Raw genomic sequence first — 71658 nt, 5'->3', positions numbered from 1 at the left:
GCGCCCCCGCGTCCCATGCAGGTGATAAGCGCCCTGCAGTCCAAGCACCACTACGGGGAGGAAGAGGCCTGCTCCATCTGCGATAAGGTTCAGGCCAAGCTCCTCAAGGAGTGCCACGATCCCGTCAAGATGTGCATCACCGACCTGCGGATTTCGCACTGGGAGGAGGCGATCCAGGAGACCATCGGGGGGGAGGCGAACCGCGACCTGGCGGCCGAGTGCTATTACCTGTGGAAGACGACGCGGCTGCAGCACCTGACGCTGGCCGAGGACACGCGGGCCATGCTCACCGAGCTGCGGAAAGGCCTCCGCCTGCTGCTCCTCACCAACGGCGACAGGCAGACACAGAGGGAGAAGATCGAGGCGTGCGCCTGCCAGCCCTACTTCGATGCCGTCGTTGTGGGGGGAGAGCAGAAAGAGGAGAAACCGGCGCCATCCATATTTCATTACTGTTGCGATCTCCTGGGGGTGCAGCCCGCAGAGTGTGTGATGGTCGGTGACTCTCTAGATACAGATATTCAAGGAGGCCTGAATGCTGGCTTGAAAGCAACGGTCTGGTTAAACAAAGCAATGACCGTCCCAGTAGATACCGCCCCCGTACCTCATTATATTATTTCTTCTGTACTGGATCTTCCAGCAGTTTTACAGAAGATGGAGCACAGCATTAATGCTAAGCTAGGAACTGACCAAATGGCAAGTAGCAATGAAGCACACTGATGATGGTTCCAGCATACAGAGACCTGCTGAGCTGTTAGGTGGCACACGCTCTTTTAAAAAATCTGGCCCTAGGAGTTTGAACTCATCTATGATCTCTTTTAAACAGCAGAGGGATAAGTAAGAGCACAGCTGTCAGTGAAAACAGGATAGAAACAGAGAATTGTATTAATTTAAATGATGCAAGTGCAGTTAATTTAAAACAACTGCCTCTCTGGAAATTACTTTGATGGACTGTAGCAAAAGTCTATCTGTCTCTGATCTAAGTTGCCAGTCTCTTGTTTTTATAGTGGAAAAGAAAATTTGAATGTTCTGAGCTTTCACATGCTTTGCTGACTTGTAAGCTTAGCAGAAGCTTCCGTTCTGACCTTGTGTGCAGTGTGTAAGAGAAGGTGGGAGTGTGGTACAATCTGATAAATCTTCACAATTGATCTGCAGATTATCTTAGGAACTGGAGTGAATTTCATTATTTCTCAGACTATTAGAAATGCTCCACCTTTGATCTTTTATTACAAGTTTTAGAATTTTTTTCAGACTTTGCAGTGACTTTTCTTTTATGTATCTCTTGCCAGAAGTACTTATATGTACATCAAAAATTTCCTTTTTTTATCGGGGACCATTTATCAGAGGGACTTGATGGATAAGCTTTTACTTTATATTATCTTGGTGCTTATGCAGATATGCAGTATACATGTAATTCAGATTATGATTTTTGTTGAAATGGATAAAAGAGGGATATTTTCAATGGTGTTATGGTACTGTCAAGCTCTTCAGAAGCTAATATCATTGTTCAGTCTGATTTTATTAGTGAATTTTGATGAGACTTTGGAGAAACTGTTCTTGGTCTTACTCAGGTGTATGACTACTCAGATTCAACTGTAGGATCAGTGCCTTTTTTGACTTTTAATGGCACTTCTATATAATCCCTCCTTACTCCAATTTCCACGTGTAATTCATGTGATTTATTTTGGAGAAAATACAAGGTAGTTGTCCGTAAATGGCTTTCATGCCTCTCTTCCAGGAAACTGGAAAATTATGTCATATGTATTACAGTACGGTATACAACTTTATAAGGTATATGTGATATTTCCACTACATGTAGGAGATGACTCTCTAAAACAGTAAGTTTTCTCATTCCCAGTCATTATATTAATTTATTTTTCCTGTGCCTCATATTCTTACTATATAATGGGGAAGTGTTCTCATATTAAATGGAGATGTAAACAGTTGTTGGAAAGTCTGTGGTTTTCAACCCTATTTGCTATATATACACTGGGATGAGGATCAGACCATATATGAAAAATCAAATTTTATATTTTAGAACAATTCCATGACAGATCTTTTGAGAACAGGGATATTAGACTACTGGCAGAAGAGTGTCTGGCATGTGAGCAGCAATAAAAAGTACAGAAACCTACCATGAAATGTAGGGTGTGTAGACGAAATTCTACATCAGAGAAACATTTATGTCGAATTAAACAAAGCAACCTAAGTTAATGCAGTTAAGTCTTGCATAGGATGACAGAGTTGGTTTAGAGAAGGCTATTACTGGTCTGGGTTAAATTATTTGACAAGGAATTTAGGTTGGATCAAAATATGTTGCTCCTACATTGAGGGGGGGGAAAAAAAGAAAAAAAATACTCATTAAATTTGGGACCCCTTTCACCCAATTGTCCATTAGAAAAGGTAAAGCAGTCCACGTTCCTTGTCTTACCTAGCCAAGGTACAGGTCAAGGAAGAGTACAGAGACAGATCCCACCTATTCCTTTGAGGAAATGGGTATGTACTGAAAACAGTCCAATTACAGTAGTATAGTAACATGAGCCAGTGGGGCTGACTTGTCACACCCTCTGAAGGAAGAGGCCTAAGGTAAGATTTTGATTTGCATTTGAAGAGCATGAAAACAGTCACTGGTTTAGCTGATGAGCAAGGCATTGCTAATAACAGTTCTTATAACTGATGATTGAGAGGAGAATAATCAAGATCATTGAGCCTGTCAGGGATACTGTGTAAAAATAGAAATGTATCCAGAGGTTAGAGGGATCCCTGAAGTAATCCAACCATACCATCTGATACAAAAGCAACAACTTTGCTTACAACAGCGTCCCAAAGGAGCTGCAGGGTAACTGTCTCTGCCTTGTTTACACAGCAGCAGGGTGGCAGAAATTAGGTTAGAATGAGGTTTCTGATACAGCTGATATTTAAAATAACAAATAGTAATAATTTGCAAGTTTCTCTGTGGGCTTGAAGGAGATACATATACATACATACATATATATACATATATATATATATATATATATATTAGACCAGGTTACCATTTTTAATCTAAGTTGAGGCTCATATTCTCTTGCTGCTGCAGCATTCTGAAGTGGCATGCTGAGCCTGCTTATTGTAGAAAGGGTCTCTTGTTTTAGAAGAGACTGCTCTTTGTTTTGCACGTCCCCAGCCATTTCTTTTCATCTCTGACTCCATGAAAAACCACAGTAACTGCACACTCAGGTGACAGTGTGGTCTGTAGAGGCCACACCCAAGTATATTTTTCCTTTTCTGAGTACTCTACCAGGCTGGATGTGGCTACTGGTGTCCAGATAGGGAAACACTGATATGATGCTTCTATAAAACAAGAAGAAACGATAAGAAGACTTTTCTTTATCTCGGGCCCTTCTTAGAAGCAGTTACCCAATAAGATGGATGAGGTATCTTGAGTATCTCTAAATACTCAAGATGTTTTTCTTGGATGGAGTTCTTGCAGAAAGAGTAATGAAAAATAATTACATCTTGTAAATTGTAAAAATGTAGTGATGGGATAATTTTCACTTCAGAAGCAGGAACAAATCAATAAAACAGTCTATTAACAGTTCCCGTTAAGTTCTGGTTTTGCTTAGTGTTATGTTCTGTTAGCTAAGTTATCTAGTTTAAGCTATATTGCCAAAACATGCTAAATAAAAAGAGGAAAAAGAAATTCCATCTATATTTTTAAAAACCTTTTTTTTTCTGGATAAATATTACCTCCTGAGGTTAATCTACAGTAACTTCGACTTTAGTGAAATGAACTGAAACAGTAGTTTCATACCAACTGTATTTTAATTCTTGATTTATAATAACCCATGTACTAGTCTAATAAAAGTATTTTGTTTATAAAACACGTTTGAATACTCTGTTGCTGTGGATAAATGTGTTTGAGACCTGGTTTATAACAAAGGGCAAGAGTTCTGTTTGTTTTTTAAAACAGCACAGAATTAGGACTTGAAATCCATGGCCTCATGTTTAGATGTGGTGACTTGGTGTCGTTTCTGTAATTTCAAACAGAGGCTGGAACATAATTATGTATTTATGAAGATTCAAGGCCAGACTCTGCATGTTGAATTACCAGCTGCAGTTCAGTGGTAGTTGAACCTGACTTGCCAAGATGAATGCCAGCTCAGATAAGCCTACGTGTCCTGACATCATGTCATTGGCTGCTGCAACAGCATAAGAACAGACTGCAAAGCAGAGAAGATTAGTAAAAACAGAAATCTGAAGTCCAGGGGACCCATTCTGGCAGGTTATGAGTGCACCAAGCCATATCTGAGCCATTGTTACATCGACCTGTATGTGACTTAGGAGAGGGGAGAGTGGGAGGTTGCTCACCTTGTGTCTTTCTTGGCTGCAGAAAAGCTGCTCCCTTACAGTTTTCTGTTGGGTAATAGGACAAATAGTCCATCTTTTGGACTGTGGAGATAGATGGAAAGAGGTAGAAAGGTACTTAAAGTCACTGCAGATGAGAGTAGGCATTAAACTGAGTAAAGGAGGGCTCAGCCTGTATTGTGGGCACTTGGCCATGCCAGCAAGCTGTCTGAAGCTTCACACACCTGCACAGCACAGCCTTTTTCTTCTTGTGGTGAAAGCTTTGCGTATGTAAGGCATTAAGCTGGACAGTGACAGCGTCAGAAATGAGGGCGTTTTCTTACACACGTGAAAATCTTCAGTAAAGAGTTAGAGATCTTAGAAAGTGACTTGAGTGTTTTATACAGGAAATAAGCACCTTTCATTAGAGTACTAAATTAATGCAAAGAGGTAAGATGTTTGGATTAAGGTTAAGGTTTTCCTGCTCCCTGAAGCTTAAGGTTTTCATATTTCCTGAAATAGAAACAGCAGACAACTTGCTGAGTCCCAGCTAACCGCAACCAGTTCAGTTTGTCTTTTCCTCTGAAGCTTCTCTTACATGACAACACCAGTGTTATGCCTTTGAACTAAACTGAAGTAGTCTGGCCCATCGCAGCAATTTCTCCTCTTCACAAATGTAGTGATTTGTTTTTCGACTTCTGCTCTAAAACATGCCACATTATTTATTGTGAGGCTTTTAGAAAACAATTCAAAATCCTACCTTAATTCTACACTAACAAAACTCAGCATCTGGAAATCGTTTGAACACGTTGAGAAGTATGACAAAGAGAAAGGCAATGTATCGCTGCTGTACGTAGCATATACTGTTCTTTTGTGCGCAGCTTTGCCATCAGCCTTGCAGCGGGATTGTCTCCATTATACCCTGCTTTCTAGATCACACTGTGCACATACAAGAGACACAACAATACAGAGGTGATGTCAGCTGTGCCTAAAGCTAAAACTGCAACTTTTTGCCTATGTTGCAAGGGACCTAGACCAGAGAATCATGTTGCCTGCTCCATATAGCATATTTTGACCTTTTATTTCATCTACTGGAAAAAAGGTTGCATGAGAGCCTTCTGCTGAACAGCCCTCAAATGCCAGGAAAAAAATGTACTTAAAAAATACAAAATTAAACTATGGTGCTAATATATGAAATTGCAGTTCTTCAAAAGAGCAAGCCATGTTCCTCAAGTCAATACTTCACCGAAGACCAGATGATAATATCTCATAGGGTTTGGTATAACATAGGAAAAATGTTGCCATTTACATCAGTGGACCTTCACAAGTTTAAGTAAGATTTGCATGCTCATTTCTGTAAGATCATCTGCAAGTGACTTCTGCCTTCCCACTTCTCCTCCCTTAGCTAATTGATCTTCATCATCTGTTTTGTCAGCTGCATTTCCATGTCTTTCTGAATCACACTATCTAGCATTTGGGATGAAGTTGGCAGAGGACCACAATAAAAATCACAGGAAGAAAGCCATCTTTTGTTGCAAGGTCATTTTAACTACCTCACAGCAGCTGTATGCTGCAAGCATGTGCATGTTTTAAATGGTCTTTTCTCCAAAGAAACTTACATTCATATCACACAGACTAGGCAAAATTTCATTAAAAAAAGAAAAAAAAAAATGTTGTGGTGAAAAAACAAAATAGAAGAAAAGCCTCCAAACAAAATATATTGGTCACTTACAGATATTAAGGTTTATAAGACAAGTTTCAAATACCAGATCTAAGATACTTTTTTTCAAGTTTTAAAATCAGTGTTGATGATTATGTGACTTAAGAAATGTGTGTTGGGAAGAAGACAAAACACTACTCATCATTTCAGCAGTTTCCCAGTGTCTGTTTAGTCTGTCACTGGCCATCGTAATTTTTCTGTCAAATATATTCACGAACAACTTCATCACACTGAGAAAATCCTACTTATTTATATTTTGGGAATAAGATTACTAGGCAACATGGAAGAAACCAGAAATGTTAACTTCATTTTAACACACATTTTATTCAAAGTGTTTAATCCATGAATGCACATTTTTGTTAAATGCTGTTTTATATTTTGCCCTGGAAATGTTTCTGTTGCTACACCATCAGTATTGCAGAAATCACAGAACTGCAGACTCAGGTTGGAAAAGATCTCTGAGATCATCAGGTTCAACCTGTGACCGAACACCACCATGTCAACCAGACCATGGCACCAAGTGCCACATCCAGCCTTTCCTTTAAACACCTCCAGGGACAGTGACTCCAGTTCATGCAATAAAGTACAGGATCAGTGAGGTACAAAGTTGTATCTGAGTTGATACGACTGTGGTGATCTAAGATCTATGCTTTAGATCAAGGAGTTAAGAAGTTTTTTTCTACTTTTCAGTGATTTTAGGGAGTCACTTAGAATAGTTATGGTGCTCTTTTTCCCCCAGAAATGAAGAAGGAAGGCATGAAGATGAAGTGGAAAGCATTCAATTTGTTATGTTTCCAGTCAAAATCCATCCTAGTGAGCATCAGATGAGCAAATTTTTATTTGCTTGTATTGTTGCTGAGTCTGCTCAATGGTGCTGCATTCAGGCAGATGTGGAAAGACCCGTTTCCTGAGGCAGTGACCAGTGTAACAGAAAGGTCCAACTGGAACTGAAACCATTACATGTCAATACACATCAACTACTCAAATATCTGTTTTATTAGTTCTTCTGCTATGTATTAACAATGTCAGTAAGTTTTTCTCTTTTATTATTCTCATGAATTAGGCCAATGAATATCCTCAAAGTTACTGTGCTGTTTTCATCTGTACACTGATGTGTTGTAGGTTTGTGTGTTTGATAAAGTCAGGTTTAACAGTTTCAGTTTGTGCTGCTGTTGGAGTGGCCTTTGCTGTTAATGATGTGGCCTGTTAAATTGCACTGGGGCTAGGATTTATCAGGAAGTCTGCAGTGGATGGACTGTCAGCCTTTGTTTTCCGAACTGTTGATGCCTTCCATTGTTTTTTGTTTCAGACATTTAAATGAGAAGGGTCCTGAATGTTCTGAGTTCTTTTTTCCTTTCAGGAAGAAAATGCATAAATGACACAAACAGCTTGTTTATTTTCCTTTCAGTAAATGTAACTGGGTAAAAATACTTTCCTGCTTCCATCCCTCTCATCTGAAAGTACTTTAAAAGTGTGTAACAACTTGATGTCTAAGTTACTTTGATATATTTGTTATTTTTGTCCTGATATTTTGTGACACATTATACATCTGTTTAAAAAAAGCTACTGCTGCAGCCAGAGGTGCATCTTACTATTGTATAATTATAGTGTTACACTGTATTTCTAGGCTGTATCTCAAAATGAAAACAAGCCCCTACTTTAAAGAGACTTTACTCTGAGATAAATCTATCTAGTTAACTATTTCTACTTGTATTGTTTTGAATACTGTGTCCCTGTTTAGCAGTACTCTGTCCATACAAATGACTTTCCAGTTGGTTTTCTCTTTTCTGTAGAGCAGTAGTGTTTGTACAGATTTGTAGGGTGAGTAGCATGCAAGAGATGTAGGCAAAACACAGAGAAACAACCCCTTGGCTTTAGGATTTGCATTTCCCATGTTTTACAAGCCTTGGCAGTTTTTAGGTTGACTTAACAGCCTTCTCTGCAGCTTAAGTTCTGTTACCAGTGAATGATGAGCAAACAAGATGCTTTTGAATATGGTGTAATGATTTTCTAAGACTTTGCCAAGAAGAATTTTAATTTGCCTGGATTCTCCATTTGACACTCTCTCTCACAATACGCTCATAGGCAAACTCAGCAAGTGTGGACTAGATGAGTAGATGATGAAATGGATTGAGAACTGGCTCAGTGGCAGATCCCAAACAGTTGTGATTGGTGGCACAGGGTCTAGTGGAGGCCTGTCACCAGTGGTGTCCCCCAAGGTTCAATACTGGGTTCAGTATTGTTTAACTTGTTCATCAATGACCTGGATGAAGGAGCAGATGCCTCCTCAGCAAGTTCACTGATGACACAAAGCTGGGAGGAGTGGCCAATGCCCCAGAGGCTGTGCAGCCCTTCAGAAGGACCTCGACAGGCTGGAGAGAGGGACAGGGAGGAACCTTCTGAAATTCCACAAAAGGAAATGCAGGGTTCTGCACCTGGGTAGGAATAACCCCGGGCACCATCCTACAGAGACTGATATTATTTGGTTGATTTACAGAAACAATATACCAGCATAAGAATGTTACCAGGTCAAGGGAGGTGATCCTGCCCCTCTGCTCAGCCCTGGTGAGGCACATCTGGAGTGCTGTGTCCAGCTCTGGGCTCCTCAGGACAAGAGAGACGTGGAGCTCCTGGAGCAGCTCCAGTGGAGGGTAACAAAGATGATTAAGGGACTGGAGCATCTCTCTTATGAGGAAAGGCTGAGGGAGCTGGGCCTGTCCAGCCTCAGGAAGAGACACTGAGAGGGGACCTCATCAATGTCTGTGAGTATCTGAAGGGAGGTGCCAAGAGGATGGAGCCAGGCTGTGCTCAGTGGTGCCCAGCAATAGGACAGGAGGCAATGGGCAGAAACTGATGCACAGAAGTTCCACCTGGACACGAGGAACAGCTTGTTCCTCATCTTGTTCCTGCTATCAGCAGGTTCATGCTGGCATAAAACATTTTAAGGATATTCAAAAATAGGCCCCACTGTTTCCTATTCCTATTTTCTCTTAAGAAGGACCAGTGCTGCATTTGAGGTTGTATGTACTTGTTCTATAATGGGGCTGGCTTAAAAAAATGGCTTTTTTTTCTGTATTGCTGAGTGCTAAAGTGATGTCCTTAAGGAGTCAGTAATGCTAATAAGCTATTCTTTGCACTTAAAAAAATTCAAATGTACTTTAGGATAATTTTTTGATTGATAATTTAGGAGTAAAGAAAGAGAAAAGGACCATTTCTTGATTACAAGCAGCCAGTGTCTGGAGTACAATTGAAAAGAAAGTCCTATCATTTGGGTATTTAAAAGTACACCCTCCTGATTATGCTCAGAGTTGCTCATCTAGCTTTCTTAAAATCTTTTCAGCTTTTTTATCATGTAATATAAATTTTAGAAGAAATTAGTAACGAAGATAATGCTATTAGTAGTCTGCTGGAGACTTCGTTCTCATTTTCAGTGTTTCTCCAGCAGATGGCATTAGAGGTTTGTTAGATATAGCTAAAAGCAGAGTTGTTTCGTTGTGGGAGGTGGTTGTTTGTTTGTTTGTTCGTTCCCATTTTCCTTGGGTTTTTTTCTCAGGCACTATTTTAAAAACAAAACATACCTGGTATGCAGAAATTAGGTCAGAGCAGTCTTCTTTTCAATTCACACTACTCTCCAGACATCATAAATTATGATGAGATCCCGTTTTGCTGGGCATTGTAAACATACATGGCAAAATAGCCTTGCTTAGAAGAGGTTTTGATAAAGGTGGCTAATTATCTTTATTTTAAGTGTGAGGATCTGTGGTGTATTTTGCAAACAACGCAACTGTCAGTTGAAAATGAGCATCACGGTCAGGATGAGCAACAAGTTTATTATAACATCATGATGCCAAAAAAAATCCAGCTTTCTGAAGTAAGTGGTGCACTTGTGCTTGATCTGAATTTGATTTAAATCATGAAGGTATTTGATTTATTTAAGGGAAAAGGAAGTTTTTCTCCTGCAGCTAATGCTGCAGTAGCATCTTTATGATTTCAAAAGTCTCCTGATGAGCTCCTCTTCTTATAAATAGACAACAGAGTAGCACTTTATTTCTATGACTTCACGTACAGGATTACTATAAGCTGTTATCTTCTACTGTGGTGTATTTTTCTCACTCTGTGGACTTCTTGACTGCACCCCCAGCCCAGCAATTCAGGCCATGGTTCTACAGTCAGCACCCTTGTTCCCGTTCGGGGACCTGAAGAAGGGCTGATTTTCCATCACATGCCCAGTGACACAGTGTTTAGTATCTGCCTGCAGCTACTGTCTTGGATTTTGGCACACAGTGATGGCGTCAGGTCCCCTCCTGAGGAAGCCTGGCATAAGGACGGGATTTCTGCTGCGTCTTTCCTCTAGGCTCAGCAGGTGGCAGCTGGGGACCAGTTTCTCAACAGATCCAGCCCACGGTCTGCAACAGCCCAGCTCAAGTGCCCCATCACAGGCTGCCTCCTTCCCAGCCATCACGCTGGCCCTAAGAGCACAGAAAAACTGGCCAACACCTGCAGTGGGCTTCTGCATTTCAGAAATTTGTGCCACGTGGTGTAGTAGGTCTTGTACAGCACAGAATTGGCTCCCAATAGATGCACGGTGTGTAGACAGGAAGGGTGTCCAACCTGCTGGTGAGCCATCTGCAGCTCCAGGGCTGCCAGACTTCCAGCAGCATGCCTGGACCTGCTGCTACTGCTCCAGTCAACCAGAGCAGGGAAATGTATAAGAATCCCTAGGTTTTGTCCTGACAGAATTTCTAAGACGACAAAGAGAACATGCTGAGAGAATAAAGGGTGTTCCCACTGCGAGGTACAGAAATACTGCTGTCTCCATCTGAGCAGAGACAGAAACAAGATTCAGCAAAACAGTGACTGGCTAATAGTCACACAGCAAGCTTGGGGCTGGGACACGGCTCACAGCTAGATATGTCTGGCCCTGGTTAGTGGCCTTGGCCACTGAATATGAGGTAAAACCTCCCCTGAAGCTCTCCAAGGCCAAGGACAGCAGCATGGCAGGGTCTATCCATAAAATGAGAATAAACAGTGCAGCATTGGAGTAGCTCAAAATGTTCACTTGCACTCAGCAGCTCTTCTCGCACCTGAGAGCATGGCTCTACAGAAGTATTCCCACAGGAAAGCACCTCTGACAAGTACTTGTGAATTAGAGTATACACTCGAAAGCCCACTTTTCTGCACTGGCTGTGTGTCTTCTCCTAAAAGCACCTGGAATATTTTGGGGCTTTCTCAATAGACCTAGTATTAGAGGAGGTATTTTTCAATGTTAAGTAATATTATCAGATGTTTGCACAGATAAAATGCTCTTACACAATCCCCAGGATCTTTCCCTGGTGCTCAGAAGGCAGGATGCTACCTTGTCTAAGTGACTGCCTGTTGGACACACACACTAGCTGTGGGGAATACAATGATCTTAATGGATCTTTATGCCTTACTTAGGCCAGAATGACATGAAATATCAAAACTTTGATGCTTAAAGTCTGGAAGAGGGAGTATAAATGGTCACTGCAGCTGTGTCATATGACTAACTAGGAATTTCAGGCCTCATGCTGTATTTGTTATCCTCCTTTTGCTTTTCCTGCCCATGCAGCTCCTCTCATCTCACCCACTTTTCAGGATATGTTTGTTAAGCTCCCTTGGTTGACCAGTCTTACTACACATTTCTCTAGTGCCTAAAATAAGCACAGAAGGTTGGCCAGTGTACCATGCCTAAAGTAAGCACAGCTAATAATTCTTTTGTTTTAACAAATATTATTTCTTCATTGTGCAATGAAAAGCAGACCCCCTAAAAGCTTCAGTGCTTTTCCTCACACTAAAGACAGCAAATTTAGAAGGTAGAAAGGCCAAAATCCAACATTCTTGCAGATTTCCACAGGTCATACCAGAGAAATAGCTGGTATCTGTCCTATCCTAACTTGCAGTATTTTGGCTCACACTCCAGTTGTGCTCTGACTGGAGTCCATAGCGAAGAACTTTGTTAAGAGTAAAGCGTGTATGACCAAGGTAAGCAGTGGAAAAGTCAGACCTGCTGCTTGTGAAGTTACTGCTCTCACATGTCCTTGACAAACATTTTAGCTGTATTACCACACTGTAGTGAAACAAACCAGGGGTGATGTCCTCCCCTACAGATCAAAGTCAGTGGGAATTCCCTTTGAGCAAAAGTAGCAGCTGTTACTTGCAAGAGGCTGAGGGATCATGTTTACCTGGAATTTCCCAGGACAAAACCCATAGCTGCTGGCAGGTATTTGTCAGCGTGTGGAAGTCTGGCATGCAGAGGAGCACGGTGCACGGTGAGTGCTTTAGTCTGAACACTGCTTGGAAGAAAGTGGAGAAATCCTGAGCACTGAGACCCAGGATCTCTGCAGGTGAGCTCAAGGCAGGTGGGAATTACATCAGTATCAGGAAGAGGGACATTTTACCTGTTAAATGAAGAATTAATTCCCACAGCAGGTTGTGATTTCCAAAATATGAATGGTTTCTGAAAGGATAAACCCATTTGTGAAGGGAACATCCAAAGAATATGCCAAACAGAATGGTCTGGATACAGCTTATGTCACTTTTCAACCTTGTCCATATTCCTCTGGCTGGCATCCCATTCTTCAGGAGTGTCAATCACACCACTCAGCCTGGTGTCATCTGCAAACTTGCTGAGGGTGCACTTGATCCCATTGTTTATGTCATTGATGAAGATATTAAACAATGCTGGACCCCTGAAGAACACCACTTTGTCACCAATCTCCTTCAGGACACTGAGCCATCGATCATTGCCCTGGAATGCAACAATCCAATAAATTCCTCATCCACCGAACCAGTCCACCAATCAAACCCATCTCTCTCCCATTTAGAGAGAAGGATGTCGTGGATGACCACGTCAAAACCTTACAGTAGTCTAGACAGTCGACCTATGTAGCAAACAAGGTACTGCTGATGATTGGAGCCAGAAATAAGAACTTTTTAAAATATTGCTTTAAAATAATATATTTCTATAAGTACACACTAACAATTCACCTCTGTAAATGTGGTATTATGGGACTTAACAACTTTTGATGTGAACTTTTCACTGGGAAGAATTTCTCAGTAAAGCTATGCACTGCACAAGTGTCAGTTGAAAACCAGCTCTCACAAAGCAAGGGAAGCCCCTGTGAGACTACTAAGATTTCAACAGGTTTCCACTCTCAGTCTGCTCTCGGATTTAAACTTAGGTTTTTACCCATTTCAAGCAGAGCCTCAGTGATTCACCTATGTGATAAACACAAGCACACACAGCTTTAAGAATGGGTCGGGTTAGAAGGGACCACAGTGGCTCATCTCGTCCAGCCTCCCTGCTCTAACAGGGCCACCCCAGAGCACATGGCACAAGATTTCATCTGGACAGTTCTGGAATATCTCCAGCCAGGGAGACTCCACAACCTGTCTGGTCAATTGTTCCAGTGCTCAGTCAACTGCACAGTAAAGAAGTTCTTTCTTACATCCAGGTGGAACTTCCTGTGCACCAGTTTCTCCCCATTGCCTCCTGTCCTATTGCTGGGCACCACTGAGCAGAGCCTGGCTCCATCCTCTTGGCACCTCCCTTCAGATACTCACAGACATTGATGAGGTCCCCTCTCAGTGTCTCTTCCTGAGGCTGGACAGGCCCAGCTCCCTCAGCCTTTCCTCATAAGAGAGATGCTCCAGTCCCTTAATCATCTTTGTTACCCTCCACTGGAGCTGCTCCAGGAGCTCCACGTCTCTCTTGTCCTGAGGAGCCCAGAGCTGGACACAGCACTCCAGATGTGCCTCACCAGGGCTGAGCAGAGGGGCAGGATCACCTCCCTTGACCTGCTGCCAATGCATTTCCTAATGCACCCCAGAAATACCGCTGGCCTTCTTGGCCACCAAATGCAGATGACCCCCTGACTGTGTTCATTGATACAGCTCTTGTAATTTAAATTTATTTTTTAAATATTCACACAGACCTTTTTACCCCTCCCATTCTCCTCCAGTGTCTGCAAGTACTTTTCTATTGAAGTTTTTCCAACAACTTTTTCCTAGATTGTCTAGCAAGCTTTCCTAGGTTGTATATTTTTTAGGGCTAAACCGTATCTGAAATTTTCTGTATCTTTTTCTAGGAAAAAATGCAGACTAACAAAAAATGGCATGTGAATTATATCTGCCATTATAATATCAGATTATCAGCTGATATAGCAAGCCATCATCTTAATAAGCGTTACTACATATATTGCTACATAATATATTGAGCATAAACAACATTATTTTGATGAATAAACAGAGTAGATATTATTTCTAGCATTAAGTATTGGCAGGTGTGTTTATCAGTCTATTTGGTGTGAGACTGCATGCCAGAAGTTCTCTCAAAATATTGACACTTTCACTTATATTCTGTTTTTCATTACTTGTTTGCCATAGCCATCTCAAAATTAGTTTCTGCAGACCCCTGTAGAAGTGTACTAGTCCAATTTCATGTTACTTGAGAGACAATGATTCAGCAGTAATGGCTTAAAGAGCTTTTCTGCATATGTAAAAATCAGTTTCTTGCTGCTGCCAAGCTAAACAAACTGTGGCCTCTTTCCAGAAAAAAAGAAAGGAACTCCTTATTTGAACCCAAGATGTTGTTGTAAGTTTATCTTAATGAGGTGGTTATAGTCTTCAGCACTCGTTTTTTAATTATTTGGAGGATTCCTCTTGGACCCAGTGAAATGGCATAGTAGGATATTAATCTGGGCTAGAAAAATCCAATTATCAGAAACAAGGGGGCAGCTTTTCTAAACAACATCCATTACATTCTGCAGGATCCCAGTTTTAATTAAAAGAAACAAAGCTCTGGTGTTCTGGTTACAAACAAGAACTCCAAACTTTCCAATCTGGTTCAGGCTCAGCTGACAGTTCTGTCTTCCCTTGGCTTTATCTATATTCAAAGTCACACCAATTTAACTCCCAAGCAGTTTTTAATCACAGTTAATGAAATAGATGCTAACTGCTGCAGAAATGCACTTCATTTGATTTAAATAAGGTTTATAGCAGCCTAGTTAATTGAATTTATCACCACCTTCAACTGCTGTATATAACTTTTAAAAATGAATAGAAAGGGTCTTCAGATTATATGACTAAATTTAAATTATACAGCATAATTTTGAAGGCAAATGTTCCCTATGTTAGGGACCCCCTGTTTTTGGAGAGGATTTGGGCAGTCAGAATCCCCATGGAAAGACCAAAAGAAGAACTCCACAGATCACCTGCTTGGGGCTGGGGATCATCAGGGCCTAGGTTTGCACTGAGAGCCACTCTTTGCACTTTGAAACCATAGCTGGACAGGAATTTAATGTGCTGTTAATATAAGCACGATGAGCCTCAGTGAGTAACAAATAAAGGAGCTGCAATGTGTACGAAAAGGACTGGATAAAATATTAAATGAAACCAGTGTGCCATGACAGCATAGCTGCAAAGACTGTTGTTTTCAAAGGCTGACAGGCATTTCTGTTTTATACACCAGAAAAAAAAAAAGGAAGACACGTTCACATTAAATTATACCAGGCCCTAAGGAGATATAGTTCCTACCCAAAGGAGCAGGAGTTCTAAATAAACTTTCTTAATTGCAGAAGGAAAATTCCAATGATTTGTAAAAGAATAGTTCAAAGTGAGGAACTGCCCTAATGGTGATAGGATACCTTATTCTGATGGGTACATTCTTCTACTAAAATAGAAAAATTACTTCTTTATCTCAGATGCAAGCAAATATCATATTTTGAGATTTTTAACTAAATTACCTATTCTCTCACAGCATGTTGATAATGTATCCTCAAATTCAGATGAACACATCCACCCATAACCAAAGAGAGATCTTTTTAATAAGGAACTTTAATAAAAATTAATGCTGTGGGTCATGAAAACCTAATCAGTTTTTAAAGAAAATTGTAATCTGATATGATGAACAATATTTTTGCCCTTGCCTGTTCAACCACAAATGAATCTCAAATTATGGTGCACACTCCTTTAAATAACCCACTGGCACTGAAGCCAAGACACTATTCATTATTTTAAGAATCCAGCAGATAGGACAAAAATCCTACAGTAATGTTGAATACAGGTAATTGTAGTGAAAGTAGCTGAGGAGTTTCATTTAGCAAAGTTAGTGTGTCCAGAGACTTCACCAGCACCACTGCCAGGGGCTAGCAGGATCACCCCTCCATAGCCTAGGTCACAGGTGAAGCAGCTCCTATTTTATTTTGGGGCTCTGGTCACCTAAGTGCCCACATTGCATATGTTTTCATTTGCTACTGGGCTTCAGACTAGGAAAACCAGCTCATTCCGTTGGTGACAAAGCCCAAACTTTTTTCTCTGAAAACCAGCAACAGTGCATATTAGTTAGCTAACTATATTAATTAGTAGCTCCTAAAAGGCATCCTTCAGTCTCAGCTCTCACCAGGCTGAAAGGAGCACACCTCCTCCTGTGTCTCACCCCACATCATGACAAGGGTGGCGCAAGTGTTATGTCCCAAGGTGAGATGTAGCTTTACAGGACTCCCAGTTCCTCCAAAGGAACTGAAAGCCACGTTTACCATTCCTCCTTCCCTGCAGCATTAAACGTTGACTCGATTAGGAAGTGTAAACATCATAGGTAAGATCCGAGTTGGTGTCAGCTGGAGTAGGCCCACATAAGACAGGGAAGAAGCTCTGCTGGTGTACATCAACTGAGCACCTGACCAAGCTTCCGTAGCAGGGATGTACCTTCAGGTTCTTTTTCTCTCTTTCTCCTTTTCTCTCTCCTTCATTCTTTATTTCTTTTTCTTCCTTCCTTCCTTCTTTTCTTTCTTTCCTTCTTTCTTTCTTCCTCCTTTTCGCTCTTTTTGTCTCTTTCTTCCCCTTTCTCTATTTCTCTCTTTCTCTTCTTCTATTTTAATCTCTCTTTTCCTTGTTTCCTCTCTTTCCTCTTTTCTCTCTTTCTTTCCTCCTTGCTCTCTTTCTTTCTCTCTACACAACAGATACTTGGGTGTTTTCTGACTTCAGCGATGGCACTGCAGGAATTGCCACTGCAAATCAGAAGAACAGTGTACCAAGTCCACTCCCCTTTCCCGACAGCTGTCAACACCAGGTGTTGGTGAGAGCAAGGAAGGAGGCACGCTCAGCAGTTCCCACCAGGCTGAGGAGCGCTCAGTTGTGAACACAGCGAAGAGAGAGGATGCAGACCCCTCGCACACAGATAGATTATTTCAGCTCTCTGGAAACCTTACTTTTATTAGGTAAGTACCTGATTTGATTTTGGATTTTACTAATTCTGTCTGTTAATTCTATTCTTAGAGTTCTCTACCAAACTGAAATCCATATTAGTGTTTCCTGTACATATGCACTGTGAAAGTAATGATCAAATTAATATTTTAAAATACCTTCATGTCTTTATTTTCTAAGAAGAGATGCTGAACTGATCTCTAAACCATACTTGACTATATAAAGATGATAAACTGACCTCTAAACCATACTCGACTGCATGTATCTGTAGTACTTCACCTTGCATACACCTTCTCTTCAAACCTTAAGCAATATTGTCATCTCTACTTTTCTTTCTTATGAAAGGCTCTTTATTCCCTTACTACAATTCTTCTTTTTTTCCCATTTATCTTATACTCTAATTGAGATTCTCCTTATTGAACTACCTAATCCCAGTTCTTTCTCTTGATTTTTTTTAGTTCTATTTTTTAAAAATCCCCCAAAAATTACATGAAAGTGAGGGTAATGCAGAGGCTGTTACACTCTGGAGCAATTTATGTGGCTTGAACAAGTTAGTATTTTCTGAGAATACACTTTAAAGCGGCTAAATTTCATGGGAAAATTGAAAGAACTTAATTGCATCGGAGTACATATTTAATAGCACAAAACTGTTTAATAGTTTTGGTCTTAGAAATTATTGAAGTGTTACATCACTTTTAGATACCAGCAATTTTTTTAACTTCTTGTTCATAAAAAAATGCAATGTCAAGTCTAACAGTTTGGAAAAGATTGGGGAATGCTGATTATATCTGGGAAACGGTTTGGAAAATTTGTTTTCCAAAGAAAACTCTGACGCTGAGTTTGACTAAACTATTTTTAAAGAGACATCAAACCAACACTTTGCATTCATTGTGAAGGCAACTGTGCTTTCATTTTTCCTGTCCAGTGAAAGAATTTAGAAAGCATTAATTCACACATTTCTAGTCTTTTTACTCCAGTCTAATAAGCACTTAATTTGAGAAAAACTACATTAAGACAACAAAAAGCAAATTAGTAATTCCTACACTATGGATTGCAGATGATTCAGAAGGATATGGAAAGTGGTGTCCAGACAGTGCTTTTAGATAAAAGCATGCTGACAAAATAGTTCCTCTCTTTCACTCCCACAGCATTTTTGTAGGGCCCTTTAGTAAGAAGAAAAATCCTTGAGAAGAATCCTTGAGTTCCCCCCAAAACACCTGTGTTGACAAAGAGAGAAGTTTTCATGTCAGCATTATCACCAGAGTGCTTTTTGCACTCCTCAGGCTCTCATGACTTTCCCAGTAATAGGAAAGCTCACCACCACCTCAAGGGATAATGAAAGACCACCATGGCCACTTGAAGAGTTAGACTGGGTAATCTCCTGAGAAAAGGACAGCTTGTGTTTGAACCTTTTCATCCTAGGAAAGCAGCATGATTTTTCAGTGTTTTCATCATTATCATCATGATGATGATTACTATTATTATTATTGTCTCATTCACATTATACCCATGCTTAGATGTGCTGCAGGGGAAAGAGCCCACAGCAGGGGAGCCAATGAAGGAGAAGAGCCAAAGTCTCTCCTTCATCTCCTTGCCTGTCGTGGTCACCTGCACCCCAGGGCAGGCATGTCAGACTGACCCAGGTGGTGTCTGCTGCTGAGCTGCACCCAAATTTCAGAGAAGCCCAAAACCTTCCCTCCACAAGGCCTTTGTTTAGGAGACAGTGGTGAGGGTTTCTTAGCTGCAGGAACACCCAAACAATAAGGCTGTCTAATGCACAGACAGTATATTTAATTTCCCATGGGAGTGTTGCTGCTTAAGGGAGCATTGTACAGGCAGATACGGCAGAGGTATTGCCAAGGCTTATTTCATTTAATTACAGTGCCTCATTACTGACAAACATCCATTTCAGTCCATGAAAGGTGTAGGCTATTTTATAGAGGGCCTCGTGGCTCCTATTTATTTTCTCCTGAGTTTGATCTCGCTAGCTATTTGAACTAGATGCCGTCAGGCAGCAAGAAATGCTTATTAGAGTATAATGAAGGAGGAAGGTCAAGGAGGAGGTGGAAAATTTCTGAAACAGAACCTTAGCTGAACAGGAAAACTGAAACAGTAAATTGTGCAAGGCGTAGATGTATCTGTCTCTATATACACGTGTTGTAGACAGACATGACCTATATATACGGTCAGATTCCATAGTTAAACATAACTTATTTTTACGATTTCCTACATCAGAGCTGGGTTTTCTTAAAGCACTTTGTCTTTGCAAGACCACTGGGTGTTCACAGTGGTCTTTTTCTTCTTTTCACAAAGGGACCATGTCACTGGGTGAAACTTAAAATTAGGGGTAGGAGAACTCTTCCAAGGAGTCATGAGCCTTAGTCACTGCACTACATTCCCTGATTTACTGCCATGCTTGTTTCTGATCACTGATGAATGATCATGCAGTTCACAGTGTCATTGTTCAAAACCATTTCGGGATAAAACGTGTACCTGTAATTTTACTCACTCTATCGTTCCCTATGGGTCTTGTGGGGCAATGAAAATTCCGGGTTTGTGAATATCAGCTTGCCCCCAGCCATGCTCAAACACTGTGCTCGCGCTCCCAAGACCACAACAGAGGTCCAGCTGAACTGACCAAAGCTCCTGAGGATGACAAACCCTGGTCTGCCACATGTTAAGATTTTCTGCCTCTTCTGCTCAACAAGATGGAAGCAAAAAAATTAAGCACTGCAGGACAGTGAAAAAATAAAACCACACCTATGGCCAAGCTGCACCCTAGAGGTGATACAAGGAGGCCTTCTGTCAGATGTGCTATTAGTAAAGAGGAGAATAAATGTTGGAAGGAGTGTTTTGGATTTAGCAAAGTGTAATTAAAAGCAGGAGGTTGCAGTACTAGCAGCAATGCCATGAGTCTCTCCAGCAAATTGCTTGTGTGTACACAGGGAGCTAATGAAGTAGTCCATGTTTTGTCACTGTCAGCAGAGGCGGGCAATGGAGGAATAATCTGGGGAACAGAATTAAGCTGAGTGGGGTGAACAGGTTTTGTACAACAAATAAGGATTTCAGGAGAGTATTTGGTATGTCACATGAGTTTTACTGAAAGCTGTAGGTGAGCAGGTTTGAGCATACATATGGCAAGGTAGGTTAAAACTAGCTGAAAGTGATTAAACAGGATGTTTTGCAGACCTAGCAGGATAGGCCCAGAGAAGCTGGAAGAGAGAGGAGGAAGCATCCAGTAGCCAGGAGCAGGCACTGCTCACAGCAGCATGCACGAGTGCCACTGACCTGTGTCCTGTTTGAGTGCACACAGCCACAGACACTGGAAAGGGAACACCACGGTGTCTGAGGGAGCCAAGGATGCCTAGGAAAGCAAGTGACTGATCCAGATCAGCTATCAGGGCAGAGGGAATGACTAGGACCTCTCTGGCATCAGTGAGCACAGCTGAGACTGGGGAGAGGAGGAAACAAGGAAGCCCCCCTGAACTACAAAATTCCCTGCAGCCTTTCCATTACAGCTGATTTTCTCTTGGCTGTGTGGGAAATCCCTGTGTCCTGTGTTGAGAGAATGTGAAAGCAATTTTCCACATTTGGATTTCAGACCTGGCATACAAGACAGCGTCCTGGTCTCTGTATCGCTAGCATTGGAGATGTGAGAAAAATCTCTGCTTCCAACAGGTTTTGCTCAATACACAGAGGAGCTCTGCAATCCCTGGCACTGCTCTTTTGCAGGTGTTTCATGGCATGCACCTCACACCACAGCACCTCAGGGATTATCTCAGAGTGGATGTAAAACACCTACTTCTCTGATGGCAGCTGATGCCTTTCTTCTTACACACCTTTTATGTCCTAACAGGCCACCTAACACTACATCTTCTGTCTCTCTCCAGTTACAAGGTGTGTGTCCTGCTGATGGACACAGCTCACCTTTTGCATGTCATTGTGTGAGACAGCAAAGTCTGAAGCAAACAAGGGCAAGTTTCTCGTGTGGGAGCAGAGCGATGTAGGGGTTAAGCAAGGTGTTGGGTTTAAAATCAGCGCTCAGAACAGGACTCCAGATTTGGCTAGAACTCAGGGGAAAAAAGAGAGTTTATGCCCTGTAGAAGAAGGGGCAGGCAACTGAGGAGAACTACAAAGATATTGGAAGATTATGCATAAGAAGGACCAAAGCTGAACTAGAATTTAATCTGGCTACTGCTATAAAAGACAATAAAACATGTTTCTATAAATATATCAGCAACAAAAGAAGGGCTAAGGAGAATCTCCATCCTTTACTGGATGGGGGGGAAACATAGTGAAAAAGGATGAGAAAAGGGCTGAGGTACTTAATGACTTCTTTGCCTCAATCTTTAATAGTGAGGACTACCCAATTGTCCAAAGGGTACCCAGCCCCTTGAACTGGAAGACAGTGATGGGGAGCAGAATGAAGCCCCCATAATTCAAGGGGAAATGGTCAGTGACCTGTTACACCACTCAGAAATGCAGAAGTCTGCGGGGTCAGATGGGATCCACACAAGAGTACTTAGGTAGCTGGCGGAACTGCTCACCAAGCCACATTCCATCATTCACCAGCAGTCTTGTCTTACCAGGGAAGTCACAGTTGACTGGAAGTTAGCAAATGTGATGCCCATCGACAAGAAGGGTCATAAGGACATGTCTGTTTGTCAGTCTGACCTCAGTGCCTGGGGGCGTTATGGAGCAGAACAACTTGAGTGCATGTACAGGACAACCAGGAGATCAGGCTCAGCCAGTATGGATTTATGGAAGGCAAGTCCTGCCTGACCAACCTGATCTCCTTTTATTACAGGGTGACCCACTTAGCGGGTGAGGGAAAGGCTGTGGATGTATTTACCTGGACTTCAGTAAAGTGTTTGACACTGTCTCCCACAACATTCTCCTGGAGAAACTGGCTGCTCATGCCTGGATGGGTGCATTCTTCTCTGGGTAAAAGAGGCTGAGGCTGCGCCCAGAGAGTGATGGGGAATGGAGTCCCATCCAGCTGGTGGCCGGTCACAAGCGGTGTTCCCCAGGGCTCTGTGTTGGGCCCAGTCCAGTTTAATACCTTTATCAACAACCTGGACAAGGGAATCTAGGGCAGCAGCAGTCGCTTTCCAGAGAACAGGTTTTCTGGCAGTGGAGGACGAACTGTATGTCAGCCACCCCAGCGTACAGGGTGAAGCTGAAGATGGGAGCCTTTCCTTTTATCCTGGGGAAGCAGAGGTACAGCGGGCACTGGGAGGAGTTGGGGTTCCTCTCGAACAGCACTGGGGAGCAAACCTACAACCAGCAGACACCTACAGGGGTATTTCACCCTGGCAGGTTGTGCAGTGCTTTCCTGAAAGTCAGAAGCAGATGTACTTGCCTCCCCCTTTTCCTGGCTTGCTGGCAAGTTTTGGATGGGCTCTGCCCTGGCAAATCCATTACTCACAGTCAGCAGAAAGCTTTCAACTACATAAACAAGATACCCTGCTCTCTGAGTCATTAGCACCACCAACTTTTGGAGTTGAGTAAGTCATTAGTTTCTTCCAGAAATATCATTTTCCCTTGGTAGCTTTCCAGGCTAAGGTTGCCAAAGCCTTCCTGGATGGTACAGGTAATACCTTTTCTCTTTTATGTTCATGTTAAGTTCCCAGGACAAGCTGTTAGCCAGTTATGTCTCCCTGGGCATGACACTAGTCAGCAGGACCGAAACTTGCTCAGATTCTATTCCCTCCCTCAAACCTCTAATCCTCAGGAAAAAAAAAAAAAAAAAGCTGTTGTCCAATTTACAGCATATTTTCTCCTCCCTAAACAGCTGGAACATCAAGTCCTTCTGCAAAACTCACACCATTACAAACCAGTGACACATAATTAAATAACAGTTCCAGCAAACAGGCCCATAGAGTATTTGTCCTCTTCACTGATTGGGCAGGTTTAAAGATCCCTGTCCTTTTTAAAAAGTCAAACACAGAAATATGTGAAAGGACCTGCAAAACACACAGTGTTTTGGTAAGATGGCCCATTCTTAGTGGTCTTAAAACACTGACACTATTTTTTTAATGACTGTCCCCAAACAGTTGTCTTGGCCTTAGATAAGACGGTTACAGTGGGAGAACTCGATTCACTTTCTTGTTACATTTTTAATCGGTATTTGACAAATTGACTTTTAAAATCCTTTCCTTTCACTCATCACAATCCTTCCCTTCTCTACTTCTTCCTATTAACACTGTCTTGTAAAAACTCAGGGCTGACCTTGGCTTTTGAAACCAAAGGCAGGACTCTTGTGATCAGGCATTCACCAATAGACAAGAAAAAAATACTGAATGTCAGTGTTCAAATACTCCTCCTAAGGAAACATTGCTGTTTCCCAGTTAAAAGAGCCCATGGCCACATGTGGGTCATACCTGGCTTCCACTACAGTTGGTGGGAATTAATTTTCCCAAATATCTTCATTGGCCCTGGTTCTGCAATAACTGGATTTCATTTTATTTCCATGGATATGAGGAATTACCCCAAGTGACTTGCAAGAGATTAGAAAATAAGCTCATGTAGTATAAAAAGTTGGAAATTCATGCATTCTGAGTACTGTTCTTCACACGAAATTTCATCCCAAATGCCAGTCCAAACCTGCCATTACAGTTTGTTACATAAATGACATTTAAGAGTGTGAGCACTAATGGGAAAGTTACAGTCACATTAAAGCACAGTACTTACAGTCACATTCACTTTCTCACCAAAAGAACCTAAAGCATGTTTTAAACAGACATACCACTGTTTCCTCTCATCATATATTTAATTAGAACAGATAAATCAAATTACTTCCTTTGCCTGTACAGCATAAAATCCCTGTGTAATTACAGATGAGAAGGCCATCCTGCAGGCTATTTTGTGGCATTATAAATGTGCTGATTCACCTGATCTTGAGCCAAGCTGCACTTTAATCTTCCGAGTCTTGTTTTAGTTTGAGGAACAGCCAAACACACCCAGTTGGGCAGTAGAGATTAGGTTTCCCACTATTCAGTAAAACAGACAAATAAAGCAATTACTTTTCTGACATAGGTTTGGGGTTTTTTTGATAGTAAACTATTGTAATCCATAAGATCCATAAGAATTTAATGAAAACAGAGAAGAGGGGAGGGGGCAGGGCAGATTGATAGGCAATTTCTATTATGCATTTGTTAATTAACAGGCACAGAACTTTTCTTTGGGTCAGGAAACACTGTTGCTTTAGTTGCTACACAGTGTCCCCACTGCCCTCAGTACGAAGTGACCCTGATCTACAGTAGTACAAATAACAGTGACAGCAGGCATAGGGACAATGACGATGATTGTCATGATGATAATAACTTTCAGCTGTGACTGCAAACAGTGTCCCAAGGAGTACTGTCCAACAGACTTGATCCTGGTTTCAAATGCCCATCACAAATCCAGACAGAAGAGCTGCAGAGACTAAGTCATGATACAGCTGGCTTTCTGGAACAACACGAGCTGTGGACTCTTGTTCAGCAGCTGAGATCTTTGATTCCCATCTGTGCTTCAGTAATCGTCTGTCCCTGGCAGAAGCATCCAGCTTTGGCCTGGGGACTCCAGGTGCTGGAGACTTTCTCAACTCCTCCCATTTCAGCAGCTAATTGTGCCCAGTGCTAAACCCGGCCAGCTTCACATGTGAGAAATGATATCTTGTCCCGCCTTTATCTGTCAGATGAAAGAAGCCCACAGTTTCACGTATCCTCCCCTCCCCTTCACATAAGCACTCAGACTCTGGATTCCCTCTTCCCTTTCTCTGCAATTAGTTAAATGTACTGTGCCCATCAGCCTCCCCTTCCCCAAATCACTGCTCTCTCCCAGCTCTTTGCAGTTGGCCCCAGCCCAGCGGCAGGCACAGATGGCAAGGGTATTTGTCATGGCTATGCCCTCCTCTCCCATCCCACACTCCTGGTGCTCAGCTTTCTGTGGCCCCCAAATATGTCCCCTTGGGCAAGGCACCTTTGACATGGATGCCCTTTGGTACAAGCCTCCTGAGCACCCACAGAAGTGATACAGGCTCCTTGATCCAGGCCTTCTCACTACTTGATTGCTCCTATCACAACAAAGGTGCCAGAGTGTGCTATTTTCCCTCTGGCCCCCCTTAGCTGTTAATTCCTATTCCTCTGATTTTTGTACCATCTGCAATTGTGTCCTCAGTCAGCCATAATCCTCTGTTTCTTCCAAATCACTGGCGAATTCCAGACAGGCTTTTCATGTGACTCATTCCCCACGAAACATATTTTACCAAAATCTCCCATGGATTGGTAATTCCCCATTAACACTTTTTGATTCCTTCAGGCCTTCATTTGAATCAGCAGATGACTTCTTGACCACTGTCTTTTAGGCAGCGACTGCAACAGGAACAGAGTCAATCCCCCAGGGGTTAAGAGCATTCTTCTTTACCCAAAAATATTTTTTCCCCTTTTAATCAGAGATTGAATCTTGGAATCCAGTCTTTTCTAGGAAATGTTCTTCAGCAGAAGATGGTGTAGATGTGAGTGCATGGTGTCAGCAAGTTTCCACTGTACTTGGGTGAACCATCTTCATGGATGTCCTTGCTGTGCGTTCTACAAAGAAATTTTGGGTAGCCTGGGGGTGGCTCCAACAGGGTGGTGCTTTAGAGGGAAGCCACAGCAGCCTTTGCAGCCAGACTTTATTCCATTTTCTATAGAAAATAGATATATTCTTATATCCAGAAACTGTCCCAAGTCTTCATATGATCAATTCTATGGTTTTGCTTCTTATTTTAGTGAAGTTCACATTTTTTTTGTTTTCATGGTCAGACACAAGCCTCAACCATAGTAGAAAAGCAGTGAAACTCATAATGAAGTCCGGGTTGAACAAAACAAATCAAAAGTATCAGAAAGAGTAATCAAAAAGAAAATGTTTATATTTATGGATTATATTGCCTTTTGCTGCTTAAAGGAAGGGACAGACTAGAAATTACTAGGGTTCATTAAATCTTCTTATTATCCTGCATATTCAGTGGTGAACACTGAAGAATTGCAGTTTCAACTTATGCCAGGGGACTGGATATCTTCCAGACTCACTCACAGGACCAAGGTGAGCACCGACTTTCTAGCCAATGTAGTCACTCTACACCTTTTAGAGGTCCAGAGAAGAAAGTGAACTGGAGCTTCCCTGGGAGATAGAGCGGAACATCATGCAATTTCAGAATTGGCAGATGGTGAAGGCTCCCTTTGCTTCTGCTGAAGGCTCGCTAACCACACAGTTGTACTACAGCATGGGCACAGAGGATGCAGAGTAGAAAGCGTTAATACAAAGCAAACATGAGAGTATTTGTGGACAGTGCCATAACAGGGAGACAAAGGAAGGCAAAACCAAACCCGAAATTCTCTGCAGCACACAGAGGCCACTCAGTCTTGGGAGCAACTGGACAGTGAATGGTGAATGAATATGTAACCATCACATTTCTGCAGGTTTCTGGCCTGAAGACCTACAGTCTATATCCTCATTTCCTCAATGAACAACTTTCTCCTCTGGCCATGACCTCACATTTGAGATACAAGTTGCCACCATTTCAGTGTTCCTAAACCTATAATGAATCAAAAGCAAACATCACAGACAGGAACACATCCTGTAATGCCTGGTTGTTGAAGAGATAAAGAAAGCACTTTCTTTGCCAGTATCCCATGCATGTCGGAACTCAGTAATAGAATGTTTTGATCTACCAGCCTGCTGTGTTGACATACTGAAACAAAAAGTGCTTCCACTCAGCCAAAACCACATATCTTGGCAATCTGCAGCCTGAAAGACAACAAAGACGTAGTCTAAAAACTTGGCAACTGTCCTGGCACGCTACACCTTGGGATTAGCGAGTCAGTCACGCTATGCTGGCTCTGGTTTTACCATAATGCAATAACATGATGGGAAATACTGGAGTGTTGGTCCTCAACAAATCATCTCTGCTGGCTTTCAGGAGCTGCTTCAGAAGCAAGGTAAATCCCTGAGCTAGGAAGTTACGTTCCTTCCCATAATCCCCTCCTGGTGAATGAAAGGTGTTAAATGAAGGAAAATACTTACTGCATACTGCAACTCCCTTTCTCTTATTTGCCCGTTCTCTACTGCAGGTGTTTTCTAAGACCTGAACCATTGCACCATGAATACAACACTTGCACATCTTTTTTTAAGCACTAACAAACACATTAAGAGGTCAGATACCACATTCAACCAGGCATCCTGGAGGCAGATTACCAGAGGTCTCTGTGTTGGTGAAAAGACACTGCACTGGCATGTTTCTAGTGGGACACTAGGCTGGAGGAGAGCAAAGGAGAGAAAATGAGAACAACTTTGGGCTATTAGGACAGGCTAGGGCAATTTCCAGCAGGAGGCATTCATCAAATATAATGTCTTGTGGATGGACTGCAACACCCAAATTAAAAAGCCATCATGCTAATTGCATAGACAAGGAACTAGTAAACCCCTGGGTTAATTGTATAAACTTTAACACAATGATGAAAACACTGGAGCCATGATAATCTCTGCCACTTCAGGATCTGGCCTTACTCTGCAGAATGATGTCTGTGAAAACATTAAATCAGTGTTTGAGGACTTTAGAAAATATATAGAATCTACTGTAAAAGTCTTATAAACCAATGAATTTCACCTCTTTGGGCTAAAACCAGTGCATAAATGGTGTGCCATTTAAATGGTGCTGTTAGATGCAAAAATCGGTTGTTTCACTGCAGATGGAAAAAGAAAAGAAGAATTTATAGGAAAATCAGGTAAGTAAACATGATGTATACCAGACAAAATAACAGAAACGTTCTGAAGATCACATCTAGTAAGCATATGGATAAATACAGTACATTGATGAAAAGTTGTAGGGTTTCTGCAAAGTGAAGTCATATGTCACAAACTTCCTAGACTCATCTGAAGGTAACAAATGTGCAAACAAATCAGATGTCTTTCTATAGCTGGGTTTGTAGAGAGCGTTTGAAGCGGGTCACTCACAGGAGACTCTTAAAGAAATTAAACTGATCTAGAAAATGAGAGAAAAAGAGACTTTTCAGGTGGAAAAAGACTGTTAGAAGTTAAGGATTAACAGTGGAAATAATGTGGTGAATGTAAAGATACATGTCTTCTGATTGTCTTTTCTCCCACACCGAAAGTATACTCACACCTTCCTCCCCTCACCTTGAAAATTTGGATCAATCAGCCACAATCTTTTTTCCTTTATTTTTCCTTTTGAAAAACAAGGTTCTGTTCATAACTTGAGAATTTAGTACTGTAGATATTTTCCCTTTAAGAGGGAAACACTGGCACCACTGAAGAAGGGAGGCAGCAAGAATGCCCATTCTGTTGACAGAAGATGAGATATGGTGCCTGTGTTTGGCAAGGACTTGGCGAACAGTAAACCAGTGATCCTACACTCAATATCAGCAAGAGTTCTCGAACAAGCAACTATAAAATCAGTTTGTAATTACTTAGAAGACTTCAGCAAGACTGAAAATAATCAGCATGGTGATCTGAAGAGCAGTCTCTGACTTGGTGGATAAGTCAGGAGCATTAGATCCAGATATTTCTTGACTTCAGTAAGGTTTTTAGTAGCACCACATGATACTCACAAAAGCAAGTTAATGGACATTGGTATAAACATAATGCACCCATCTGGTTGGAAATACAGTTTGAAGGACCACACCTCAGGAATTTGGTGTCTATTTTTATATGTGCTCCTGCAAGGGCCTTTCCTGAACAAAGTTGTAATCAACATTTTAGTGAACAGCTGAGAGGGCAGAGAAGAGTGGGCTGAAATGTGAGACACCATGCTGGAAGGTTTGTGAACCATCAAGGACTAGAATTCATACTAACTGTGAGGAATCAGAAGATCAAAAACCTAACAAGAATGACATTCGAGAAATGACAGTGCATGTGCAATACTTGAGAAAGAAAAATCAAGCATGCAAATAAGTGCTTAGTTAAAAAGGGAGGCTGGGGTTTGAGGCTGATTCTAAGCAGAATATGAAGTAATAATTTAATGCTGTTAACTCATCTCAGCTGTACTAATGGCAGCATCATACATATCTCACAGGAGATAATGACAGCTTTCTTCTCTTTCCCAGAAACTACCTCAAATGCCACATTGTGTTTGGTTACAAAAGACGTGGAGAAACTCAAGAGAGAGTGTCTGGATTACGAGATGTTGAAGCATTGACTATGAGAGAAGATTGTCCTCGCTTACCCCAGGCACAGGCAGGTTTGGGGAGGGTGATTAGATAGCAGTCTTCTGATGGATTGCTCTAAAGGTTATTTGAGAGAGGACTGTGATAAACTTGTCTTCACAGTTACTCAGAGAAAATAAAAGGAAATTATATCAATTTGCAGCAAAGAAGATTTAATTTATACATTTGGAAAAACCCAACCTTTTTGACCGGAGCCCTGAAATAGTAGAATAGACTCATTAGGCATGTTGAAAGTTTGCAGAAACCCACTGGACAAACCGTTTTAGGCAATGCCTAAATGCAGTTCCTCCTTTCTCGATGAAAGGACTTTACATAGATCTTCTCTGAGGGCTCTTCCAAACACCATCTTCTTAGTCTACAGTTTCATTTTTAGGTAGTGAATCTTTGAAGTTACATATATATAAATTCACCAGGTTTTATTCACACTGAGAATTAGTCAACTTTATATCCAGTACTAGCTGGCCTACATGTTGCATGCTTCACTGATTTGTGTATGACTGTTATGATATCTGCTGTTCTCAGCTCAGCCAAAGAACGTGCTGACCTTATAGACTTCACCAATAATTTTTCTACCATCCAGCAGTAAATGAGGAAACAAGCATGAAAGGTGATGATTCCACAGTACCTGCTGTCCATGCTGTAATACTGCCTACAGGCTATAACTGAAAATCCACCGAATGAGTACAGCCCGTGTGAATCACGGTTACGAGGCGTTCAGTACATTTACAGCTCCGTGCACCCCTATAAAATCCCATCTTGGTTGCCAAGAACATATCTCTAAGATTTAAAGGTTTTGGTTTTTTTTTAACTACTGAGGGGAAACAATAGTCTGACAAAAATTAATTCATAGGTGTGAAGTTTTGCTCGATATTTTGTAAAAACTTGTAAGAAACCTGTTGATACACTGTGTGGCATCTTTATAGATGCTGAATATGCTGAATACAAGTAGGAAACAGATGTCTTCTAAGTGAAAAGATAAATTCTAATCTCAGTCATTACATGCTAACTTTTTCTCTTTCCTCATGTTAATCTGTTCTTCAATTTTTAATTTTCTGTTTTAAGCAATACTGCTTTTGTTACTGATTGGATTGCCACAGTATATTTTGTCAAAGTCAGGTCAGTTTTTTTCCCCAGAAGTAAATGTGAAGTTCTCATTTAGTGAAAATATAACCTTACAGTATAAAAGAAAGCTTCTTAGGTTTTTAGACCATTTACCTTTCCTAATGACCATCTGTACACAGGCTGTGTGTCAACTACCACCATCAGTATTTATTCACTCAACACAGACTTTCTGGTTTTCTTCACAGGCCAGGCTTTGTAGAACAGGCACAGAGGTATTACCTGTAGTATCTCTGCTTGTCCTGTGTCAGATCTCATAAAAAATGGAACATCACCTCATTCACAGACCCTAAGCACTGGCCACAGTTAGGAGGTGGCATCCAGAGAATGAAGTGCTGCTCTCACATGAGCATACAGTAATAGAAGGAAGAAAAAACCTAAGATTGAAGGAAAACTATTTAAAGTATCTTTCAGATAAAAACTGACATGCATTCTAGAATTAGAGGATGCAAAAACACAAGAAGGGCACAAAACTAGAGTGATAATAATGCGTAAACAATCAGTAATGTATGGTAAATTCATTTCTTTCATTGCTTGCCTGATTGTCCTAGAGCAGAAATCTTCCACCAAAGTGTAGTGTTGATCATGTCAGTCAGGCCTGGCCTAACACCTCTTTGACTTAATGTGCTATAGGAGACAGCAACAGCAATTTTCAGCTGACTGCTGTGGAAACATAGCTATTTTTCATGCAGATGTGTTCAGAGGTGAAATTTATGAGTTTAAGTGGAACAGATCTGAAACTCAATGGTTTTTTGTGGTATAAAATCTTCTGCCTCATTTTGGCTACACTTGCCATTTGGAGATTTTGTATTTATCCCAGCCTGTAAACTAGAGCAACATTAGTGAGTGTGAACCTGAGAGAACCGTCCAAGCAGCAAGGGTTGTCATGAAAACCCAGACAATCACATTTTGAGCAGTCCTGCTTTATTTTGTCAATTTTTGGCTAAAGAGATCAGGCGGGAAGCTAAAAACCTGATGGTCTCATGCCCTCTTGTCTGCAGCCACTTTCCAGAGGAGAGGAACTGTGTTTGAATTTCAGTTTCATCGTGCAGCCTCCAACACACAAGCTATCAGCCAGTTCAGCAGTTGTGCAAATACATTCTTGTCCATTAAACATCTACAGAGCTGTGTGTTATGAACGAGTAATACTATTTTATTGCTGGGTTCATTCAGGACTTGGCATGAGTGTCTTTGTGAGTTATTTTTGTGCCATTTTTTTCTCTTGAAAATGTCTGAAATAGTTTTAATGTTTTAGGATGTTCTGCCTTTGAATGGAACATATTTTAAGATACTCATACTGTGGAAATCTGCTATATGTCCTACAGCCCCAAATAAGGTACTCAAAAAGAGGAAAAGATGAGCAGAGATGGCTTTGACCTGTCCTTATACCTTTTGGATGCAGTGTTGTTCCAGCAGTCCAAGTCAATCCTCACAGGCACTGCAAGTTGCCCTAGGTCTTGCAAAGAGCAGCATTTCTGGACTGAAGTGCCTCTAGATGATTTTACCACCTCCTGGTGACCAGTAAAGCCAGTCCTGTTTCTGGCATGTTGCTCATGGCCGTGTTTGGGAGAGTTTATTAGACAACTCTTCCTTGCCATCTTAATTCCTGACCTGAAGCATCACCCCTCTTCATTTTCAAACCCATAAAACCCCTTTCATAAATCTCTGCCCCTCTCACCCAGAGCACACATTCTTCAGCTTCTGGGTAATACAACTGTGAAGGTGAGTATTTTGGTCCAGTATACATAACTGTATGGCAAAATTATATTCATATCCTGACAGATGATTGGAGTAAAAAGGTGTTGTCTTTTGAACAGCCTGCAATGTCAGAGATGTATCCACAAGATCATCTGATTGTGTTTCTCATAGTGGATCAAGTTTTTGATCACGTGCTTTCTTCTTTTTAAACTTACAATCTTCATGAAAGATACTGGAAAGCAATTTTAACGCCTGTACTAATCATCTGTGAGAACTGAGGAACAGTACAATGGCAGCAGAGATAAGCAATGGGAAGAAAGTAAATCAATAGGTTTACTCTGCTATGCAAATTTAAATATTTACATTTGTGGGATTAATGCCTAATTGACACGACTAAGAAAAATATTGGCTTTCTTTTGGGAAAATTCCATTCATATACATGGTTCATGAAAGGAAGAAATCTGGGAATATGTGATGCTGGAAGAGATGTGAAAAATGAGGACTGGTGTAGAGGTGCAAGCTGAATATGAAATTGCAAATCAAGCTGCCACAGTGGGGGGAACCTCATAATGGAGCAGAAGATGGATATTCCTGTGCTTTGCTGAGCTAACAGCATGGGCTGTAGCCTGGGCAGAAAGGCAGCAACAGTTAAATTCTGCAGTGATTACAAGTTTATAGTTCTACTTAGTCTGTTTAAACGTGGTAGGTTCCTGGATATACACCTTATTATGCCTCAACCAGATGATTGTCAACCCTGTTCCTGAAATGGCAACTTTTTTTAACCTGGTAACACCTTACACAAGATGAGTAGTCTCAGCTGGTCCCTCTTAACTAGAAAAGCCTCACTGATGCCTGATGCTGCAGCTATGGACTTAGTCTGGCAATTTGTCATACAAGTACAGTTTTGCAAACAAATTCATTCAAACACACTAATTATGATGATATTTGTCCTCTTAACAATTTCCAGGGGTAATACTTAAAGTCATTGATTGTGGCTGGATGGGTAAGAGAGGATCACTTCATGGTCTCCTGCCGACAGTGCAGATGAGAGCTGAGGAGCAAAGACACTGCTTTCCTCATCCACCCCCTGTGTCTGCACTTGTTCTTTGTAAGGTTGAAAAGCTTTTTACAATGAATGATTCCAGTGACATGACTAGTAAGAAATCTGGGCCTTGGATGCAGAATTGAAGCAGAGAAATGAGAAGGAGTTAAAGAAACAGCAAGAGGGACTTCAGTGGCTGTACTTGTTTTTCTTGGATAGACTTTGGACTGTTCACCTTGTCTCTCAGAAATTATTCAGTGAACTGGTGACTCCATGGCGTTTATTATTTTAATTACCATCAAACCATGCAGATGAAATTTACTGGATAATAAATCTGTAGACAGATGTACTCTGAATATTGTCATGCGCAATTGTAAATTTGGGAAAAGAACAAGATTTTACTTACCACATTTAATTGGGCACAGAACAGAAAGGCTCAGGAATTTATAGCCAATACTTTCATCCACTAAAAACATGAGATTTTTCCAATTTGTAAATTATTGGCTTAATTTAATTCAAATTGTGTCAGCAGGAGCACCTTGGAGTCATTATTGTTTGTAGAGCTTGACCCTTTTGAGGGATGTCCAGAGGAGGGAAGAGCAGAAGTTGGGAGGAGCACAGAATTATTTGTACGCCACAAATAATTAAAAGATATAGGGAACTGAGTGTGTTGGATAAAACCTATTGAGTCCTGTTTTCTTCCAGCTGGTGGCCAGTGTAGGAAGCATATTAGAAGCACAGAAAGTAAGGATTCCACATCAGCATGGGTCGTAAAATACAAGTGAAACTGTCAAAGGCCTTAGACACTGTTTTCCTGCCAAAGGCCCTTAGGGACTGACCTTAGGCAGCTGTTTTCCTGCTCACAGTTACAGGGAGAGGTTGCTCTATGTGGCCATCTCTTTGCTGTACCCTGATTTTACAAAATACAAAGGCTCTTGAGAGGAATGAACTTTGAACTAGTCATTTGCAGAATTAATTTGTTTTCTCCCCTTCAACAAATGGCATCAGCCCTGCTTGTGTGAGAGGAAAAGCCAGCAGTAACAATGCACAGCCATGAGTGGCAATCCCAGCCTCCAAATAAGTGTGGATCTGCAAAGCCTTCTTCAGGGGGCTGGCAGAGAGAGAAACAGAGAGTGCAGATGTTGCATGGGAAGGGTCTGTGACAGGTGGCCCCACACTCCAAATTTCTTTAACTTTTTAAAATTTTCAATAAAAATCCCTTTGACCCTGGCATTTTCTATACAGACAGAAATTATTCTCAATGTGCAGTGTTTAGAGTATAATACCAATTACAGGCCCATTTGAATGCTCACAGGAAGTAGCTTCATTATTCATCCTGTTGTCAGCTTCTTTCTGATAATGTGATAGACGTAACTATTAATACTTGCAGTGTGGCAAAATGGGAAAGTAAATACCTAAGAAAGCAGTGGTTCTGACAGCAGGCAGCCTCCTCAGAAATGACATATTCTATGATTTTGATGCAACATGTCCTGGCGATCAAGACTGCCTTCAACAGCTGAAAGCATTGTGTCATTAACTGAGCTACATAATGTCAATAACCTTAAATATAAAGACCTAAATCCCTTGCTTTATCCAATGCCCTGCAAGACACCAAACAGAGCTGGACTCTACCCTTGGCAAAGGACTGGCAAAAGCACTGTGTTTTTCACAGGCACCTTTAATCCCAGCAGGCAGAGCTCAAGAAATACTGCAGGGGATTGCTTCCCAGCTTACTTTGGTATTGGCCTTCCCGCCAGTCACGCTTCGCTGGGTCTTGCTGCGCATTCTCAGCAGCAGAGATGCATCATTATGCACCCAAAAAAACAAAGAGAGCTCAGATTGCTTCAAAGGACGTGGGATCTGCAGCCCAGGCTGAGGGGGGGCTGACAAAGAGTGAGGAAAAGTCAGGCTTCAGTAACTTTTAATGACAGCTCTCGTTAAGATTAAAAAACAGCTCAGCCATTGTCCTGTGATTCAGTCTGAAGGGGTGCCCATCACCCTTGTGCTGCAGGTTGCAGCACTACGAAGGAGGTTATTATCCTCAAAATTAATCATTCGGAGCCACAGCAACAGGAGTGCAATACTGAGATACAAAAGTCACTGCTGTCTGCCAGACTGGAGACTGACTGCTGCCAATGCAGCCATCTCACCTTTTTGCAGGATCCTGTCTCACCCATCAAACTGCATTTTTGTTCCAAGTGGGAAGAAGCAGGTTGTTTCAGCAAAGTCTGTCTTCGTCTCCTTTCCCAGGCCCCCTGATCAGCCCCTGGAGTGACTGGTGCAGATGGACACTTACAAATAGCACTGGCTGGAAAAATAGCAAATAAATTACCATCCTTCATTTGTCCCATTTCTTAGTATTTATTTGGCTAACAGAAAGGAAAGTGTAACATTTTAGAAAGCTCTTATCATCCTTTCCTGCTTTTACTGGAAATAAAGACTATGGAAGCAAAAATCTGAGGTCAGGATTTGTAGGAGTCAATGCATTCCCAAGCTTTTGAAACTCTCCAGAAATGCCATATACTTAACCTATTTCCTCATCAGTCCCACATGAGCCCTTGGATATCTTTTTGGCTTTAAGAGCATTGTGTCTTCCAACATCACATACAAAATCTATCCTAGTCTTAGTACACTGGCCACATCTTCTGTGATCCTCTACTGAGGATAAACTCTTTTCATCACTCACCTCTCAGTAACTTTCCTGTGTCAAGAATGGACTACGTTCTCATTAGATGAGTGAGACAAAGTGAAAATCCAGCTGTTGATGTTTCTTTTCTTCTGAGAAAGAAATAATATTTATTTACTATGATTTGTGCTACACTAGGTCCTGAAAGCCCCAGAGGAGACACAAGCCCTGGAATGATATGGGCTACACATGAGATATGGCTACACATCCTGAAAGTTTACAGTCTAAAATAAGAAGACAAACAACTCTGATGTTATTGCAGACAAAGAATATCGCATATCATGAAATTAAACAGTCCCAGTGGGAGAGAGATTTGCTTGGATCTGTGGGTAAGACTGACAGAAATTCATCCCCTGAGTGTAACAGAATAAAATATGAGCTTAGAACAACATCTATTACCATACATTTAATAATTTAAATGATGTATACTTCATCTGTGCCTCAATTAACATCAGGCTAGCCCATCTATTTCAGTGCTTGGATATCTTCTCTACTGTCTGGCTTTCTGCTGTACTACTGATAGAGTAATGTTTCATTATAAATTCCTGTTTCTCAGGAATTTTTTATTCTGTAAAATAGCTCTTTGTAGCAGTTATCTTGAACTCACAATAGCTTCACATTAAGAATTCAGAGGTATCATATGACTGTTATTTTAACATCATCTGGGTATTCAGTTCCACAGAATTATGAAATGAAATTATGAGAAGGGGTTTAGAGAATTTACATGTAAGACATTTCACAGTCATTAGCAACATCAGCAAAGCCCTGTTGGACCAACACAGGAAGGCAGAAAGAAATGCTCCTATTTTTCTAGTGTTCTGGAGTGGTTTTCCCATTTGTTGACTCTAGACATTTTTTCAAGTGAAACCTAGTTCCAGGAGCATGGGAAATCGCCCTAGATTTACATTAATACACTGTGGAGGACAAAAACCTGATCCTACACAATAAATCATTTTCCATTTCATTTCAATATGCAACCACATGACAGCACACTGGGGAAAATGGAAATGTAATGGTATCGCAGCTGCTCATGGGCACAACAGCAGGAGGACAAACCCAAGATAATACTGAGTTCAGAAGTTCAGATCCAGCACAGGGTTATAAAAACTGAATTACAACCATTGCTGGACTCGAATCCTTGGAGCAACTACTCCCCCGACACACACACACAGTGTCTTGTGTCCTACAGCAGAATTACTGGGGTGCTTAAAATGACAACTTTCAAGTGTGAGTATTTCTGCGCTTCCCTTGCTATCTTCAGTAATTTCTCAGAAGACCCATGACCTTGTTCTTTCTCTGATAATTATGGGAGTTGCAAACCACACAGAACACCATTTTTTAAATGCTTTTAAATCCTATTTTTTAGCACAATGGAAATGTCATGGCAATAGCATGATGCATGCACACATATTAAAAGCTTTTTTGCAGGAATAAAAAGGTCTACAAAGTGAACGTACTTCTCAGTGTATGTAAAAACCTATTGGATTTTAATGCCTCAGGGTGTGAAAAATCATCATTTAACCCAAAGTTCTCACCATGTTTGGATGGAAGCATCACTCCTAAACCAAAATCGCTACCAGGTACGCTGGAAGAGTGGGAAGGAGAGAAATGCTGTGGAGAATGCACAGGGTCCAGCTCCCCCATAAACTCATGCACCGTCACTGGCTGACAAACAGACTGTCCCAAAAGCACCACCTCAGACAGGATAAGGCTTTGTAATGGTTTTCACACTGCTAAAGATATTTGTAGGAAATGGTGCTCCCTCGGCCTGATGCTCACCAGCTCCTTCACCCACCCTCCACAGTTCAGAGCAAGCAGAGCCATAACAAGAATATTCCCTGATTTTTGCTTTAATCACTGATCCTGAGTTTCTTTGATGTTTTAATTCAGAACAGAGCCTGCAGCAGGAAGAAGGTGTGGGGAGAGGACTAGGGTCACTCGTATCTCCCACTGCAGCTGAAACCATGGAGATTTCCGTGGGACTTCAGCAAAAGAACAGACCAGTAGAGAAAGGCCAAGGGAGGCACTGAAGCAACTTAGCAAAATGGTGGGTTTGTTGCTGCGACTTGCTGCTGCACTCCTTTCTGACAGTGATCCAAGGAAACTGACAGCTGGTCAGAGGATGTGTACTGAAGAGATTTATTGACTTGTGTGGCCTCAAAAAGACCTTGTTGGTGCTGTGTTCAGTGGGTCTCTAATTTGTTTTCACTTGCTATTTTCCCAACAAGATTTTCCATTTCTCTCTCTCTCTGTCTTTTCCATCTGAGAACAACAAATTAGGCTTTTAAGTCTGAATGTAAGGTTATCAAACATTGCAATAGGATTTGCAACACTTGTGCTATCATGGAATTCCTTGTTGTAGCGAGCATCTCACTGCAACATGACAATATATTCTTAACACAATGGATTTCATAGAAACAGTGAACTCCATCCCAATTCAGGGAAAGGAGCTGAATGGAATATCCACCACGCCTCTGCCTCACTGGAGATATCCATCACAATTTGGCCAAAAGCGCTGCAACAGTTACATGTCACCGTGATTTAGCAAAAACAATCAAACAAAAGAGCTGCTGAAATAAAGTCACTGAAATATGCTTCTTTCAACACACCTTGCATAATATTTCTCCTCCCAAATTTATGTTTCTCTTCTCATCTTTAGGAATCACTAGAACTACAGCTCCCCTCTTTTAACCTAGGGTCATTTCTCACTCTTTCGGTTGGCCCACCATAGTCTCATGCCGTTCCAGCATCATTTCACTACAAGCAAAATCTATGTACCAATTTGTACTCTGTATTTCCTTTTCCTTCATGCCTAGATTTTTCTAAAACACTTCTATACCTACACACTCATCTACAACAAACTAAAAAAAAAGCACTTTGAAAACTTATTTCTTTTCAGAAGAGAAGGAAATAGGTTTTGCTACTGTTTCATTTATAGGATCCCCTTAGGGGCTCGCATAGATATGTTTTGCTGCAGGTTTACTGCATTGCCTGTGATTTCCACTTAAAGGACCCTGGAAAAAACAAAAATCATGATATTTTCCCCCCATCTATCTCAAACAATATCAGAGAGTAGAAAAGAACAGTCATTTGTCTTTTTTAAAATGATATTTTAATTACTCATGTCATGCCTCAGCAAAATGGCAAGCCTTTTGTTAAAATGGGGCTTAATTGCATTATGAAGCCTTCATGGGACCCTCGCACATAAAGCGCTTTTCTTCAGACTTTCAAGACCTAAATTTGCAGTTGGCTCCTGACCAGCGCACTCGAGCAGATAGGCACGTAGGTAGCGGGCAGACCCCGTGTTGATGAAGTAATCACAACTGACTGCCTCACATGTGCTATTCCACAAATATGCCCGCAAACAAAAATTGCATCTGCATGTTGGTTTTCATTTTAAGTTCATTCAGGAAAAAAAAAAAAACTTAACCAAAAAAAATCCCCAGCCCTTAGTATGTCAGAAAGCATGGAGACACCTTCACGGACTGTTGGCTACGCCTCAGCAAAGCTTTACAACAATCTGTTAGACAAAAAAGAGACTGATGCAGATACCTTAACAAGCATCCCATCTGTGAGGTCATTGGGATATTTCAAACAACTTTCAGCTCTCATTAGTTTAGCGGATTCCACAAGCATGTCCTTATCTTTTGTAACTTTTGCAGCCAAACTTCCTGGGAAAGCCTCTGAACTGGGTGACATTCTTACCCATGGGTCATTCTGCAGTAATGAGCCACCAATTTATGTGTCGTTTGCACTCGCAGGCAGTATATGTTTATATTAACATTTATGTTGTGAATTTTTTCCTTTATCCATGTAATTCTCTGGGTTCTACCATGCAAATCTCATTATTTCTAATAGGCTGCAATTAGGATATCCAAGCTGTTGATCACAGTCATTTGCAACACTGATGGGCATTTTCCAAGAATAAATGCTTTATTTTTTACTATATGAGTGACGGAATGTGTAACAGAAACTATGCCTGAAAAATAATAGTGACTAGTGGAGCTGCAGGATCATAGGAATCCTTATCAGCTCTCTGGTTTTGTACCTTCAATTAACACAGGAGGTATAGCATAGTCTATTGCTTCACATAAAACACGCCATGCATGGCATTGCACGGAAATGAGATTTACAATTTTTCAAGTCTGCTAGGCCTGAATGAGTAAATGGGTATTTATTACAATTTCTTACAGTTTTATGCACTTGAAAGGGATAAAGCAGGTTCATCAGCACTTGCCCACATGTTAGGTCTTTATTGCACTAATGAGTACCCCTTTAAAGGGGATGTTGTAATGCTGTTTTCTTTTCTAAGAACTCCCATGTCTGTATTCAGAATTTGTTGGACTGAACCATTCTGCTACTTAAGGTACAAGAGGGTAATATCCACAGCCCTTATTCAGATCTTTCTTTGGCTGCTGTTGTGTTCTGAGTTTTGCATGAAGGACATGGGTGGAAAAGGAGAACTGGTGAAACACTGATAGCAGATGGATGCAGTATGAAGAAGAGATGCCACAGAATGTTTGCAGGACCATAAAAGGTAAAACCAAAACTTTTGACTAGGATGGAAAAAGCAAGGGAGGCCCAAGGAGTGAGCCAAAAGGTGTGTTCATGTGCATGGTTGGAGGGGTGTCTGCCCAAGGCAGGACAAATGGACAAATATGATTTGGGGAAGAAAGTGGAAAATGGAGGCTAAGCAGAAGATATTGCAGTATTTCAGGAGTGGTGTAGTCAACATCCAGACTAAAGTTTTGGTGGGAACGCCAAAGCAGCAAAAAAATAGGGACGAGATTACAGAAAAATGCCTGAATGGGAGCAGTGCAAATGGGGAGTAAATCCTCAAAGATTACCATCATCTGAACATCCCAAGGGTGAGCAGGGCAAAGGTGAAGGTTAGGAAGGACAGAGTAGGATGAGAGAGACTGATTTCACTCTTGGAGGTACAAAGCTGTATTCTGATCACATTTTGTATTCCAGCTGTCTTCATTTTCATCTGCTGTATAGAGAACGTAAGGGTTATTCACCCCTCTATTAACCTTCCTTCTCCAGCACTCTGTGTTGGCTCGCTTTATGTGCACAACTTCCTTTTCAAAGGAAATAGAAAACATTTATAAGGCATCAAATGACTTGAGTAAGGAGAGGAAAAGTCTCCATCCCAGACTTTCACAACTACCTACTGCCTAAACAGGTTCCCCTGCCTTCCCATAGATCCCAACCAAAATTAACAAAACCTGGGAAAAGTCTGTTAGGAAGCATCACTCAGATCATATTCCATAACCAGGAAGAGCCTTGAGTTTGGATGTAATGGGATCTGTGGGTTTGATAACAATTCCTCTCATTTCCTTCTTTACATCTATCTAACATGCTATTTTTATTCTGCCTTGGCTATTTAGAGTTTGCAGTAAACACAGTAAACAGTAAAAAAGCAGTATCTTTTCTGCTGGTACTTCTCATAACCACCCTTTCACATAGAGGTTTGTCTGGAACAGCATTAATGATCTCCTCTCCCAGGCAGGCTGACTTCTAGGTTTCTCCCTTTACTCTTCTTGTACTCCCTAACAAATCTTATAAAAGATTACCTTTAAACTCAACAATCATCACGTGCTTAGTGATACTTATTTGTGTTTTCCTGTCAGTTTTCATTTTTACTACTTGTATGCTTGTATGGAGTCAGTGGTTTTCCTTTCATTGTTCCATAAAATAGAATAGCTCACATTAAAAAAGGAAATTTCAACCACAGTAAAATCCTTTTCCTGTCTCAGAGAAGAGTGTTTCTGTGGGTTAAACACAATGTTTTTCCTGATGCAAACCTGATATAATTCAGAACAGACAAGTAAAATGCATTGCTGGACCACAGAAAAAGTGAGGTGAGGAACAGAGGTTAAATAGCCAGTCCTGGGCAATGAGAAACAAATGCAAATAGTAGCCAATGCTTTTCAAAAGACTTCTGCAAAGATATATATAGATATAGATATAGATATATAGATAGATATAGGGCAACTCTTTTCCAAATAATGCTCTTATTTAAAATCTCCAATTTATGATCTTTGATTAGACAACAGTAGTGCTAGACTGCTGTAACACCTACTGAAACAATATAAGTCTTTCTATAGACTTTATAGGAATTGGATTAGATTTCTATTTCTGAATACTCTAAAACTAAACAGACCCCCAAAGGAAAATAATCCCTTATTGCTGCCTTCTGTTAGGTCCTTGAGGGAAAAAAACCCCAACTCTGAACTGAAACATACGCAATTTTTTAAATGCATGAATGCACCCCATCGTTTCAGTTTTCTCATCTTGTGATAGAGTACTGTTTAATTAAATAGATGAGGTATATGTTCTAAGCAGCTTATGGATGGGTATTATCTTCATTTGAGAAACTCTAATGAGAGACTAGGGGAACAGCAAGTAACCATTTATTCTACAAAATTAAAAATGGGCAAGAGATGAGCATTTAATTACATTGACATTATCCTTTGCTATATTAGGTTAAAGCAATAAGTTGCAGGACAACAAAGCTTACATATATAGATAGATATAGATATATATATATATATATATATAAACACGGTATTTGCATAGGAGATTGAAGATTTGTGTGTGTTTTATGATCCTGAAGTAGCACACAAAAACCACTCATGAAACACAAAGCTTTTACTGTGGATGTCCTCGGAAGATGTCACCTTTCCTATAATTTGTGGTACAGGATATTTTCAAACTGACATCAGTGCAGATATCTAGAAGGAGAGAAAATTTAACCTAAATGTTCTAATCAGGTCTTGGTCTCCTCTCTTAAAAAAAGTCTTCACAGGTAGCCCCTTCATAAGACTTGCAATAAAAGCAGACGGTAATGCTTTAGGCAACTAAGATACCAATATTTCTTTTGGTTATTTAAACTGATACATCTCAGACTGATGATTCACAGCATCATGGTAAGTGTCCTGCAGCACAAGCTTAAACATAAAATTTAGTGCTTTCAGCAACAGTTTAATGACAGGTCGTCAATAACCTGTTCACTCATCCTGATTATTTGGGAAGAAACTAATCTGTAAGATGCCCTTTCTCTGTGTTTCCTGGAAGGTCCCAGATGGAGATGCAATAAAGGCAGCTTTGCTTCAAGGAGCCTGGCATAGCCTCGCACGCTGCCATCTCCATCTGCAAGGGCACACAAACACTGCCTGGTTCTAGCCCTACAAAGCACTGACCTCAAGCTGCAGATATGTGCTTAGTGATACAAAGACTTACACAAATGTAAAAAAAATGTAAAGCAAGTAAGATTATCAGGAAGAACAACAACTGCTGTCAGAAACCTGATTTATTCTCTGTAAGATAAACAAAAGCAGCATTTATGGGTAATTATTAGCCCTCCTGTGCCCTTTGGGGGGCAGACAGCCTAGATCTCAATGCAGTGGCTTAAACATGGATGTTTGGAGGCATCTAAACCATGTTCTGGATCTCTTTTCTCCCAGGTGCCACCCAGAAGTTTACATGTTTCGTGTAGATTCTATGTAATTTTGTGTGTCTTGCACAGTTTTCTCAAACCAACATGTACGAGAAATTAATGATTCAAGAATGGATTAGCAAATTCCTAGAGCACCTAACAGGCAGAGATTCTGCAGAACAATACCCCCCTGGCCCAGAGGCCAGCTCATAATCAGGCAATGAAAGTCATCACAATATGAAGAGACAATTCCTTCAGCAGGTGGTAGTCTAGATTTTTCAGTAAGCAACAGGAGAGAGGAGAGGATGCCTGAAACAATTTGGTCACTGTAAACTCTGCCCCAAGGGTGAGAAGGGACCCTGCTCACATCCCAACCCCTCTGCCCTGGGAATGTCCCAATTTACAAACATGGAGCTGCACACAGTGCATGAAGTGATGGAGAACCTGTCTCGCTCCTGGATACACCTCTTCAGTTTCTTTACTCCAGAAGCTTCTTTCCTCCCTTAGGAGGTCATCAAAGGAAGGAGATACCAGAGCCAGGCCTGAAGTAGAACTACTCAGTGGTCAAATGGTCTTACCCTGTAGTACCATAGGAAATGCAAAGGACTTAACCCTCCCAGCAAGCCTGCGCAATTCAGCAGCGGATCAGAGACTGGCCATGACCCATCCTTTCCGGCTAGCTGAACTACCCCAGTGATGTGGGTGCCCACACAGCCCTAATGGAAACCTAGTGCATTCTAAAATACCAGCATGAAAACAAGATCAATTTCCCTCGGATTGTCATCAGACCAATTTTAATCTTCCAGAGTTAAACAGTCCCTTCTGCTGAAGGCTCCAGATGGGATAAAAATAATGCAAATAGCAGTCTAACCAGCATGACAGAAAGGGGAGATGTGGGAGCAGAGCCTTGTTTTCTACTATTTGAAACCCGGCCAATGAGTCATTTAATCTGCAGCAACATGTATAGTACCAGTAGCTTGTAAATGAGATGATTAATATAAATTTTAAAACTTTTTTTTTAAGATGTGAAGTTGAAGATACTGTCCTGTGGGCAGGTGGAACACCACCTCTGGAAACATCCAAATAGCCTGAAAGAATCAAGCATCAAATTTCTTTCAGCAATCTGTGTAAGTACTCAGCCAATTTTAGCAGATACAATCTCATTAATAACATTTCTTGTACTTTCTTTCACGTTGTTTTCAATTGGATCTTTTTAAGGTTTTGTTTTGGAAATCAACTGATATAGAGAGAAGTTTTAAAATTAGATCCCCTCTTTTCCCAAGTATTTACTTTTTTCTCTGTATCTGACTAAGCTTGTACTGCAATAACTCTGTGCTTTCTAAGTTGGAAAGGTGCTTCATGCTTAGCCAGTAGGTGCAGGTTTTTTCCTGCTCTGTATTTATAAAGGAATTAGCCGTAAAGAGAGATAGTAGGGCAAAAAAAAACCCTGCAGAAAGGGAGCCATGTAAGATTCACTCTTCCAGCTGGTATTCTCCATTTACCTTTAGTTAACATCTACATTTAGTCCATATTTAAAATAAACCAAAATAAGAGACTCAAAAATTGCATGTGGGTGCTCACTCTACCCAGGCTGGAGCAGTCACTGCCACTCGCAAACAGGTTTGGCGCTGAGGTGAAAGAGGAATGGCAACATAAGGAATTTATGAGGGCTGTGCAAGATCCTCATTGTCTTGTGTGAATATTCTCTCTTTCCAGATTTAAGTTAAAGTCCTATTTGGAGAAACTTCAAGGGTTGCCAACTGCTTCTAGCATTAACCCACATTTCTACAGGTTCAAATGATAAATTGGTATCTCTCTGCTACATTAAATAAAATTGAATAAAGTTTTTTTCAAAAGATTAAAACATTTGTAAAATAAATTGAACTGTAGCTTTCATTATCTTTCTTAATTGTTCAAATCCCCCAGTCCTCTTCACTCCCATGCAGCAGATATCCCACTTTAAAACATTTGTTCCAGCATCTACTGCACTGATTTTATTAAGGTGATTCCATTTCTGCTGTGGTTGAAATTGTGGTGGTGATTTGGCTGTACAGTTTGCTGAAAATAACACAGGAAAAATAGCCAAAGGGGAAGCCAAGTATGGATTAGACTTCTGCAAATATTTCTGTACAGATGGATGGACACACAGAAGTGATCTCACTGAAGTGAATGGGATGAAACCCCGCTCAAAGGATATAAGCAAGTGCTTACAGCAAGGTACATAACTAAGCTTCCACAGCCAACAGACATAATACATTTGTCATAACTGGGGAGGTAAGAGCATGGACAAACCCTGGAGGCAACTAATGAAAGGACATGCTCTTCAGAGTTTCTTGCTGCAGGAACAGTTAAATGATTCTTATAAGAGCTCCAGCCAACTACCCTGTAGATCAGAGAATACAGATTCAGTGTTGGCTGTGAACAGCTACCCTTACAGAGAGCATGAGAGGGGCTTGCCCTGAAGAAAGGCAGTGCCCTGATAGACCAGTTTTAAACTAATTCATGTGAAGTGGCACAAAATTGAAGTCCCCTTGCAGCAGTGAAACTGTTTCAGGACAGCCTCAAATTCACTACAGTAGGTTTTAATTTGTATGCGAAAGACCACATTCAGTGAGCTTGCTGCCAATTAAGATTATTTATAGAGAACATGATGTTTAATTTCAAACCTCACGGTTTCAAGGAAGAGAGGGCAGGCCCTGAATGAATGCAGATAAGAGACTCCCAACAGCGTTGGCATGCGGCAACATTCGCCTGCAGACAGACATGCCGGAGTGATGTAGCTGGTGGGAACAAGATGTCTCCTCCCTCCCTTGTCTGGGCTGCCACCTCCCGGCTTGTGAGCGCCTTCCTGTCCCTTTCAGTCCCAATGAGCTCAACTAGTGACAGCAAAACTAAGTAATTTTAACTGAGACAGTCCTCGAAGGAGGAAAGAGGGACATTTTGCAGGAGGTGGAAGCTGCAGCCAGCACTCCCTGGTGCAGATGGGCCACAAGCCACATCTGGGGATACTTCACAACAGTAAGTCTTGCTCCTGAAGACCATAAAACTTTGCTACCAGCAGGCTCTTTATACAAAACCTTGCTTTTCATGCAGGTATTTAGAATTCAAATTATATTTTAAAGTATTTTTGAAAGTGTCCATTTCCTGGCAGGTTTACAGCAAAGCCAGGAGAGGTTGCATACACTCTGAAGGTACAGAGGAGTCAGTCGAGAGCACCCCAGGCTCAGAAGCTGCCAAAGAGAAAGAGCTGCTGGCAGGCTTTAACAGGCTCCCTCCAATGGAGATTTTTAAAAAGCACAAAACACCACAGCAATAAAAATGTAATGGGCTAACCTGAGGTAAGCCTGAGAATGAGCTTCTGAGGAAAACCTGCTGTTGATTTTCAGAGAGGCACAGTCCATTCCTTATCCCAACCTATCTGGCCTGGCAGCTACCGAGCCTGTTGTCACAGTGCTTATCCAGTCCTTAATTACAAATCTTATCCATCAAATTAAAATTCCTTAAAAACACTAGGTGGGCTATTGCTAGTGATTCTCTGTGGCGATGACACTGTACCTGTAAAATAGGTACACATGATGCTGGATCCTGCCAGCTACACTGCATTATGCTGAATGGGATGTGAGGTACTGCTCAGTATTACCTGCAGGGAAAAAGTAAGGGAGTTTCCAACAACAATAGTTATTGCTAATGTCAGACAGGTAAAATCTCAGCTACAATGGCGTACGAAGCTCTTGTGCTCAGGAAAGATGAATTTCATCTGGGACAGGTAGGGAAGGACCACAAAGATGGTAAGAGAATGCGAACCCCTGATGCAAGAGAAAACTGAAGGAATCTATCCTGACAAAAGTAAAACTGAGCTACTATATTGATGCGATTTCATATCCAGGGGCAAGTGCCATGGCAGGAGAAGATCCAGCCAAGCTGACTATCAGAAGGGGAATGCCCTAGTGAGGCCTCGCCTGTAGCAGCAGTGAAAGCAAACAACTTAATCTAAGCAGCGGGCAAGAGATGGCAACTTTCTCATGGTCAAGCTGCATATTACTGATCTATAGTGTATTACACTGAAAGGAGAATGCTGTAGCATTCTGCATTAATGTTGCATCAATATAGCTCCATATGTCTTAATCAGGTAGGAAAGCATTGCTTTCTGCTGTACACATTTTGAAATTCTTGTTGATAAAATAATTTAAAACATTCATTAACCAATACCAGTAGATTTAGAGCAGGGTAAAACACAGTTATGTGTGAAGCCTGTACTCATAGTCCATCCATCAAAAAGAAAAAGATGCGTTTTCTGGGAATAGCAAATAAACTGATATGAAAATTCCTGGTAGTGCTTTCTAAGTGTATATTCAAAACTGTTCATGTCCCGAAAGCCTTGCTAAGAAGAATGCAAAGGTGGTTAGCCCAGTAACAGTGACCAAAAGATGATAATTACTGTATGATTCCTATGATCAAGTTTCAAATTAGAGATCAAGACTGGGACATACGTAGAGAGGACAGCATGGATCCCATCCTGATGGGATTTATCTTGTCAAGACTGATAAACAATAACAAAACTGTCAACCCAAGAATGAAAAAACATGAGTCAGACCCGAGTCATAAAAATTATTTGAGTTTTCTGATATTTTTAAATACACAATAGAATTTAAAAAGTGTATTTGACTCCTGGTTTGATAGTCCGGGTATCAGGTATTTTCTGAAACCAGAAAAATACTGAAATTTGCTAAAAGCAAAAGGGAAGTGAAAAAACTGGCATTCACCTGTCATCAGGATGTAGAAAAAATATGGTCCTGTGGGACTGAATTAAAGCCTGTCAATGCTGCATTGGCTCAAGTAAACAAAATGCCTATCTATCAGCTATTTAAAAAGAAATTAGATAAATGGCTTTCTCAGAACAATTCTGTTTTCTAGTTACTAGATGTTGCTTTACTCCTCAGTAAGGTAAATTTGGTGAGAGATCTCTTTGATTTATAAAACACTTTCTTTGTTGCAAAATCCCATCTACAAACAAACAAATTTATTGCAACTTAAGCTGCAGTTGCTCCTATTATACTGTCAGTTCCTATTAACTTCACCATAATGTGGTGCATCAGTTTATTGTAACAGGCAGACACGGGTTTCTTCTCATGAGAACAAAGTAATGGATATGGGGAATGAAGACCTTTGTTTTTAATGCTGCAGTCTGTTCTAATGCAGTGAAAACCAACAATAAGAACGAGAACAATGATGGATCCACAAACCTTGTGGATGCGTCATGGTTTAACCCCAGCTGGCAACTAAGTATCACACAGACACTGGCTCACTTTCCCCACCCCAGTGGGATGGGCAGCAGAATCAGGAAACAAAAGTAGAACTTCACGGGCTAAGAACAGTTTAATAATTGAAATAAAATAAAATACACTAATGCTAGTAATAACAGTAATGAAAAGGGAGATAACATACAGAGAGAAAGGAGTAAGAGTCAAAAGCCAAGCAATGCACAATACAATTACTCACCAGCTTCTGACTGATGCTCAGCCATTCCCCAAGCAGCCACCAACCCAATTCCAGGTAACACCCCCAGTTTATATATGGGGCATGGCATTCTCTGGCATGGAATATCCCTTTTGACAGGTCAGGTCAGCTGTCCTGGCCATGCTCCCTCCCAGCTTCCTGTGCACCTCCTCACTTGCAGAGCATGGGAAACTGAGAATTCCTTGAGTTAGAGTAAGCACTCCATAGTAACAACTAAACCATCAGTGTGTTACCAAGATAATTCTCATCCCAAATCCAAACCACATCACTGTACCAGCTATCAGGAAGAAAATTAACTCTGTCTCAGCCAAGACCAGGACAGGATGTTGTCTACCTAGACTGTGGTAAAGAATTAGATACCATTTCCTGCAGCACTCTCCTGGAGAAAGCATCTGCTCTTGAATTGGACAAATACACTGTTTGCTGGATAAAAAACTGGCTGAATGCCCTGGCCCAGAGAGTGGTGGGGAACGGAGTCACATCCAGCTGGAAGCTGGTCACAAGTGGTGCTCCCCAGGGCTCAGTGCTGCAGCCAGTCCTGTTTAATATCCTTATCAACAACCTGGACGAGAGGATGGAGTGCACCCTCAGTTTGCAGTCAACACCAAGCTGGACAGAAGTGTTGATCTGCTGGATGTCAGGAAGGCTCTGCAGAGGGATTGGGACAGGCTGGATCTATTGGGTGACACCAATGGTAAGAGGTTCACTTAGGCCAAGTGCCGGGCTGCCTGGAGGAGAAGGACCTGGGGGTGCTGGTCAACAGCCACTGACCATAACCCAGCGTGTGCTCAGGTGGCCAAGAAGGCCAGTGGCATCCTGGCCGGTATCAGCAATAGTGTGGGCAGCAGGACCACAGCAGGGATTGTCCCCCTGTACGTGGCACTGGTGAGGCCACACCCTGAGTGCTGCGTCCAGCTCTGGACCCCTCACTACAAGAAGGACATTGAGGTGCTGGAGTGTGTCCAGAGAAGGGCAATGGAACTGGGGAAGGGTCTGGAGCACAAGTCCTATGAGGAGTGGCTGACGGAGCTGGGGGTGCTTAGCCTGAAGAAAAGGAGGCTCATGGGAGACCCTATCACTCTCCAGAACTGCCTGAAAGGAGGCAGTAGTGAGATGGGGCTTCATCTCTTCTCCCAAGTAACAAGAGATAGGACAAGAGGAAATGGCCTCAAGTTGCTCCAGGGGAGATTTAGATTGGATATGAGAAGAATTTCTTCTCAGAAAGGGCTGTCAATCACTGGAATGAGCTGTCCAGGGAAGTGGTTGAGTCACCATCCCTGGAGGTATTTAAAAGATGTGTAGGCGTGGCACTTAGGGACATGGTTTAGTGGTGAACTTGGCAATGCTGGGTTAAAGGTTGAACTTGAAAATTTTAGAGATCTTTTCCAACCTAAACTATTCTATAATTCTATGATTCTATGGTTTTGGTGCGGACCTAAAAGAAGGGCTGTCATTCTTCTCACTGAGAAAATTGCTCATTATGAGACCTTTTCCAGTATCAGTTTAATTGGTTCTGCACCTCTCACTGTAGTGGTGAGGTGCTGCCTTCCAACCCACAGTATCCAGGCAGGCAGCCTGTAAGGTTTAGTTTAATAATTTTCTCTTGTTGTTTAAACAGATTAAGTTGATTCCATTTTTGCCAAATACTTTACACGAAATAAATCATTCAAGAGCCTGGATAGTTATGCTGAAAGAATTAATTACTGCATGACAACACCTGTCATCACTTTTCCATTGAATAAAAAAACAGATCACAAAGACAGCTACAGTCGAATAAGTTAGCCTCTTATTTACAAAGCAAAAAGTAACTGTGCTCCTTAAAAACTTCAAACATTTTGTTTGATGGCTAATGTTAAAAAGAAATAAAACTGTTTTAAGAATAAATAAGAAGATAGTCTGAAATGCCTCACTGTGGTTTGCTAAGCATTTTTTCCCACATGACAAAGCAAGGTTTCCTCTTCTTTCCTTGCTCGTGGATCTGGTTTTCACAATGTGGGTGACACAGATGATAAAACTGTGGGTCTACATCGCTTGACTCTTCCCTCTTGTCTTACCAGAAGGACATGGGGACAACAGCCAGGTCCTTTGTCTCCTACAAGAACTTTACCTTACCTGTAGATTCCTTCTTAACCTCCTGACACCACCCTGCATTCAAAAGAGACATGCCCTGAGGAGATAAAAATTGCTGGAAATGCGCAAACAGTGACCATGCGATCACCCAGAGGGAGAGGAAACTTGCAGGCTGACATCTTTATGGGAACAAAATAACATATCGATAAATCTCCTCTTCTGCAATTATCAGAGGCGATACGGTGTGATTCTTAGGGTTGTCCTGTGCAGGGCCAGGGGTTGGACTAATGATCCTAATGGGTCCCATCCAATTCAGAATACTCTGTGATCCTCTGATCCAGCAAGTAAAAGAATCCTCCTTTTTGAAGAAGGAACACTTAGATCTGGAGGGGAACAACTAGTGTACCAATCATGACCAGCCACAAGAATCCTGTTCTGTTCAAAACTTACTTGATGTTATGAGCATTCAGGGCTTGCTCAAATAAATCCCCCAGGCAAACATTTCCTACAGGGAAACAGGCTCTCCCACTTGTCTAAAATCTTGAAGAGAAAGGAGAGGCTGAATTATCCCTTGGAGATCACAGTGAAAACCCAAAGACTGGAAAAACCCAGACTAGACATTGACAAGTGTTGTCTGTGTAACTGCAGCACCCGATAGCAGCTATGCACACTCTCGATACATGGGAAAATTAACACCAATGAGGTTTGACAGGGATGTTTACCTACAGGCTCAAAAGATCAAACTATGAAGAACACTGACTTTGTATGTTTAAAGCTGAGGGGGTTGACTCGTGCAAATTTCACAAGTATCTTGGGTTTTACATTCCTTCTAAACCTGTTTTTGAGCCCTTTCAAAGTACTTCTGAAATTCCCGCTACTCACAGAAGTACCCAGTTCTCTTCCCAGTCTTGCTCATTCCTGAGTCTAGCTGTTATTTCTTGGCAATGAGTCTCAAGCTCCAGCTGTATGTTACATAAAATGCATTTCCTTTAATCCGTTTGGAATTTGCTCATATTTCATCTCCCTTGCTCATGTGTTGTGAGAAAGGTAATAAAAGCAACACATCTAACTGCTCTAAGTACTTTACCCTGTTGTCCAATTTTACACTTTCCCTTTTGCCTATGCCATCCCAAATGAAAAAGCGTCAATCTTTTCATTCTCTATGGAAGCTTGGATTCATTGAAGAAGGCAAGAGCAGCCTCTTCCTACTCTTCATGTGCTAGAAGGGGAAACTAGGGAAGCTTTCCTACCCCTGCAGGCAGAACAGGACTGACGCATCATACCTGGTGAGGAATATCTGAAGACATGGAGATCAAATGGCTGGACCAAGCATGTTCCAGACAAAGCCAGCTTTTTTTATGCATCAGCCTGAGGCATCCTTAGAAAATTGTTTGCTTATAGACTTCTCGGTTGTCAGGTTGAGGAAGGCAATAAGTAAATTAGACTATCAGGTGCTTTCCTGGGTGACTCTGTCTCTGTGCTGTCAGTCACTAACAAAAGCAGCTCCCACCTCACATGTCAATAGATGAAACAGGAGTAATTCATTTAGTCACCTTAAAATGCTTCTAAATCCAGTGCTGCCTCCTTTCCTTTCAAGTTAGAAATTTTACTCCTCTTCTAAAGCATTGCTGACGGCGAATGTTGCAGAGTTGTGCAAATCATTATCTTTCAAACACATTTCTTTAGTTATTGTTAGGTTTCAACATTACCATTTCAAATACATCTAAGAAATGTATTTCCTAAAAGAAATAGTGATTACACTGGCCCAAGGAGAATACAAGCTTTGTTCTAGTGAAAGCAGAGACTCAGATTTCAAATGTCATTGTTTGTTTCATACTTTTCACTGCAAAATCTTATTTCCCATATTACAGATATGAAATGACTGAAGAACTGAAGACTGCTATGAATGGGTCATACTACATGGTATAAAACTTGCTGTAAGTGGGAATCCTCATCTCAAAAACTTTTGCAGGAAAGTGGACCCAAATGTCGCATTCAGGCAATGCACATAATTTTTGGAGAGGCACAAATTACAAAAACTGAAATACTTGGATTCTCCACAGCTCAGGGTACTTTATCTTTCCTCCAAGAGTCACTCCATCCCTTTGAGCAATGTCAGTGAGTTGGAGAGGTCTCTTATATTGTTTTATAATGCAAAAACCAAATGCTTCATCTGAAACTAGAAACAATTCACATACTTCTGAAGGTGTAATAAGAAAGTAAGGGCAGAAGGAGATGGTTTTCTCATAAAGAAATGTAGAAGAGCTGAATGGGTCTAGATCTGGATCCCTACTGACTTTGTCACATGTAGTGGTCAAAAAGACTGAGAGCAGAAGTTCTGGCAGCAAATCTCTCCCTAATAGCTGCTTACAAGTTTCTTGCTCCTCCAGCAAGAAGCAAGTTGTATCAACTGTACTAAACAGGAGCTGGGATTGACTAGTCTGAGGCCATGAGGAAAAAAGCCTGGGCTGACTGTGACAGATTTCAGATAAACCACCTGCTTTGGAAACCCAAGCCAATGGCCAAGTCCTGAGTATGCATATTCATGGTACCCAAAATATGCAGACTAAATAGCTTAGAAAAGGCTCAAATGATCCTAGGAAGCAGCCTACCCCTGCATGGTTGCGAGGTCCTCTCTCTGCCCAAGGCCTTCTGCAACACCAGCTTGTACTGGCATGCCAAGGTGAGCACCCCACCCTGTCTGTCCCCAGGCCAGCCCCTTCTGGCGCTGAGCTCTGGTGCAGCCCCCACCACACCACTGGGAGGGGATGAGGTTCAGACCTCTCTGGGGATCCAGCTAGGCCTGAGGCTTCCACTGGGAAAAGCCATGCCTAAAGACCTGGCTGACAGGTCTTCTCCTTGGAGAGAAGAAGGAAAAGGAAGACCAGCAATGTAACAGTGCTACAGATTAAAAAGTTTATAAATAGACACTATAAATAACACATAAACAACAAAACTGGCAAAATATCACTTTGGTTTTGTTCAGTACTTTTTTTGATCAAAAACTTGTGTGCTATCAATGTTCTCTCTTGAACACAGCATGAACAAGGAGAATGTGACACATCAGGAAAGGAGAAGTGCTGAAGAATGATTAATGTAGCAATGCCTTGTAGCCCTGTAGTGAAAAGCTGCACTGAGAAGCAATATATATATATGCATAAAAAGTAGGTGCAGTACCAAGCCCTGTGGGGCTCCATGATGCATAAAACGACCAGAAAACAAATTTATCAAGAGAGAGAGATGGAAATGAAGAGAAATATGCTCTGAAAGGTATTTAATAAAATTCAAGACTTTTGCACCCACAAGAGCACTGCTTCACTTCTGGCCAAGGGATGTAAACTACTCAGCATGCTGTGATCAGTGAAACTACTGAACCTGCCCCTGTGGATTAGGGTCTTGTGGCTGAATTGTCTATTAAAGGATGAGCTTGTGATGAAGTACGCCCTTCAGCAAACCTCTGATGATACATCACTCTTCTGTTCAGTTTGACTGAAGTTTATAGGAATTCCAGGACCCTGGGGATCTCAATTCCTCTAGTTTAGAGAGGCCAGTGGGTTCAAAAGCTGTTTGTGGGTCATTGAGGCACACACATATGTTCAGACAGCAAGTATTGCACTTGCTTTGCCTCCCCAGGAAACTGGATTAAACCAGACACTCTTCTCATCTGCTCACTAACGGAAAGCATCCAAGAGAAATGTGGACAAATATTTTGCAGGACTGCTGCCTATTTCTTTTAAATAATTGCTGCATTAAGGGAAGTTGGAACAGCCTCAGAGATCAACACATAGTTCAGATTTCATGAACAGCTGAGCTTGAAAAGCCAGGAAGGAAAACAGTCCAAAAAGGCTGTAGGTGGTCAAGCACATCTGCTAAGCCACTTGAATGGGATCAGACTGTGAAAAAACAACAATGAAAAGTAAAGTGAGAGACCAGTACTGCAATGGCAATAGGACATAAAGTCTTACCCTTCTGTACCATTTTCTGACAAAAATATCCCAGGTCCTAGAGAAAGACAGCCATGAATCTGTCCTGGAGCCGGCACTGGAACCGAAGTGACATACAGAGATATGGTTTTACACCATTTAACACCTTCTAAGCACATTTTTTATATATGAGCTTCCAATGTAAAAAAATAACAAATAGCAAACAGATTTAGCTGGCAAGAGCCATTGCCAGCCCGTTAAACTTCATGAAATTGTTTCAATAAACACAAATAAAAGAATATAAAAGGAAGCTAATAGTTTAGTAATCGTAACAATCTTTGGTATTCAGTCCTTTGATGACCCAAAAGGAAAATAAATGTATCAAGTTGGGCATGTGACTGATGGTAATGTTTGTCACTTTTCCTCTAGTAATCTTGTACAATTTGTTATGTTTGTGGTTTACAATTTAGATAAAAACAGACCATCATCCGGAAACACGGGATTTATAAATGTCAAAATACAAGCAAATTTGCTTCTGCACTATCATGTTATTTATCTTATTAACAACTAGTCTGATTACAAAAGTTCTACATGCTCACACTTATAAACCACATTATCAGCTTCATTTAATTTCAGTTGAATTCATGCCCCAACAAGTATTTACCAAGATAATATGAATGACATCACATATTTGGCCATAAGGTGTTTTACAAGTCATACCTGGCTAGACAGTGTTTATTCCTCAAACTCTGCCGTAATTACAGATATTGCTTAAGTATCTTGTGTATGTGCTAGTGCTCTGAAGTGCTCCATGTAAACACACCTTGGAAAACTGACTTACCACCTGTGGGAAAGATGATATCATACTTCCTAGGTGGTATTACCATAAACCCTCAGTTCACATTTGCTTGTAATATGAGACATGGGAAACACATGCTGCATGTAGCTGGAAGAAAAAAAATGACACATCTCACTTTTTAATCGTTTCAACGTTCCACACCATAGCCAAGTATTTTGTGGTGGTTTTTTTGTGTAACGTTCTCTACTAATGATTCTTGTCTTCATTCTCACTCACAGTCTTTCCAAGCTGGTGCTCTCATTGCAGTGTATGCCTCTCATGCTAGAAGACATCAGCTTGGTCACAGAAGAAAATGTTGGTGAAAATCAGGGAATCAGCCACATATACCATGGAAAACTGGTCTGCTGTCACAGAGATCCTCCCAACTGCCCCGAAGAAAGTCCAAGTCAAAAGAAATGCTACTGCATATGCCAAGCCACAGACTTGTGAGGAACACATGAAGAACCTTATTGGAATACAGAAATGCCTTGTAACTCCACTAAATCCCACAACAATCCCACATTTCATGTGGTTAATAGGGAAAGTATCTGATAACTGGGCGCAGTAATTAAATGAGTCCTCCACATCTGCTATGAGCAGAGATGTTTACCATGGATGTGGAGCTACTGCACTTCCAGCAGCTTCAGAGAGGGAATTTATCCTAGCAGGAATTGATTTCTGCATTAGAGTCTTTCACATCTGCCCAGTTTACAAAATTGCCCTCTTTCTACTTTCTGTCCCAAACAGCATGGCTACTTTGAATGACAGAAGATATGCCACTGAAATACCAGAGACATTTTCTGAAGCGATGGAATGGACAGATGCTGAAGGAAAGAAATGAAAGATAATTTTGATGAAGATGATCTTACTGTATACTCTACCCAAATAAACACTGCTGTATTTTTTTCAAGCATCAAAATAGACTTGCTGGGAGATGAGAATGAGAAGTCAGGAATAAACGAAGTGTTTTCCAAGAAGATGATAAAAATAGCTTCTGCTAAAGTAGAAATAGCTGCTCCTGGGGACACATAAACCCCTGTGTCATTCCCATGGAAACAGGGAAGACTTTTAATTATCACAACATTGTTATGTTAATAAAACTAATAAAAACAATGAAAATCAAAGGGAGTTACACATCCACATATTTAACTATTATACTTCACACTGCATTTATTCAACTTTTTTCATTACCTCACTAGATCTTTCCTCAAGACACTTAATATTGAAAAGAAAATCCTTCCTGCTTGGAAAAGAAAGCCACAAGCTAATACAAATAGCAATCCTGGAGCGATTGTCACAAGGTTTACCTTAAAAGAACAAAATATTTTTGTTCTACTCACTTGTACTTTTTTGAATACTCTGTCCTATTTTAGATCAAGAGTAACATGGGGGAATAGCAAGGTGCCTGGAGAAAAAATGAACAAGAATCACCATAACTCTGGGAGCTATAATTTACAAGAAGACTGGTGGGCTCTATCTAAAGAAAACTAAGGGGAGACACCATGTCAGACTTCAAACATATACAAGACTGTAGACAGAAGAACTTATTCACTGTATCCTTAATGAATAAAACATGATGTGTCTGAACTGCAAGAAGGAAACCCGAAGCATGACGTTTAACAAAGGGCAACAAAGCCCCAGATGTACTGTCAAAGGACAGAGTGGGATCTCCAGAGGGAAAGGTTTTCAGTAGAGCTCAGACACACATCTGCTGGAAGCATTAGAAGCATATTTGATCCACGTTTGGCAACAACAGGGTGGTCTGTGTTATCCTTGGAGATTCTCCTCAGCCCTCCATGGCTCCAGATCTGTAATTCTTCTTCTTGGCAATTTCCAGCTGTAATTTTCAGCCACTTGACCTCCTAGGCTGCTCGCTCCACCTTGTGCATGGGGACACAAAGCCAAGGAACATGGGGTCCCAGTGGGGTGCTCCGTGTCCTCTGGATGCTCATGCACGCTTTGCTGGTACTGCAAGCCATGCACCTGCAGCCAAGGTGTGTCTCCAGGCCTCAGCAGGTGAACCATGCATGGGTTTCCCCTCCCATGAGCCAGGGCATGACCACATCCACAGCAGAGTTGGAGCTGTTAGTCCCAGATGGCACCTGACAGGTGTAACAAAAGATGCCCTCTCTGACCACGTGTGGAGTTGACTATTTTTTGCCACAATTATTTTCCTGCCATGTTTGGTGTTTTATATCTGTGTTTTGTTGACAGATTTCCCAAAGGGGTTGATAAGAGGTGCCAAGAAAATATTTCAAGTAGGGTGAGCCGGTATCATCAGCCAGCCTCAGTGCTTGGCATTAAGATGGAAGGGAGTGTGGAGCCCAGCTCATATTAATACAGGTCTGACTTGTCAAAACAAGGTTTGGGAATCAGCAGAAGCAGGTGCATTTATTTCTCCTGCTATAGAAGATGTTGGGATTTTCTCTCACATTTTCTTAGTAAGATGAAAAATGTCTGTCAAATGTTATCCATCTGTGGAAACACTTAGCAAGGTTATGCCTGAATCTAAAAAGATACTAGGTATAACAGGTAATGCCAGACAAGAGTATGAAAAAAGAACATAAGTCTGTTGATAAAGTACAGGAACAGAAGTAATTAAATTTGATATTATTGCCAAACAAGTAAAAAATGGCAGGGATGGCCTCTGGAAAGTCCCTAATCATGTTGTTTCACTGTTTGGCTCTCTAAAATGGAATTTTAATAATTACCCACCTCACAAATGTGCTGTAGTTCTGTGCTTAGAAATGATTGCGAAAGGGTCCGTGAGTAGCTGCGAAAAAAATGTTGTTCACATCATTATCACTATGATCTGTGTACACTTATGCAAATACATCTGTGTCCCTATGTGATTTGTTTCAGATTCTGGCTGGAATTTAGATGTAAGTAACTCCTTACACTTAAATTGTTCTTCTATAGTTAGCACAATGGATTGACAGAGTTACTTATACTTATTGCAAACTGGTTTGCTGTATAATCTCAACAGTTGCCTAATCTTAAATCAAGACCAAATAGGGAAGAGCCCAGTCAAAATTCATCCTGCAATGTGTAACAAGGATACTGCAGAGCAAAATATGTTGAGGAGGGGTACATTAACACCACAGGAAGGAACTCTTTTCTAAATGTCCAATGTTGGCTTAATAAACAGAATCCATGTACTTACCTGTTGAAATAATGATTTCAGCTGACCTTGATGGAAGAGTAAGAATTATGCTCCATACAGCACAAGTCAGGCAACAGCTCAGTAATGCAACTCCACAAGCCAAGCTTACCTGGAGTATATGTCTAAAATACCTGGGCTACGCAAAACTGCCACAAACTTGTTCTGTCAGTTCAGAGTAGTCCAGATTATTCTACAGATACATGGTCACCTGTGCAGAGTTAATGCCAGACTAGACAGGATTTCTTTTCATACTGCTCTTATGGGTATCACATCTCCTTAGGCAGTTGGCATAAAGTGTAAAAACTGTGATAGAACAAGTTTATTGTTCCAGATGATCTGACAGCACATTGAGGTGGCATTACTATCCATCCATGGATCCTACATCTCAGCATGCTGGGAGATGACTGGCTGGAGAGGAGTGTGCATGCTGTGCTACTTTGGCTTCCAACAATTAAGAGCTTGAAGAAGAGTTAAATGAAGGGGTTGCAGTTGTTAACGTTACCGGAAAGGAGGACTGCTCATCAATGTGAACATTAAAAATCACAGTAAAATCGTTTAACAAGATTGTCAACTAATAGGATTGAAAAAGCACTGAGATATGAGTGACATTACCAGGACAAAAACGAGTCAGCTTCAGAACTCTGCAAGAGAAAATATGTATGGGCTAGCACAGAGCAGGCAGACCCCTGGCTGCTTCCACCTGCAGTGTTTGGTAAAAGTGTATTAAAGTGCACTAAAGTGTACCAGGGCTGCCATCATCCCTGCTCTGCAAAGACACCACAGGCCACAACAATCCAGAAATGAGCCACAGTCAAACTCATTCACACCAATAAAAAAAAGGTAAAACCATGTACACGACAACAGCAGAGAAACATTTTTCTAACTTGCCAAACCACCAACAGGAGCCTTTTCCAGTGCTGTCTTGGTACCAAGTTCTTCTTACGTTTAAATCTTGTGTGGTGATCATGTAAGTTTTGGCCAGGCATCCACAGGAGCTAGAAAAGACAGCTTCGGTCCTCATTACTTTTTAAGACCTCCACCTAAATAATGAAGTCCTTATCAGCCTAAGCAAGCCAAAGGGTTTCCATCTCTTAAGCTTTGCTACAGGCATCTCTTGAATACAGTGCATTCATTAATTAAATTTGACAAAGTTGCCTGATGCTTGTGCAGAGGCTGCCTTCTCAGGCAAGGTTGCCACTCAGGGACATGAGTATTGAAACTACTGACTATCAGATAGGCACCATGAACCAATATCATTTGTATCTAGTTCTCTGCACTGCTATTACTTCATCTTGTTGGTGTCCAGCCTTCTCTGCAGCATACCCAAATCACCTGGGATACTAAGCTTGTTTCCCACGCTTGCAGCCTGCTGAAGCCCTCCTCTCGGACTTGAATCAATGTGAAAACAATGACTTAAATCAAATGGCCCATCGTTTCTCTTGATTGGAATAACTTTAAAGAAAATGTTATGCCACTTAAGTCAATGGGATAATTTAGAAAATATAGAACTTGTCAAGATTTTTCAAAACCTGCTGCCATGCAAAAATGTTTAATATAAGATTGGCACAATCACTTTTTCTGCAGGCAGTATATAAACAGTGATGCTGTTTGTGTGCTGCAAGCAATCCTTAGTCACACCTACTGAACTATCTGCACCTCCCTCCTCTCTCTCCCCTAGCCTATGCACTCTTCTGGGAGTGACTTCCCACTTACCTCCACAGCAGTAAGTGCCATGCAGGCAGAGCTCTGCCCACGTTGGAAACTGCATCAGATTGTTACTGCTACCCTATTTTACACTTGTATTGTTTCAGACTTGGCATCCATTTCTGTGATCCTTATCCAGCTGAAGATGACAATAATTGGCTTGTCCTCCTAATCTGATGTCAGGTTTCTTATCTGGGAATTTAGTATTTTCTGAAGACAGAAGGCATAAATCATGCTCCAGCAGCCACGGCTTTGCAACCTGATCCAATGCAAATGGTTGAGTATTAGATAGATATCCTGAACTAATCTCAATCACTCTACTTTCATCTACTTTTTGTCTTCAGTAGGACTTTCTCTTGCATGAACAAGTGAAATGTAGGCCTACTGCCTCTTTACAACTTCTTCATATCTGCCTTCTCACACATCTCTTTCGATAACATAAGCCAGGATTACTTTAATGAAGGAAAAGGAAAATATTTTACTATGCCTGTCACATGCTCTTTCACAGCCTGTGTGCTGGTGGGCTTTCTTGCCCAGGGGTAAGGGAAAGGTCAAGGCACAGAAATACCCAAGTCTTCTTCAGCTTTCGCTCCAGGACATAGTTTATTATCCAAACATCAGATTCATATAGTAACACAAAGCAAAGCTATTCCCTCATCCAAAGCCAGCTGCAGGGGCTCCCAGGCTTTCCATGCCAGAAAAAGGGCACACATCTTCCTCTAAACCCCTGATGAATCAAGTTACAAGCAGGCAACCTGTAACCCTTTCCCGACTGTTTAACCCCATCACAATGGGGTTGGATGTTGTGAATGCTTTATTCCAGGGCTGGAGCAGACAGTTTCACACTCGTTCAAGTTTCTAAGTGCAAAACACTTCAAGGTTGGTTTGGTTTTTTGGTTTTTTGGGTTTTTTTTTTGTTTTGGTTTTTGGGGGGTTTTTTTGAGGGGGGATGGTGGTGGTGGTTTTGGTTTTTTGGGGTTTTTTTGTGCATCAGTGCTTACAGCAACATTAGGTAATTTTGCTACACTTACTAAAAAATCAGGTTGTGGACTGCAATATGTGTTGGGGTTTTTTTGTTTGGTTGGATTTTGGTTGTGTTTTTTTTAATGAAAATCTTTCTTCCTCAGAACAAACCTATATAGACTTTTACATTTTTATAAATATATTGACCACAGAAAGATTAACTATGTGTTTAAAAGTTCACAGCTTCTGCGAAGTTGCTGCTAGATGTGAGTTTTCTACCCTCATATAAAGTATCAAGACAAATGGGAAAGAACTACAATGTGGATATGCAAAACTGTTATGTATTTTAGATTCTTAGAACTGAAAAACAGGGTAAATGGTAAACTAATAAGGAAAAAAAGCATTTTCAAAATAAACCCAATTCCTCAAAAGGGCAGATAAGGAGGGTTGCAGGCAAGAAGCAAAAAAATAGCAGAGGAGAGGAGGGAAAATCAAATGGATTTATTTTGAAAGCTGATTCAGATAAATGCTTTTTGCAAGTGGACCATGGCTGCCTGATGACTGTGGGCTTGTGAAGGTGGAAGAGTTGCATTGTTGGACTTAAAAACATGAGTAAAAACTCAGTCACTCAGTTGCTGTCCTACAAATGTAAACATCATTTTCCTGGATGCTGGCTGTACAAGGTGTATCTTAAGCTAGAGAACAGTAGAATAGATACTGGGCAGATCCACACACAGTGACCACTCCCAATTTTAGGGGGAAGCTGAGGCAAAAAAAAAAAGATTAAATGTGCTTATGTCCAGAACTGCAAACTTACAGAGGTCTTGTAACAATAGGTCCATCTTGTTTTCTGTCATTTTAACAATCACTTTATGATGTCCTCATTTGTAAGAGTAGCACTTGACTTTCTGTACCTTGTCCCTCTGTTTCTGAGAGAAGTGTGAGTAGAAGACCTGTGCTTTAAATCCCATAAAGCTTCATTTAACTCATGTTGCTTTCAGCTCCCTGGAGATAAGAGGTGGAGCTGAGAATGAGCGGGATCCTTTCTCTCTCCTGAACCTCCGAACGAAATGCGTAATTAATTCCTCTGGTGCAGCCTTTAACACTAGGTTACAACACATACCAGTAATAAAACCACTGAAGTTTAAGACCTAAAAGTTAATATGTCTGGCAGATAAAGACGCTTCCTTTCTGCTTGAAGATCTAGCTGATTTGATGTGAAATCACTGAAAAGAAATTTTTAGCAAACATCACTAGGCTTTCCCTGTGGAGTGAGCAAGTCAGTGTGTGGGCTGAGCACTGGACCCCACATGTCCTTGCTGTAACTACGTGTCTTCTGCTGTAACTATGCAACCCATGAGGGATGGATAACCTTATATCTTGCTGAGGGAGTCAAGGTCAAATGAAACTTCTCCAAACTGTGTGGGGGCTGAGTCCCATGCACCAAAATGTAGATCCCCTCTCTATCCAGGCCCCCACACCTCAGTTGAGCTGCATCCCTGAACACTCTGCACTGACTCTGCTGCCATGAAATTTCTCATTTGTAGCTTCTTCCCCCACTTCCAATCTTCTGCCTGCCATGCAAGGATATGTACACACAGGCAGGTGTAAATGTCCTACCTGTCTTTTTTGCCTAATTTTCATAAAGCATTCATGATCAGTCGCAGGTGCAGCCATGAACAAACTACAGCCTGGATAATGTGATCATACATTCCTTGCCTGAAGAAAGGGCAAGACTTGGTCTCTACACAAAATTGCAATAGAGGCCTTTGCGTAAATGGTGGGTTAATTAGGAACCAAATCAGTTTCTGTCACTTTAAAACTTTCCTCCACCCTCCATCACCTCCATCCATCAGTTGCCTGCAGCATGTATTGAGGAATCGCGTGCAAACCTTACCATAACCCAAGGCTTAACATAAACTATGCTCTTTCAGGTCATTGGCAAATAACAGGTATATCCGGTTGTGCCTTTGTACTTGCCTGCACGCAAATTAAAAGCGCATGTAAAGTTACAATAATCAAAGTCAGTCAGGGGGAAAGGGAGGAGAGCAAGGGGGATAATAACCAGGGGATCAGGTTATTTATCTTCATAGAGAAGCCACTGGGAGAAGCCTCCTTGCATGCCATTTACACCTCAAAAGAAAGATAGGGGCAAATCTGGCTTTTGGCCAAAGACATCCCCTACAGCGCCGTAAGCTGTGCATAATCCTGTCTTTTCCCTGCATCTGGTAAAGACCCTGTTACCTCCACTGCTGCTGCCTCTTCCCCATGGCACTGCACAGCATTTTAAGCTTCCTCCTTGGCTGCAGAGTGAGTGTTTCTGTGGGAGACAACAACAGCCAGGATGGACTTTAGACTTTCTTCATTGGAAGAATTTTCTTCTCATGGTCTCAGCTACTGCTGCTTTCACCACCTCCAGTGCATTGCTGCTTCTGCGGCTGCTTCAACCCTTATTCCCTGACAGAGCCAGACACTCCTCCTGCAGGGTGACCCCAGATCTGCCCTGCCACCCCAGGGCAGGCACAGGCTCCCACACTGCTCTCCCTTCTAGAGGAAGTCAGCAAGCCTTTGTGCAGCCACCCTGAGCTTGGGTGTGGGTTGCTTGGGAAAGGGAAGAATTTATGGCAATTTTTTTCTGTCTTTCTCATTTGGCGTGCCATGAGATTAACAGACATTAGCAAATGCCTCTTCCCAGAGTGCTGTGACAAGATGAAACCTGCCCTGACTGGCACCTGCAGTCTGTTTCCCTCATGGTCTTTGATCTGCCACTGCTGAAGGTTAGAAGACCTGAATGGCTCAGAAGCAGACACTTCCTTGTGTTTGCTTCCAAGTGCTAGGAGCATGTATGTGTCAAGACCACTTACTCTCCTTTTTACTGAGGGACAGAGGAAATTTTTTATTATTATTATTATCATTATCATTATTATTATTATTGTTATTGTTATTATTATTTGTCTTACAGGAGAAGTCAACTTGTCAAGATTGCAGCCCTTACATAGAATACTGTAAAATTCTCCTAAGCTCAATTTTCCATCACTGACCACAGATACCACAAAGGGAGTTTCCCTTACTCCATTGGTTTGAATATACATTCTCCAAATCTTTCTTCAAATTAAAAAATGTGCAGATAAATAACTCCCATTTCCCCTACCCCGGGGAAGAGCATAAATAATTCTATAGGCTAGGGTATTACCTGCATACATCCCAGTCCCCAGTATGTGAGTCATTTCATTTACCACTTAAATGCAGTTACTGCTGGAGGCAAATACACCAAACCCTTGCACAACAGAGCAGAAGAAGCCAAGAATTGCTGCTGCAGAGGGATGTGCAAATGTTTCCTCAGCTGAACTTCATCAGCCAAATCACAGAAGGTCCTGGCTCAGATTTGTGCATTTTCACCTGACAGAATACTTCAGTGAAGCCAGGGTAGCGTAACTACTGTTTCTGGTGGATGATCTATCACTCTGCAGCTTTTTCACAAACACTATTCAACATTTTATTGACCTGCAGTAATGAAAGGGAGAAGGAGGGGGTGAGCATGTTTCCTGACTCATTTGAGCAGGGCTATCTAACGGGTGACATTTACAAGCAACTCCTTGACTGACATGAAATTTATTAGGTCCGTAACATGAATCTCCTTTGGGAAATCCCAGCTAAAGGCCTGTCTCTTCATGATTAAAAGCCAGGGAAAGTCCTCATGATGGGCAAATTGTTGCATTTCTCTTTGGTTCAGCTGCCATCTCAACAATCAATTTGTGACCAGTGCCACCTCCTCTCTCAGAGCACCTGAAAACCTGGAAGCAGCAGTACTAAGCATAACAATGTTTTTAAACACCGAAGACTTCCCATTATAAAATTTTAATCCTCTGGACAAGAAATTACTCCAGGCACTATGGAATTCATGCCTAATAGTACAAGAAAGTTCAACATATCCATATGAATGTGCAGGTAAGCAGAGCAGGCTTTTCAAAAGTTAGAACAGAAGCCCAAAGAAGAGACACACACTGACAGTGCCATGAAAACAATTGCGTGAGCACATCTAGCCAAGACCTGCTAATCTGACTTCCAAAGGGCAAGATCACATATATACATATATGTGTGTGTGTGTGTGTGTGTGCACACTATATGACACCCCTGGCATCACTTTCTGAATGTTTCTTAGATGTTTGCAGCCCATTCCAAGAAACAGTAGAAAGATGGGAAATATCATAATAGGGAACAAGGTAATAATCACACCTATGTACAGCTCCCTTACCTAAATCAGACATGCATTCCCCACTACATAGCCAGGCTTACTCTCTGAAGGAAGGAGGATTCTGAAATTCAACTTGGATTGCTCTAGAGGGGACCAGATTCAGATTGTGTTATCTATTTTATTATTTTGACCACTTGTTCTGCTGTCAAGCACTGAAAATGGTACACAGCAAACACAAACTGAAGAACCCAAATTACCAATGGAAATGATGATATTTGTGTTGTGGGAAATTATAGGTTGAGAAGTGGTGAGATTATACACTTTTATAGGCTGGGATAATCAATGGCCAGGACACTTGAGGGACAATATAGGAAAACCCATATTCTCATCAAAGAACTGCAAGTTTCTTTATTCCACCTGCAAGTGCTTCACTGTCTTCTCCCTCTGTGTTGAAGAGTCAAATCCCTGCAAGTGTCTACTTGCACAGAGCTCCCTTAGCTGGAAACTCTGAGTCCTCCTTTACTTATAATTTTACCCTACCTTAATAATCTGGTCTGAAATTTTCTATCCCCCCCAAAATCCGTATTTTACATTGTAATCTTTAGAAATGTTCTGTCCAAAACCAGATGAATGTATTCATGAGAACAGGGAAAATAAGCATACATGCTAAAACATGAAGGGGCATTTTCTTGGAAAAATTCTGTCTAAAGCTCTAACGCAGGGACTTGACATTTGTCTGGGTAATGTCTTTGCTCCCAGATTTGTGCCTTGTGCTCTTTCCTTGATAATTTACTCAAATTTGGACAAGTGTCCAAACTCTGAAAAACTGTTTTTTGCACACCCATAGTAAAGAATTTGTAGAACTTCACAGAAAAATCTTCAAAACCTTCACTCCTATGGAATATGCTTCTGCCTGTGAGGGAATTAGACTTTGCTTTTAGCTGTAGCCCGGGACTGTTTTGTACTAGCATCTGCCAATACTCTGAGCATGCAAGTGCACTGGCATTTTCTAAAATGACAAATACTAAAATCTTAGAGTTAATAAAGCAATTGCACTACAAAATTTGTATCACTACTACTAATACAACACCCAACAAAGTCTGGAAAACAAAGAAATATATTACTGCTTGTTAATATGACAACAATATTGATCCTAAGCAATGTTATAATTTTAAAGTTTTGAAGTAACATAGAACATCATACAGGTTATAAGATTTAAATACTTCAGTATAAAGATGGACATTGGCAACACTGCTCTTGGTTCTGCTAACCTCAAAACCAGTGTGAGGATGCAGAGCTGCTGGGAGCACCCCTTTGCTGAAGCAGGAGAGTGAGCAGGCACAGCAGTTTGCCCACACATCACATTTGAGGACAGATGCAATAATCCACACCTTGAGCAGTGTCTAAACTTTTCTAAATGTCATTTAATCCATCTACTTCTTTCAGAGCACTTTGAGAGAATTTGTACAGCATCAGTAAAAAGACACACGGGAAACACCAGGGATAACGGCCCAACAGTGTGCAAATTAGATTTTGCTCTTTTGCCTTCTAGCAGAAGGCAGTTTAAAAAGGCTTCTCAAAAGGTATCCACAAGGGTATCATCTCTGTGTTTTCCTCTCAAGAAAGACTAAGCTGTATGGTTTCATCTAATGCTGTCAAGAAAAGGCAGCAAACTTTGGAAAGAAATACTGTAGGAATTTGGCAAAATTAAAAGTTTCAGAATCAAGTTTTATGCCTGAATTAAGTATAATGCCATGTCCTCATTTCTGTAATCATACCTGTGTGTTGCCTGTGTGGAAACAGACCACGATGTATGCCTTTAATTTGTAAGTAACATGAAAAATGCAAACAGATGGAGAGGCTACAATTCAGTCTACCACTGAGCTGAGCTCCACTGAGCTGCAGCTGCGGGAATTTGGCTCAGAATTAGAAGCCAAATTTAGGGTTTTCAATAGCAAGGCAGAATTGAAAATGTGAGCTGGGAAGTCAGTGGGAATGCAGGGAAGAGTGAAAGACCAAAGAAAGCTGCAAATTAATGAAGGTTAAGAATGCAATACACAACCACAAATACATATGCTTTAAAAAGCATAACACAAATGTTTTACTTTAGGCCACATTGAGTGGCCTAAATAAATAATCCTAAACCACGGAGCTGCAGCTGGCTGCTATATATGCCTGGCATTCAGGGTAGCACTGAGGATGTGGCTCCTTCTATTTTGCTTACATCTCATGCTTGGCATGACCAGAAAGCTGCCAAACTGAGCCAAACCAGGAGCCGGCATCAGAAATTATCTCACTATCATCCCCACTTGTGGTGCTGCTGTCTCAGGTTAGCTCCAGCACTGAGCACTCAGTACAGTGTAGACAAGCTCGAGGAAGCAGGGACACCTCTGTGGTACAGAGCAGCAAGCACAGATGGTGACCACGGAGCCAGCAGCCATGAGGTGGTACGGTGGCTGGACTGAGTACAGATCCCCTGCTCCCGGATCCAAAACTACTTGAAGCATAATCCTGCATCACACGGGATCGCCGCATAAACGTAGTCTGAGTGAGCTGCTGCAAGCACACAGGTTTACAGGTTCTTGTTCTGACTGTAGTCTGGTTGTTGCAGATTTTCCTGACTTACAGCAGTATTGTTGAGACTAGAGTTGAACTCTAGAGGTACGTAAGTACATTTGTACAATTTTAAGCAGCCTGAAACAATAGGATATTGCACTTGGTTACGTTTCCAAGGGATTTGTGTTTTACAGTTATGCTACTTGTTTATTCATCTTCTATAGTATTGTGCAACACTCAGAAAGACAATCAGAAACGACATTGCCAAGGATTGTTTAATGAAGAATGGTTTGGATCGCTCTACAAATGGTAAACAATTTGTACAAGCTCTATGCTGAAGCAATCCCAGGATAAAACATTGCTCAACTAATCCATCTTGGGATTTTGTAAAGTTAAGAGAGAGGAGGAAAAGACCCATAGTCGCAGGTATGGGAAAGAGAGAAATCTAGCGCGGGAGGGCTCTCCATGGAAAGATGCAAAAGGAAGAGGTAAGGAAAGAAAACAGAGCAAGGTCAAGTCCATGAGAAATTCCAGTTGCTGCTCATGGGGATATATGAGCAGCTTGCCAGTATCTGAAAGCAAAGGTGAGGGGTGCCATGGTTAGAAGCAAAACTGAGTATTGAGTCTTCAAAGCCTGATTTAAGTGAGTTATTCTTAACAATTGTAAAAATCTCTTAGGGGTTAAGGAGTTTTCTTGGGAAAGGGAGGACTGTGGCAGACATAAAATTTCCCTTTCAAAGGGCAAATGAAGACTCTCTAGGTTGTGCAATTCCTCCTCCTTTATCAAATTTTCACCTGCACAACAAGGATGCTTGTCCACATACATAAGCAACTTTATTCGGAGTCACAGAGGTACTGATACCCCCACAAACCCTGCATCTGGCACTCTCATCAAATCAATCAAGATTTTTAAGAGATTAAGCCTGTATTCCTCTCCCTTAATCCCAAACCCACTCACTTGTAGCCCTTCAACTCCCTTTCTTTTCCATATGTTATATCAAGTAGGATTTTCTAGACCTCAGAAATAATTCATTTTATGTGGCATGCATTTTCAGTGATTCAGTCTTCAGTGCCTAACAAAACTAACTGATTCAGGAATTTGGGACTGGTTTCTGTAGGATCTGCATTTCAATTAAGTCCCCAGAACTCGGAAAAAAAGAACATGCATTCTAAGAGCAATTCTGAACTCCTATGCTACTACAAACAAAAGAGGTGAGGAGAATAAATAACGAGGTGGGCAGGAGAGCAATTTGCAGAATATAACAGAGACCAAGGGGCTGATCAGACACAGCCTGAATTTTTGTATTCTAATTCTCATTGGTGTGATTAAATGCTTCACTCAAACTGTGCTTGATTGCAAGGGACTAATCAAGGTCACACAGAATCACAGCCTAAAAAATTGGGTGAATATTCAGTGTATACAGTCAAAAGAATACTCAGGCTGTAATAAGTGCAATAGGGAGCCAAAGCTGTAAATAGTACAGGGGGACCAGCTGGTATTATCACCATAGAAGAAAATATCTAAAATAGGTTTTCTTTCTTTCCTAATAGTGTCAGAACTCCTGAGGACCAATGAGAAGTGAAATAAAAAATAATTAATGTTTCCTTACATCATAAAAAAAAAAAAAAACACCTACCAGGATTTATAACTCCTAGGCTTCTGCCTTAAATTGTGAGTTTGCAGGTCACAATAGTGAAAATGTATTCCTTTCCCTGCACTTTCTGCAAGCAGCCAGGAAGCAATTCAATTGCAATACAGCTAGTTTCGTTGCTGAACCAAAGAAAGGATTTCGGGACTTACTAACGAGAGTTGTAATGCCTGGGGTTTAGGCAACTTATAACTACGGTCACCAAGAAAGGGCAAATTTACCTGCTGGCAGTAGGAAGTGCCCAGCACTATAATCCAAAACTCAGGTAACTAATCCAAGCTAGTCTTTACCACCTAGATCCAATGCCCAGAACAGACCTTCTGTTCAGTGGCAAGAGATCAATACCACCCAGATCTTCTTCTGGAACTTTGCCAGAAGAAGTCCATGTCTCTTCTTTGACATGAGACAGATGAAGGAGGGAACGGTGACAACTTTTCCATAGCTGAGTGGTTATAGCATGTGAAATTTGGGTTCAATCTTCTGATCGTGATGGAGACATCAGAACACCTTAACCATAGTGCCTTAGGGATGGAGCTGTCTTTGCTACTCCTTGAAGCTGGGCTATGTGCTGGGCTGGCTGCAGGAACCTTCCAGTTCACCCTAGAAGTGGGGCTGGGAAAGGGAAGCTCACTTTTTCTGGCACTGCTCAGAAAAAGTGGTTTTGACGTCTCTGTTGCTTGCCAGTGACAGGAAGAAGCTCCAAGCCAACAGATGATCCAAGGCTGATGCTAGTCTGAGCAAGAAGTAGTATCACCGACTGGAAGAGCCTGGGACAATGACAACAGGCAGGATTACACTTCTTAGCAAAGACAGAAGCAGTAGCAGCCTGGCCAGGACCAGACTCACACCCTGAGCTGGGTTGACTCCCAGCATCTAATTTTGTCTAATCCCTAAATGCTACCAAAACATCCCATTTTCTTCCCATAATGTGATTGTAAAGAATCTTTTTAAAATGTTGTATTTTCAGATTTTTCTTGTTACTGCAAAAATTACAACAACAAAGCAAAGGCATTCTGGTTTCTTGGGGAACGATTTCCTCCATATCTGAGGGTTTCGCAGTCCCGGCTCCCCGGGGGAGCCGGAAAGCCCGGGGGGGCTTGGAGCGCCGTACCCACACGCCTCTCGCCAGCTCTCCCGGTGCGGGCGGAGGCGCCAGATTTAGGAGTAAAAAGGCGCCGTAAGCGGGAGAGAAGCGAGCGCAGGGCGGAGGCGAGGCCGGAGGGCACCGGAGCCGGCCGGGGTGCGAGCTGCCCAGCGCTTCCCAGCCTCCTTCTCCCCGAAGCGGGTGTCAGGTATTGCGAGGAGGGGTAGGGGCCCGGGGAGGAGATGGCTGGAGGCTTTCCAGCCCCGGCCCAGATTTAGGAGTAAAAAGGCGCCGTAAGCGGGAGAGAAGCGAGCGCAGGGCGGAGGCGAGGCCGGAGGGCACCGGAGCCGGCCGGGGTGCGAGCTGCCCAGCGCTTCCCAGCCTCCTTCTCCCCGAAGCGGGTGTCAGGTATTGCGAGGAGGGGTAGGGGCCCGGGGAGGAGATGGCTGGAGGCTTTCCAGCCCCGGCTCACGCAATGCTAACTCCGCACGCAACGGGGAGGCGACAGGCGGAGGAGGGGAAGCTCTTCGGCTTC

The 71658-nt window shown here is 41.5% G+C and overlaps 1 protein-coding gene and 1 long non-coding RNA gene across 2 annotated transcripts; both read left to right on the top strand.

Moving 5' to 3' along the window:
• Positions 1–6: 6 nt before the first annotated feature.
• On the top strand, positions 7–3862 carry NANP (N-acetylneuraminic acid phosphatase). Its single transcript, XM_017746608.1, has one exon. The coding sequence runs from the start codon at positions 16–18 to the stop codon at positions 715–717; it is 702 nt and encodes a 233-aa protein (XP_017602097.1). The 5' UTR covers positions 7–15; the 3' UTR covers positions 718–3862.
• A 13092-nt stretch (positions 3863–16954) lies between these two features.
• On the top strand, positions 16955–58518 carry LOC108449694. The gene is made up of 4 exons (XR_001865963.1): positions 16955–17280; positions 44485–44588; positions 52920–52985; positions 56049–58518. It is a non-coding gene; the product is annotated as an uncharacterized LOC108449694 (long non-coding RNA).
• Positions 58519–71658: the final 13140 nt, after the last annotated feature.

This window comes from Corvus brachyrhynchos, unplaced genomic scaffold, assembly GCF_000691975.1.
Source record: "Corvus brachyrhynchos isolate BGI_N302 unplaced genomic scaffold, ASM69197v1 scaffold70, whole genome shotgun sequence".
In the NCBI taxonomy this organism is placed as follows: domain Eukaryota; kingdom Metazoa; phylum Chordata; class Aves; order Passeriformes; family Corvidae; genus Corvus; species Corvus brachyrhynchos.
This window is presented reverse-complemented; position numbering and strand designations above follow the sequence as displayed.

Coding starts and splice junctions, on each gene's coding strand:
- NANP (XM_017746608.1), top strand. CDS start 16: ATGCAGGTGATAAGCGCCCTGCAGTCCAAGCACCACTACGGGGAGGAA.